The 61,199-nt window shown below is 40.7% G+C and overlaps 1 protein-coding gene across 7 annotated transcripts; it reads left to right on the forward strand.

Moving 5' to 3' along the window:
- Nucleotides 1-24,036: 24,036 nt before the first annotated feature.
- CTCFL (CCCTC-binding factor like) lies at nt 24,037-56,314 on the forward strand. 7 transcript variants are annotated; one of them, XM_042461492.1, is made up of 12 exons: nt 25,498-25,601; nt 26,010-26,254; nt 29,726-30,281; nt 33,079-33,340; nt 34,836-35,003; nt 35,788-35,921; nt 38,305-38,425; nt 41,486-41,635; nt 49,254-49,414; nt 52,288-52,470; nt 54,215-54,332; nt 55,167-56,314. In XM_042461492.1, the coding sequence occupies exons 3-12, from the start codon at nt 29,739-29,741 to the stop codon at nt 55,286-55,288; spliced, it is 1,962 nt and encodes a 653-aa protein (XP_042317426.1). In that variant the 5' UTR covers nt 25,498-25,601; nt 26,010-26,254; nt 29,726-29,738; the 3' UTR covers nt 55,289-56,314. The 7 variants fall into 7 exon arrangements, with proteins under 7 accessions (XP_042317427.1, XP_042317420.1, XP_042317421.1 ...); XM_042461493.1 differs by lacking the exons at nt 25,498-25,601; nt 26,010-26,254 and adding an exon at nt 24,037-24,055; XM_042461486.1 differs by lacking the exons at nt 25,498-25,601; nt 26,010-26,254 and adding an exon at nt 25,277-25,389.
- The last annotated feature ends 4,885 nt before the right edge of the window (nt 56,315-61,199 follow it).

A 61,199-nucleotide genomic window follows, 5' to 3' on the forward strand; every position in this document is an offset into this window, starting at 1 on the left:
GGGGTATGCCCCATCAGCTACTAGCAATGGTGGCACCTGAACTCCAAGAACCGTAATGCATGGATTTCCAGGTACAAACATCTCCGCTTCCATAGCTTGGAAGATACCCGTTTGCCGAAATATGTAGGTGTCATGATGCTTGCCAGAATATCCCGCCTCAATGTTTATGAATTTCCTTGTGTGGTCAGTGATTCCCTGCATCACTATGGAGAACCCATATCTTCTATTGTAGTATTCTTCTGCCTTTCCTTGCGGTGGGCGTATAAAGATATGTGTCCCATCCACTGCCCCCACACAGTTTGGAAATCCTAACTGCTCGAATCCTTCCATGATCTGTAAGGGAAAAATAACAATGCCATTACCTAATGTTAATCATGCCGTCATGATTCATACATATATAAATGCGTGCGTGGATATGCTGCATTGGTGTGCCAGGTAGTCCGAAAGCCAAAAATTGCATGTCCTGAGAAAGGATAATCCCTGATGGAAAGGAGAGGCCAAGCGCTCAAGCTGTACTCTCAAGAGTGCCATAGTTTGGGGCAGCCAAACACAATTGCGGGTGAAGGGAACTCTCCACCCATGATATCCACTAGTGGTTTCCTCCTTTCTGTTGTTGTAATGTTTGTGGAGGGAACACAGGGGGATTTGTATCCATGTGCTCTCTCATAGCAGCCTTGGGTTGGAAGAGACCCCAAGGGCCATCCAGTCCAACCAAATTCTGCCATGCAAGAAAAGCATACCCAATAGATGGCCCTCCGGCCTCTGGGTGTGGGTGGCCGGGGACCGTGCTCTTTCGGGGAGGGCATGAAGCCATTTTGTGCTTTTTTGTGGGATGCTCTGTGGCAGCCAAAAAAGACCGTTTTAGAGTTGGAATCTTCAGCTCCTGCTGGGCCAAGTCCAGCTTCCTTTACAGCCAGTTGGCTGTACCACATAGAGGAGGAGTCCTCTGCCTCCTTAGACACCATCTCATTATAAGAATACAAAAGGAAAGGGCACCACCATGTGTTTCCCAGTCTTCAAAAGGATCCCCCACACCTGTCGGGGTCCTGGGTGCCATAGCGGCAAGAGATGGGAAGGAAGGCAAGGAGCAAGGGTGTATGCCACCATCTGCCCACCTGGCAGAGTCCGAAACCTTATGCTAGTGGCTGCAATGGCCATGGCGCCATTAGATATACGGACTGGATGTAATTTCTACAGGTAACAAACACTTTCGAGTGGCATGGTGCCATCTCACAAGGGTACATACACAGAGGAATGCACATATGATGAAGGGACTACGCAGGGTGCGTCGCCAGCAGAGGAAGTGTATGCCAGAATTTATGTATATATGTATACATACACACACACATACACAGAGTATATGTGAATACACACACACACACACACCCCTGGAGCAAATGCAATGTAATCTATAGTCTCCCCCTACAAATATATGTATGTATGTATGTGTGTGTATGTAAATATATATATATATATATATATATATATATATATATATAATAACCATGTGTACATAGGCAGGCACACACACACCCCCACCCCCACACCCCCACACCAACGACACACACAGACTCATAAATGCACATAGACCTCCACAGAACCGGGGGATATGTAGTGGCGTGTGCATATATATATATGTGTGTGTGTGTGTGTGTGTGTGTGTGTGATTATATATGTGTGTGTATGTCTATATATATACATATATATATATACATATTTACACACACACACACACACACACACAGAGCAAGAGTTACAAATTATGAATGTGTATCTGTAGGAATACATGTATATGCTAACCTACACACTGAGCACATGCAACTATATATGTGTGCATATATATATATATATATATATATACATACACACACACACACATATATATACACACACACACTCCCCTGCACATATACACATACAGAAACGTGCTCAAACATCAAGATCAAGAGCAAATGAAATTATAAATATGTCCATATATATATATATATATATATATGTTATGCTTAGCAACCCTTACTTATAAAGCACTGATAAAATACACAGCGCTATATATATATATTTGTGAACATGCACAGCCATATATAAACACATTCAGAACATATGGTATTCTATAGGTGTATCCATCCATCCATCTATTTATCTATTCATCCATCCATCTACCCATCTATCTATATACATGCACATTGCAAATACAGTTATTGGTGTGTGTATAGATCCGCCCACCCACCCACACATAGATCATATCATAAGTAATTACATATATTTAAATATCTACATACACAGACACACACACACACACACAAACACATACATACAAACACACACTCATACACACACCCGCACACCCGCAGAAAGAGCCACACATATCCAGGGGATATCTTGCTGTTGGTGTGTGTGTGTCTATATATATAAACAAACACACACGTAGAAACTGAAGCTACGTAATTCTATACATGTGTGTGTGTGTGTGTGTGTGTATACACACACACACACACACACACACACACAGACACAGAGGCACACATAGAGAATATGAAACTATACGTGTGGATATATATAGAGACACATATACACACAGAGCGTATGCTATTGTGTAGGTAAACCTATCTATCAATCTATCTTTCTATCCATCCATCCATCCATTGCTAATGCAATTATTTTTGAGCATACATACCCGAACCCCAACACACAGGGCAGAGACATACACACATGCACACACATCTATATATGTATGTATATATATGTATACACATACATATATATGTATATGTATACACACATACCCACATGCACACACATCTAGAGCAAATATAACAACATATATGTCGCCATTTACATAGACACACATATATATTCATACCTATGTGCATAATCATACCTACACACACTCACACTCATGCAGAGACCCACACTGATCCAGGGAATATGTAGCTCTGTGTGTGTGTGTGTATACACATAGAAGCACACTCAGAGAAAGGCTAATATCAAATCTCTAAACATACATAATAATAATAAAAAATAAAAATTTTATTTTTATACCGCCCTTTCCATGATCAGGGCGGTGTACAACATAAAACCAGTACAATACAATAAAAACAGTAAAAATAACCACAATAAACTATAAAAATTACATTAAAACCAATATCTGGCCAGCCGACCACTGCTGCCAGAGGAGGAAGCTAATCAGGACCAGCGTCCGGGAATGCTAATAAAAATAAGAAGGTTTTGAGCTCCTTCTTGAACTGGGCCAGGGAGGTGGCCGAGCGGAGCTCTATGGGCAGCGTGTTCCAGAGGGCTGGGGCGGAGATGGAAAAGGTCCTCCTTGAGGTGGAGGCTAAGCTTGCCCCCGGAACCCTCAGTAGCTGCTGCCCAGATGTTCTGAGTATGCGGGGCGGATTGTATGGAGAGAGGCGGTCCTTAAGGTATCCTGGGCCCAAGCCATTTAGGGCTTTATAGGTAATGACCAACACCTTGTATTGATACATATACATGCATTGATACATATTGATACATATACATGCAGAGGTACACACAGAGCATCTGAAAGTATACGTGTGGATACATAGAGATATATACACACAGACAGTGCATACGCTGTTCTATGGGTCTATCTATCTATCTATCTATCTATCTAAGCACACACACAAACAGTGCAAATGCAATTGTTTGTGTGCATATATAAACCCACACAACCACACACAGAGCATAGACTCCTATATGTGTGCATATATATATATATATATATATATATACACACACACACACACACACACACACACACACACACACATCTATACACAAACACACATGCACATACATCTAGAGCAAATGTAACCATATGTGTCTCCATAGTTAAATATACACGCACACACACACACTTGCATGCCTATGTGCATAAACAGAAAAACACCCACCCACACCCACGCACAAAGGCCCACACTGAGGCAGGGAATATGTAGCCGTATGCGTGTCAGTGTATATACACACACAGAAAAAATGCAAGTACAGAACTCTAAAAGTGCCTATACTTTCATCTACATGCAAAGCAACACAAAGAGCATGCGAAAGCATGTGTGGATATGTATGCTATCCTATTGGTGTATATATATGTGTATATATAAGAAACACACACACACACACACACACACACAGTGTAGGCATTGATACATATCCGATGATGATTTCCCAGCCGTACGACTTTCCGGAGAAGCACTTCCACAATGGCCTCGCACACCTGGATACATATCACAGCCGCTGTGGAGACCCCAATCTGGAACCGGCGGGCCACCTTCTGATACATCAGCTGGCCGGTAAGCCACCAAATTGAGAGGTGACCCTCTCCCCCACAGTGATGGCCCTCCTCATCACGGTGTCCGTCGCAGTGATATGGGGCCATAGGATATCAGCCAGGTGGAAGAGGGTGCTTCTGGGCATCCTGAAGTGCCGCATCCACATCTCGTCATCCCACATGTGGAGCAACTCCTCGTTCCACCAGCTACCCTTCATCTGCGGACGGATCCAGTAGAACCGAGGTGCCAGTGTTGTTGCAACAAAAGCCAGGACCCGATCCGCATCCCCTGCATTAACAGTCTAAAAACCTGTCTTGTAGTGAGATCACCGACCCCCCTGGCTCGCATCCACATTTGCAGGAATCTAAACATTTTCCTGCGCCTTGCCCTCCTTCTATCCCGCAACTGATGGTACCTAGAAAGCAACATGGAGATTACCGAAAGCATGAGCTGGAGAGCCTCCATGGCGGGAGTCCCGGGCATTGCTCTTTTGTTACAAGAAGGAAAAGTAATTGATAGAGGAAAATCGAGCAGGAAGGTAGAGGAAGCAGTAACTGGCACGTTGTATCACGGTGTTTCCCACTGTGTAACGGAAATTCACGTGAGGCAGGGGAAACAGGAAAAGGAAGTGACTTCTTTTCTCACCCCGGAAGAGTATAAGCTCGCGACCTGTGCAGAGCACCACTGGGCATGCGCGAGGCTGCCAATACGAATCGGCCAATCTGCATATTAAGGTCCGATCTGGTAGTACATTCTGCACTCATTTTGTTGGTTTTGGCTCATATTTCTAATTTATTAAGGTATTTTGAATGTTTATCCTCTCCTCTGGGGTATTAGCTACTCCTTCTAATTTGGTATCATCTGCAAATTTGAGAAGCATGCTCTCTATGCCTTCATCCAAATCATTGATAAATATGTTGAATAGCACTGGGTCCAGGACAGAACCCTGTGGCACCCCACTGGTCACTCCTCTCCAGGCTGAAGAGGAGCCATTGCTGAGCACCCTTTGGGTTCAGCCGGTCAACCCACCTAACAGTTGCATTGTCTAGCCCACATTTTATGAGCTTGTTTGTAAGAATAGTGCTAAACATTGTTGTACTTCCAACAAAGTATGCCTCGGGCCCTGAAATTTCTAGACCTAAAAATCAATCAAATGAGGACAACACACACACACATCAAGATAGAGCTCTTGTACTGAAATTCCTACCCCTCACCCTGAGGACTAGTCTGGGATCTAAACCCTGGAGTGTCTGGGCAAAACCCAGCGATATAGGAACCATATTTGTTACTATGTATATTTCACTATAAGTCGACCTCATGTATTCGTCGAGAGCAGGTTTTGGGTCCAGAATTAGGGATTTTAATGTGACCCATGGATAGGCTGAGGGTAAAACTTAGGGGTATGTGACAAAGGATCTAAAGCAAACTATGGGCCTCTAAATGTTTTGGACTTGAGCTCCCAGAATTCCTGACTCTTGGCCAAGCTGGCTGGGGGTTCTGGGAGTTGAGGACCAAAGTTTGGGTATCACTGATGAAAAAGATGAAGCAAAGGAAAACAATGCCAGAGAAACTGAGATGATTCCAGCAGGCATAACTTTTTCTGCTCACACTAATGGCTGGATAGATGGGAGAATAGATGTGGGGGGTGGGGTATCAGTGCTTCCAGGACAGATTACACTCTTGCCTTTCACCAGGGAATGGTTCATTTTACCTTTTTCATATATATATACTTACTTTGACTCATGGATAAATCTACTCAGGGTTTTGGGGTCAAGTTTTTGACTAAAATTTCTAGACTTATACATGAGTATATACAGTAGTTATCATATGAAAGGTCAACTCTGACTTATAATTGCTGGGAAACTCACTTGGGGGCAAAGGCCTGTTGAGAATATTAAACAGAATAAGTTAAGGGTTCATCACCCCTGAGATAATATAGTTGCTTCTGTCATGTTTTAAAATTTGGCCCTTTGGTCTGTAGTAAAATTCCATTTCCCATTTCCATTCCTTTCCTATGAACATAGGCTAATGAGTAGACTGAATTCCTAAGATTTAAATCTGGCAGGTGCCATCAGACATATCTTCAGTAGAAGAGGAAAAAGAAAAGAAAAATCCAAGAGAGTTCTCAAATTCAAAAGTATTTTCACTGCAAATTTATTCCCAGTGTTCTAAACTTTCAGAGTAGTAATGGGATTATATTGCATTACATTTAACAGCTGAATACAAATCCTGATTATTTAAATTTTATTTTATTTTTTGGTGCTCATCTTCTCTGCCTTTTTTTTTTGACACATGAATGTGATGTTCATCAGTTTTTTCTTCTTAGGAGCTGTCAAATTATTTAAATGAGTATAAATCTGACATTTTCCCCCCAGATAAGAGTGTTCGGTAAGTGCCTTTAAAGGAAGATTTTCAGGGTTCCTGCTTTGATGGACATCATTCAAGCTTTTCAAAATAAAGATTTTGAGTGCTTCAATTTAGGAGTTGATTTGCTGCAGCTCCATACAGGAGGGAGAGAAATGCAGATGTGCTTCATTACAGGAAGAGGGGGAAGCAAAAGAACTGTCAAAAAAAAAAAAAAACTTTTCGACTTCATTACCACAGGAATGAGCACAACAAAGCATCATATGACATTTTCAAGTCTCTGATGGTGGATAGAGACTTACTAACAGACTTTTCTCTATTGTTCTTTGAAGTTAGGATATTGTCGATAAATTATAGTGTGAAAAAATAAAAACAGAAAGCTGTGTGACATCACTTGTTTTTTTCATTAAAATGTCTTTTAAAAACACTTACATCCCCACCCACCCACCCACCCACTACCACCACCACCACCATCACACCAAGAGCAATTAAGTGTACTATGTTTTTCTCTACATCCTTTAGTTGCTATTTGTTATGGCAGTGCATGGCCCATTAAATTAACCAGCTCCTGAGAAATCTGGTTTCTTTGTGAAAGTCTAATGGAAATATCCAGTAATGACTGGTGCTGAGGCCTCCTCTCCCAAGGTCAAGTGCTACCAACAACATCAACAGATGTCTGGGTATCTGTGATTTTAAAGTGCCAATGAAGTCTAGGTATTCTGTTAGTGCTCTGTACTTAGATCAAATGGCAGATGTTTTGGCTCTGGTGCTAGTAAGCACACAAACCCCTCCACCACTGCAGCCTTTCCTCCACCTGTGGCTTATCAGGCTCTTGAGCTAGTTCCTCCTTGACCTGCAGAGTCCTGTCACGTAGACATATGAAGTTGGCTTATACCAAATAAAACCACTGTTTCCTCTTGCTCAGAGTTTCTCAACTAGGGTTCCCTGGAACCTAGTTGTTCCTTGAGAGGTCATTAGGGGTTACCCTAGAGATTGTGATTTAAAAAATAAACACATATTTTTTCCGGCTGTAGACATAGTAATTTTTGCACAGGGAAAATGATCTCAGCAGATTACTGTTTTTTGCAAGTTTAAGGAAAACCCTGCACACAGGATTTTAACACATGAAGCTAAAAAGTGTAATTTTAACAGATTAAAAGTGTTTTTGGCCAGTATTTATCACACAATGTCATGTCTGTCTTGTGGCTGACCTGCATTCAGTTTGTTGCTCTTGTGCACTTTTTCATTGATAGACAAAATCTGTCAGTGGCCCCTCAATCTCGCTGGTACTCTATTACTATCTCAGTGTGGTAGGTACCTCCTATGCCACTAAAACTTCTTAGGCAGTCATGTGATGCAAGCTATTACCCAAAGAAAGGGGAGTTACTGGGAAGGTCCCCACCAACTGTGTCAGCTTCTCTTTAAAAGGTTGGGAGATTTTAGTTATGAGAGGTTGGGTAACCTGAGGATTGTTTCCACTTGGGTATACCAGTACTAACTGAGGAAAACAATTTGGGTGAATTAAGGTTTATATTCAGAAGTATGCAAGAGACTAATCAAACACATGATAATAATTCAGACAGACATAGCATTCAGAGCTAACTGAAATGGAGGTATCGAAATTGGATAACGAAGTTTGAGGGGTGTAGAAAGGGCAATATTCACCTGTCCAAAGATAGACCACAGAAAGTGGGAAGTGGCTCAGACTAGGGTCTTAGGTTAACACATTTAATACATGGGTTGTGTGCAATTGTGTGCACGCTAGATTTTAGACCCAATATTTATATTGGAGATCATAGCCTCAAGGGGTGTTCTATCTTGTAAGGTAACAAAGATCCCAGGAATTGACAATGGATTCTGGACTGGCTGATGGCATTAACTTTAGAGTTACAAAACCAGCAATTGGATTAGGACAATCCCAGAGTGGAGTGATAGGGAAGTTGGTTGGGACCAGTCCAGGCTTAGGTAGGAAGCACTGGCTTACTACTTCAGTGCAATGAGACCTCCTCTGTCTCTTGCTGGAAAAGGAAATGCAGCGTACTTATGGGAAGGAAGGAGTGCTTAATACAGTCTCCCCATCATATCTGTGGGGATCTGTTCCAGACCCAACTCACCCTGAATAAGAAAAAAATGCAGGACCTCCAGTCCTGTTGTCCCTATGGTGGCACGTCGGGCGCGCTGCCATTGAGAACAATGGGGCTTGCTGTCTGCAGATGCTGAGATCTATGGATGGCAAGCCCGTGGATGGTGAGAGACCACTACACACCCATTTAGCCTTGATTGCAATATTGCCTGTGTTGTGCACATGCTCTCAGGTCTTCACTCCTTTTCTCCTGGGAACTTCACCTAGAATTCCAAAAGGTGATTGGGACCTCTTAAGAACATGCTGGCTCCAGATATGAAATATGGAAACCCCAAATGCAGCACGTGGTTTGCAGGCTGTACTAACAAAACAGGCAGTGATTCTGCTCCTCTCCAACCTCCCCCTTCCAGCAATTGTGGCCACCAGCACCTTCCCAAAGCTGCCTGCTGTGTGAATGTGCTGCAAGAGATGGGGAGGAGTAGTGGCCCCAGATGGCTTTGGGAGATGATTCGCTTCTGTGATTGCTTGTTCTCCTCCCAAAGCACATTCACAGAGGTGCTGGCTTCAGGGACGTTTTGGCAGCTGGGATCATCTGTCCCCTCACTTCCTTCTGAAGCATTGGGCTGCTGTGGCAGAGCCAAATGCATGATCCCAAGGTAGCAAGTGGTTGGGCTGCTGGCCCCGAGTCAACCTTGCCAGCTGCTTGTGCTTCCACCATCGCTCCTCCAGCTGCCCCAAAGGAACAATGGGCCCAAGCTTGCTCACCTCCAGCCAGGCCCATTCACAACCATTGAGCTATTGCTCCTACCACTTCTGACCACCTGGAGCCCCTACTGCATCTCATGCTCCTCTTTCTCCTATCCCACTGTGCCGCAAGCCTGGCCAGACCGTGAGTATGGGGCAATCCTATACCCAAGTTTGGTAATGAGGAAAACAGATCACACAACCATAGATTGCCAAAGTTGGGGAGAGTGTGATAAGAAATTATGCCAAGCTGGTATGCTTCCATACTTAAACTAGCAAGACTGTAGGAGGACTGCAGTGATAAATTCCAGAGTCTTCAATTTACTGCTTGTCCCAAATACAAACCTTGGCATCGCCAAATATGGCTGGGACAAATTTCATTCTGAAACCCTGGAAAGTTACTGTCAGCAAAAACAATATTGACCAAGATGGACCAATGGCTTGACCAATGACTAGTCTTTCTATAATTGAAGGCTTGACTCTTTATCACACAAACCAACCGAAGGGTTCTGGCAAAAAATAACAGCACCCTGGAGCAAAAAAACAATATAGTATTTTAAAGGGTATAAATACCCCACTGAAAAATCTATAAATGCTAAGGGTGAATATATATAGATAATAAAATATCCAAAATTCAAAACCAGAGAAATTAAACTCTGGAGAAAAGCCAATAAAACAACTGAAAGAGTAGAGAAAAAAAAACCCTTTTTCTTTGGTAATTATAAAAATTATATCAACTCTAATAACAAAAATCAAAGGCCAGATGCGTTTCAACTAACATCTTCTTCAGTGGCCTGCCAATGTTAAAAATATAAAATATATAGCAACTCCTTAGTACACAATGTGACTGTACTAAATTCAAAAGCTGCGATGAGCTTAGCCTGCTCTCAGAGTGTCTTATCTAACCAGCTGTGCTGGTAATGAGCATAATCCTGCTAAGACTCAAGGATAGATCCTAGGGAAAAACTCTTTATCACTGCAGTTTCATTTTTCCCTCATCTATACATGCCAACCTTCAACAGATTGGACAACTGTTAGAAATCATTACAAGCCTTGGAAGAATTCTTTTCTAGAAGGCAGCTCTCAGAATCCACAAATCTCTCTAGCCACTAGCCATACTGGTGCAGGGATTCTGGGAGTCATAGTATTAAAAAGGAACATTTCCCCGTTCTTGATTATATTGTTATTATTGCCTTTGTTTTGTTATCACCATATTTTTATTTATTATTTTACTCCTTTATATCCCATTTTTTCCTAGCAATGGGATTTGAAGCAGTTTACAAAACTCAAAACAGATTGCTGATATGCTACAACCTATTTGGGTCTAATCTGCATTGCAGAAATACTGCAGTTTAGCTGCCCTGGCTCAATCCTATAAAATTCTGGGATTTGTAGCACCAGAGCTCTCTCTGACAGAGAAGCCTAAATATCTCACAAAACTGCAAATCCCAGATTTACATAGCACTGAGCCATAGCAATTAAAGTGATGCCGAACTGCATTATTTCTGCAGTGTATATTAGACATTAGTTACATCTCCATAACTAAGGTGGGTTACAGACCGCCCAAAAGAGACGCCTCCTCAGCGCCTCACTTTGCTGCACAGCTGCGCCGCAACATACAAATAGCACGGTGCAGCTGCGCAGCGAAAAAGGAGCCCAAAAAGCGGCTCCTTTTTGCGACGCTGCAAAGCGCCAAAGGCAGGGCTGCTACGTCGCAGCTGCACAGCTCCGTCTAGAAGCTGCGCAGCTGTGACGAGGCGGGTGCACGTGCCGTATGGACGGTGCTGCGCAATTGCTGTGCATGCGTGACGTGCTCGGGTTGTGGGGCGTGTGCATGCTCCGCCCCGAGGCAACCCTAGCACGTCGCGGACGCGCTGCAAACGCCCCGTCTGTAACCCGCCAAAGTAACATCTGCTGACCTGATTCCCCCCAGCCCACTTTAAGAGCCAGTCACCAGATTAGGCAAAGGAGATCCATTCAGCTTCTCATCAGAAAGCTGATGAGTCCACCATCTCCTTCCATCATGTGTGGCTGTGGCAAGGACTTGTAACTCTGTGATAGAATCCCGTAACTGCAATAGTGAATGCTAGTCAATACAAATAAAAATTCACATCATTAAAAACATGCAAAAGTTAAAATATAATTGAACTATCTTGTTTATTTGGATAAACGCCTCCTTGCAGGGGGAATGTGAACATGTGTTTATGAGTTAAATGGGAAGGTAATGGTTATAAAAAATTAAGCAGATAAATGTTTGAGACGGGAAAAGAAAAGAGAAAAATTAAATATAGGGAGAAGTGAAAGTGAAGGAAAGAAAAACAATGACATTCTAAAAGGAGAATCGCCTCCTTCATTTTTCTGTCAGCATCAAGACTCTAGAGACAGAGCTGAACAGGTTTTTACAAACCTTTCCAAAAGTTACGTTTACGCTTTAGATTTTACTTAGTTGGTTCTGAACTCCAAGGTCCACACAAATGCATGACATCAGCTTCAGCCAGCCCAGCAACATGCTGTCAGTGATGCAGAACAAACAGTACTGGTAGTTTACTGATTTGGGGGCACTGGATGTACTTGTTTCTAACACAGAATTTTGGCTGTTTTCCATTTTGTTCCATTATGTGCTAATATAAGGAAAATAATTGTTTAATATTTTTATTTATTTATTTCATTTATATTCTGCCTTTCTCCCAGAGTGAGACCCAAGGCAGCTTCTTAAAAAAAATTTTTAAATTAATAACCTCCACATTATACAATATAAAATCATTTCAAAACTGTACAAAAGTTAATAGATCAAATACGCATTTTATTAAGAGCCCTCACTGCTTACCCATTAAAAGCATGCTTGAACACAAATGTCTTTGCCTGATGGTGGAAGGAAAGTAGGAACAGTTATTAAGAGTTCTTGCAGTTTCTTATGGGGAGATATGGTCTTTCACAAAGTCTGGAACTAAGCTATATAGGGTTTGATAGGCAGTGGCATCATTAAGGGGGTGAGGAACTCACTAAGTGACACCCTAAGGGGGGGGGTGACACCACTGCTCCTTAGACATCTGCATTTTGGCAGAAATGGGCTCTTGCATTTTCCTGTAACTCTTTAAAATGCTGCAAAGATCATGTGAGTGGGTGAGGCTCAGTGGAAGGAGAAAGGAGAGGCCCCATGTTTTTTTTTTAAACACAATTTCAAATTTATTTTTTAAAAATAATTTTTAATGTTTTTGTTTGAAAGCATCACATTTTACCAAATTTCTACTTTAAATCACTACTAAGGATTCTGTATGGCGTGGTATGGGAGGAGGTCAATGGTGGGGTGTGTGACACCATGAGTTACCGCACCAGGTGACACCATTCCTAGTGGCTCCACTGTTTATGGGTCATAACCAGCACTTTGAATTGTGCCCAGAAATGAACCAGTAGCCACTGAAGCTGTTTCAACTAGGGAATTATATGTGCCTTATTATATTTCCTGATCAGCATTTTAGCTGCAGCATTTTGGACCCTTCGAAGTTTCAGAATAGTTTCCAAAGCAGCCCCACATACAGTGCATTGCAGTAATCCAAACAGGATGTAATTAAAGCATGTGTCACCATAGCTAGATCTCAAAGATATAGCCCGGTTAGTCTGTAGAATCAGTACGTAGAGAGATCTTGTAGCCCCTTTAAGTCTAACAGAAAGAAAGAAGTTAAATCTGGCTCTCTGGAGAACATGTGAACTCATTGTACACACAGACTTAGAATAGCTCTCTTCTAACCTAAAGTTTATAAAAGTAAGGGAACATAGTAGCCTTGACATCACTTTCTTGATTTAAACTTTAAACCATCATATATTCTTTCCTTGTTGTTCCACGTCTGGGAGTGATGTGGTTCTTACCCTTCAACTATCCAAAATTGACAGGGACAGTCCTGGTTAATCCTCTGTCATTCAATTTTTTAAAAATGTTGCAATGGAGAAAGAGAATGGAGCAGAATCTTGCCCTCCTCAATAAGCCCAGTCAAAAGCAAACTGCTTCATTTTGCCATCTATACATAGTTGGCCACATGTCCTAATTTTCATCTGTGAAATGTTGGAGGGTAAGCATGGTTCTTATCTCAGACGTTCCATTGACCCATGTTGAATGGATGAATATAAGCATGCTTGTAGGTTGTTGTTGTTGTTATTGTGTGCCTTCAAGTTGTTTCCAACTTATAGTGTTCCTAAGGCAAACCTAACATGGGGTTTTCTTCCCAAGATTTGTTCACAGGAGGTTTGCTATTGCTTTCCTCTGAGGCTAAGAGCATGTGACTTGACCAAGGTCATCCGGTGGGTTCCATGGCCGAGATGGGAATTGAACTCTGGCCTCCAAATTTGTAGTCCAGTACTCAAACCACTACACCACGCTGGCTCATGCTTGGAAGTACTGGAGATTAATTCTCACCTGTAGGCCAAACTGGAAGAGATAACATAATATAGTGGTTTGAGTGTTGGACTAGGACCTGGGTACAAATCCCCACTTGACCATGGAAACCTACTGGATGACCGTAGACAACTCACACTCTCTCAGCCTCAGAGGAAGTCAAGGGCAATCCCTCTCTGAATAAATCCTGCCAAGAAAACACCATCACAGGTCTTAGGGTTGCCATTAGTCAGAAATTATTTGGAGGCACACAACAACAAACAGGCCAAACTAAATGAGTGGGGCATGCAATTATTGTGAGGCATACAATTATTGGTTTTGTGCTTTGTATTTTCTTAATACCAGCTTTGCCATGGAGGCCACTCTTCGGGCATTCCATAATGTGGGCAAAAATTGGATTGAACCCTTTCTCTCTTCAGTGGCACCTTAATTCCCAAAACAAATTGCAGACATGGTATGTAGGGCTGCCCAGATGAAAATTGCAGCAAGGCAACTGGTTAAGACTTCCCTCTTCCCAAATTTTGGTTCCAGTGTGAATCAGGTTATGTATGTGTGTGAGGCACAGACTAACTGTATTAGTCTGTTTCAGCAAAAACAACATAGAGTTCGTCTACACATATGAAAAAAAATTCATACTCACTTCATTTCCTGTTATGTAGGAATGCACGCCGTATGCCTAGTTTCACAATGAAAGCACTTCTTTTAGGCATTAATGCAAATTTTAAAAACTGATAGTGACATCCTTTCTCTTTTCCCCTGTGGGAGGACAAAGCTGTGTATATCACACAACCTGCCCTGAGCTCCACAAACTAGTCACTTACCTAGGAGGCAGCAGAAATGATCTTATCACCAGTGTTGAAATAATATTCAAGCAAAGCATGGAAAGATTAGCTTTTTGGACTTCAGCTCCCAGGTTTCTTCAGCCAGGATTCCATGATAGCCATGGGCCTGTCCCAACTGGTCACGGGTCCTACACATTGTGTAGGTAACACACTCGATGTAGTATTCAGTACAGACCGAGAACATCCATGGGTGGATATAAAAGACATCTTCCCCCTGTCATGGACGGATCATTTTCTGGTCAAGGTAGGACTAAAAGTCATGACCCAAAAGCCCCTCGGGGGTGGTGGGCCTATTAGAATGGTCCGCCCTTGAAAGCTGGTGGAACCCAAAAGGTTCCAAGAAGCTCTAGAGGGTATCATATTTGGGAATGATGGTGATTCTGCCGAAACCCTGATTGACAACTGGAATAGGAATCTCACCGGGGCAATAGACAGTATCGCTCCCAAGCGTCCTTGCCAGCTTGCTCCAAATAAAAGACCCTGGTACACAAAAGATCTTCGCCAGATGAAGCGGGCTGTGCAACGACTAGAGCGCTACTGGCGGAAACATGGGAACTTATCTGACAAAACTCTCCATGAAAAGATGTTGCGTTCCTACGAAGAGGCAATCGATGCAGCAAAGAATTTGTTCTGTGCTGCATGGATTGCATCAGCAGAGTCTCGTCCAGCAGAGCTGTTCAGGGTGGTTAGGGAACTAACACAACCCCCGGCCACCCTGAACCCTTTATTAAAGCCAACTATAGCCTGCTGTGACGCTTTTAATGACTTCTTCACTGATAAAATCTCTCAGATAAGGACTGATCTTGACGCCAGTCTTTTGACAGATCCTAAAGTAGAGGTGTCCAGTGACTCTGGAAACAAGGTTATTCTGGATCGTTTTGAGTTTGTTAGTACCGAGGACGTGAACAAGCTCCTTGGTCAGGTGAAAAGGACAACATGCCCTCTCGACTCTTGCCTTTCTTGGTTGACTGCCCAGGGGGGAGATGCTATAAAAACTGCTCTACATCTTATAGTAAATGCATCTCTTCGGGAGGGTGTATTTCCACTGCCCTTAAAGCAGGCAGTGGTGAAACCTCTTTTGAAGAAACCCTCCCTTGATCCCCTGTTAATGACCAACTGCAGACCGGTCTCCCTATTACCATTCTCAGGCAAGGTGATTGAGAGGGCAGTCGCCTTTCAGCTTCAAGCAGTCTTGAATGAAACTGATTATCTAGACCCATTTCAAACTGGCTTCAGGGCGGGACACGGAGTCGAGACTGCCATGGTCGCCTTAGTCAATGATCTCCGTCTGAGCATTGACAGGGGAAATGTGACCCTGTTGGTGCTCTTAGACATCTCAGCGGCCTTTGATACCATCAACCATGGTATCCTTCTGGAACGCCTGGGAGAGTTGGGTCTCGGGGGCACTGTGCTCCAGTGGTTCCGGTCCTACCTCTCAGGAAGGTTCCAGTCGGTGAGGCTGGGGGATAGTTGCTCTCGTAAAAGGGAGCTGACATCTGGCGTTCCACAGGGCACCATTCTATCCCCCATGCTATTTAATATTTACATGAAGCCGCTGGGAGAGATCATCCGGAAGCATGGAGCTCAGTGTTATCAGTACGCTGATGACACCCAGATATATCTCTCCATGTCTCCGACTGATACAGTGACTGAGGACGGCACCTCCCCTCTGGACCCCTGTTTGGAGTCAGTAATGGGCTGGATGAGGAAAAACAAACTCAAGCTGAATCCAGAGAAAACAGAGGTACTCATGATAGGCACCCCGAATCCAGATAAGGAAATTTGTCATCCTATCTTCGACGGGGTTAAGCTCCCCCTAAAGGATAAAGTTCGCAGTTTGGGAGTACTCCTGGACTCATCTCTACAATTATCATCTCAAGTAGATGCGATGGCCAGGAGTGCTTGGTACCAGCTTCGAATGATACGCCAACTGCGTCCCTGTCTGGACAGAAAGGACCTTGAAACCGTAGTACATGCACTGGTAACCTCTTGTTTGGATTTCTGTAATGCGCTCTACATGGGGCTACCTTTGTACCAGGTTCGGAAGCTTCAGCTAGTTCAGAATGCTGCAGCCAGATTGGTCACGGGTACTCGAAGATCGGACCATATAACACCTATATTAAAATCTCTCCACTGGCTTCCTATTAGCTTCCGAGCGCAATACAAAGTGTTAGTTGTTACCTTTAAAGCCCTACATGGCTTGGGCCCAAGTTATTTGAGGGAGCGCCTCTCCCTACATAATCCCCCCGCACCCTCAGAACATCTGGGACATATTTACTTGAATACCCCAGGGTAAAATTAGTAAAAACTTATCAGAGAGCCTACACGGCGACAGCTCCTGCTCATTGGAATGCTCTCCCTGAAAAGATCCGACTGTGTTCCACGTTGGAAGCCTTCAAGAAGGCTTTGAAAACGCATCTTTTCCAGATAGCATACCCCCCTGATTCTCTTTAGAGATAGACTACCCTAATCAAGATCCGGATATCCAACCACAACCAAAAGTTTTAAAATTGATTCGTATATGCTACGAGACTTTTATTGAATTGTGTAATATTGCTGATGTAACTGATATACTGTATTGCTTGATTATTGTACTGCTTTGTATTGTACTGTATTGTATTGTGACATATGTCACATAATTGGTATAATGTGAACCGCTTTGATCAGATGGAAAAGCAGTATACAAATAAAAATTTTATTATTATTATTTATGCCCAATGGCTTTTAAAAACTCTGGGTTCAATTTTAGGTTCAGTAGGCTTTTGTACATGAAATGGAGACAGAGCATCTATGCCACAGGCACTGCATTATCTTGGGCTTGCTTTGGCATTGTATTTCTGATTATATGAATAGTCCCTTTAGCGTTCTATCCATTGCATTCATCATGAAATGGAAAATGAATTGTTTTTGGATAGGATTGCAGCTGTAAGGTTAAAGGTAATACCTTATAGTACCTATCTCAGTGAATACTTGCTTCTTGTGATTGCTCCCCAGAAAAGTGACTATTTGTCTGTCTGTCTGTCTGTCTGTCTATCTACTTATATTTATTTGTATCCCACTCTTTTCCCAGGACTAGGACTCAGAGCAGCTTCACAGCATTAAAACAGTACAATTAAAAACATTTTAAAAAGAAAAGTACATTAAAAAGGAATTAAATTATTACGGTATTAAAACAGATAGTTATTAAAAGAATAAAACATGTATTTTATTATAAAAATAAATAATAAATATAAAACAATTCATCAACCATTTTCAGGGGTATGTCTTTATCCCAGTCTCTACCTGGCTGGAGTTGACTCCAGTCTGTATTACTGTCACGCAGTACAAAAGTCCTTGGATTTGATGGGGGGGGACCCATGAATCACAGTTCCACTACCTTTTATTTTAAAACAAAATGTCTTTCTCTGGATTTTTTAGGAAATTGCTCCATCCATGTCAAAGACCAGAGGGGGAAAGGACTTCATATTGAAAACAGAGAAATTCCAGTGGGCTGTTTGTGCTAGCAAGGATAGCAACAACTTGGAAAACAGAGGCAAAGGTTAAAAAAAGAGAGAGAACATACAGGTATTAGTAACGGCTTCCTCCAGTGACTAATGCATAATAACAATAAAGTTTCACAACTAACAGGAAAGAGTGTAGAAAACTCATTGGTTGAGAAAGCAAGTGAAAACAGAATAAAATACTGTATATTTCTAAACAGGAGTAAAAAACACACACTGACTAGAATGATGTACATTCAGCAGAACATGGTCAGAGTACAGTAGCATAACTGCAATACTGGTCTGGCAGCTTTCCTGTCCCTTTCCTGCAAACAGTGTTGCAGTCTCTAATGTCCCTGACCAATTTTCCTAGAATCATAGATTTTGAAAGGACTGCAAGGGTCATCTAATATAACTCTTGCCATGCAAGAATACACAATTAAAACATTCCTGAAAGATGCCCATTTGACCTGTGTTTAAAGACCTATGAAGTAGGAGAGTCTGCCACTCTTCACTGTCAAACAGTTCTTACCGTCAGGAAGTTCTAATATTTAGATGGAATCTCTTTTTAAAATTTGGATCCATTGGTTCATGTTCTAGGAGCTTATTGCATAAGGGGGGGGAAAAGGGAAGTTCAGCCAGATAGTAATGGCTTTTTATGTGCCTTACTGCATCACATTGTAGTGCTCCAGTATTTCCCATGAGAGATGGTTGTAAAAACAAGTCTTTTTTTTTTCTAGCTGGAAAAATCAATTGGACAAAAGACATGTTTTTCCATCCATCTCCCAATGGAAGAGAACTGAAGCACTATGATGTCATACAGTAAGGCACATAGAAAGGCATTACTATCTGGATGCAGATAGTAGGATCCATGGGGGTCCTGGAACCAAACCCCTGCAAATGCCTATGGCCCACTGTGCTGTTATGGAACCATTGAGGAAATATGCCTACATTCAACACTATTCCATTGACCTACTTGACCTAAGCTCGACTCAGGCTTGCATCCTTCCGAGGTCACTAAAATGAGTACCCAGACTGTTGGGGGCAAATTAGCTTACTTGCTAATTAGCTTACTTGCTGTTCACTGCTATGATCTTTGGAATAGCAGTATATAAATAAAACAAATTATTATTATTATTATTATTATTACTTAGAGCCTATGGCCACTCACCTTGTCTGCATGGCATTTGCAACAAGGAGACTTGACTACACTCTGAGGCAGCATGTTCCACTCTTACCATCTTATTGTTTCTTACTGTCAGGAGGTTCTTCCTAATGTTGAGATGGAAACTATAGTGTGAATCCATTGCTATGGCTCCTAGTCTTTGAAGCAGCAGCAAACAAGCTTGCTCCATCCTCAATATGGCACCCCTTTAAATATTTAAACATGGCTATCATGCCATCCCTTAACCTGTCATATTGAGGAGGGAGCAAGCTTATTTTCTGCTGCTCCAGAGAACAGGACCTGGAACAATGGATGCAAGCTACAGGAAAAGAGATTCTACCTAAACATTAGGAGGAACTTCCTGACAGTAAGGGCTATTCAATAGTGGAGCACACTCTCTCAGAGAGTGGTGGAGTCTCCTTCCTTGGAGGTCTTTAAGCAGAGGCTGGATGGGCATCTGTCAGGTATGCTTTGTTTGAGAGTTCCTGCATGGCAGGGGTTGGACTGGATTGCCCTTGTGGTCTGATTCTATAATTCTCTGGCTCAGTACAGATGGAGCGAAAGTGCCGTGCTGGGACCAAAAGTAGGGCTGGGGAGCGTGATTGCTGTGGGAACAAAGCCAGAGAGAAAGGGGCTGAGTGGCCCCTTTCTCCAATGGCTGCGCCTTTTGGGGTGTCCATGGGGTATGAAGCCCCATGGGCACCCCTTTCCAGGCCATGGTGAAACAGCATTTTGCCGCTTCCCTGTGGCCTGGAAAAGTGCTGGGTTGGAGCTGCAGAGGCTGCCGGTGAGGCTGCCCTGCCTCCAACCCAGCAAGAAAAGGGGCGGCTGCGGACCGCTCCTTTTCTGCCATCTGTACCCCGCGTATGAATGATTCTCTTCTCCAGTCTTTTCTCATAGAGCATAGTTTCCAGACTTTTCACCATTTTGGCTGCCCTCCTCTGGATGCACTTCAGCACGTGCCTATCCTTCTTGAATTGTGGTGACTGGACACGGTATTCCAGGTGATGTCTGACCAAAGCAAAATAAAGATGTACTATTACTTCCCTCAGTCTATATACTATACTCCTATTGATGAAGCCTAATATCATATTTACTTTTTTAGCTGCTGCATCATCCTGTTGACCCATATTTTAGCTTCTGGTCTACTCCTAAATCCCTTTCACATGTACTGTTTTCAGTCTGGGTGTCACCCATCCTATATCTATGCATTTCAATTTTTAGTACCTTGCCTTTCTCCCTGTTGAAACTGGATGCAAAAATGATTTTTTGCATGCCAAGCATGTGAGGTAGGTTCTTGCAGGGAAAATAAATTGTGGGGTCAAGATGTACGCAGATCTGCTTTATCTCTCAGTTCTAAGCATGTATACACCCCCAATTCCTAAGCCACTAGTTTTCACTTGGGTACAGCTGGTGGATCTCAGGGTACCAGAGCAAAAACAAAGCAATCTCACAAACTTAAAGCCTGCCTATTCTTGCCCAGTACCATTTAATACATGTCCAGAGTATTTGACTTGGCAGTTCATTGTCTGCTTCTGTTTGGGCTTTTTGTGCCTTTTTTCTTATCACCATGTGTACCCTCGCCCCAACCGTACTCATCCCAAACCTCTTGCAACACCTTGCTTGAAGTGATCTGGACATCTCAGCCGTGTGCACGTAATTTTGTGTTTTTGGGCTGGGCTAAGAAATCTATTACCCCCAATACAGGATCTGGATTTCATTTTATGGCCAGAGAGGATTTTGTTTTATAGCAGACCAAATTTTAACTCCCAGAACCAAAGTCGGAATCGACTTGAAGATACACAAGACCAACAAAAAGCAGACATACAGTCCAGGGTGGAATCCTATACAACTGGGCTCTAGCAAACTGTACTTTTTTCTCTTTAAGTATTTCCCTATGAAAAACAACAACCAGAATCAACTGTTAAGTCCTGCTTTGTTCACTGGAGTTTAGTCAGTAGAAAATTCATTAATATAGGTTGTCTCCATTATCCAGAATTTCAAAATCCCAAATATTCCAAAACCCCAAACTTTTTTCATGGCTGGCTGAGATAGTGACACCTTTGCTTTCTGATGGTTCGATGTGCACAAACTTTGTTTCATGCACAAAATGTTAAAAAATATTGTATACAATTACCTTCAGACTATGTGTATATGGTACATATGAAACTTAAATGGATTTTGTGTTTAGACTTGGGTCCATCTCATTATGTATTTACATGCAAATGCAGGTACAGTATTCCAAAATCCAAAACAATCTGAAATACAAGGCTGCACCTTCACTGCAGAAATAATCCATTTTGGCACTGCTTTAACTGCCATGGTTCAATGCTATGGAATCCTGGGAATTGTAGTTTTGTGAGACCTTTAGCCATCTCTGTCAGAGAGTTCTGGTTCCACAACAAACCAGAAATCCCAGAATTCCATAGCACTAAGCCATGACAGTTAAAGTGGTGTCAAACTGGATTATTTCTGCAGTGTGAATGTAGCCCAAAACACTTCTGGTCTCAAGCATCTCCAATAAGGGAGACGCAACCTATAACTGCAGTCTTACTAAGCCTCCTTCACACTATACAATTATAGCACTTTAACGGCTAGGCTGCATCCTAAAGAATCCTGGGAGCTATAGTTTGGTGAAGCAGTAGATCTGCCTGGCAGACATTCTAAGTAGCCCTAAAAACTACAGATCCCAGAAATCCATGGGATGGAACCATAGCAGTTAAACTATCCAGTGTGAAAGTGACCTTACTCTATCTTACAGCGCTGGGGGATGTCCCAAAAATATATAGTGGTATCTTGCGCCATATATATAAAGCCACACTACTGGTCAACACAAATCAGTCCATTGTAACAAACTCTCCTACACTGCTTCCAAACAGCTCTTTTAGCACACTCACACACAGCCCCTAGGCAGGAATAGTGCCATTTCTTTTTCTTTTAACACATGAAGGGTGTATGTGGGTGGTTTTCTTGTGCAACGCACTACTTTTTTTTATAGTGCAGAAATGAGAAGAGACGATGAGCCAATTAGCACTGCAGAATTAATGCAGTTTGACACCACTCAACGTTATAGAATTCTGGGATTTGTGAGATATATAGCCTCTGCCACCAGAACGCTCTGGTGCTCTAGAACTCTCCAAATTAGATCGCATTGAGCCATGGCGGTTAAAGCAGTGTCAAACTGCATTATTTCTGGAGGGCAGATTAGCCCTTGTGACCTTCATTTTGCAACCCTCCTGTGTTTTCCTTCTTCCATATATATATTTTTATCAACAAGCATGCATACTCAGAACTTATTCCAAACTAAATTCCAAAGCCTGTCCATGGCTTCCTGGAAGCATAATCCTATTACGATGTACTGTTCTTAACTGCACAGCAGCCACACAACATGCACCAATGCGTTTTTACTCACTAGCACTTCGTCTCATGTAAACATATCCAGCATGGTGCAGTGATTTCAGCATTGGCTGCAATCTGAAATGCAGAAATAATCCAGTTTGACACTGCTTTAACTGCCATGGCTCCATGCTGTGTAATTCCAGGACTGGTGATTTTGTGAGCTATTTCGCCTTCTGGTGCCAACAACAAACTACAAATCCCAGGATTGCATGGCATGGAGCCAGGGCAGTTAAAGTGGTGTCAAACTGCATTAATTCTGCAGTGGGCACTATGAGGCTGAAATTCAGAACAGATTCACCATCTCACTGTCCACAAAGGAGGACAAGGCACCAGAAATGTAGGACATTCAAGAAAAATGCAGGGCATTAGGGAATAAAAGGTAAAAACAACAACAGAAATAAACATTCCTTCTTCGCAGTCGTGCTCAAAATGAACAACATTTTGGAATTCTTCCTGGACCAGGGTGACCAGACGTCTTCCTGTCTCAGGACATGTCCTACATTTCAAGCTTCTGTCCAGGAAGAATTTATTTTATTTCATTTTTATGTCACCTTTCTGCCCAAAAAAGGGGCCCAAAGCAGCTCATGAAATAAAAACATTTTTTAAAACTTTCCAGTAAAAATTTAAAAAGTTAAAATCATCTAAATAAAACAATATAAAAGAAACATTGAAAACATATTAAAAATTAAAACATAACTAAAACACCCCCACCTGTTGTGATTATTACATTGTGAAAACAAAAAGTCTAGGGGGGGATAAAAATGAAAAGCCAAGTAAACCAATAGGAAGCAAGTGGAATGAGAGAAGATAAAATGTATGCAATCCTGTGGACAGACAGGTTTGTGTTGGCCTGTATGCCACGTCCTAATGTAAACAAGGTTGGTGTTGCCAATAAATACTAGGCTTGAGAACTGCAAATCCCAAATAGTATAACAAACAAAAGGAGGTGTCAAACATACAAAGTGCTAGTGCAATAGCAGATAAATTCCTTTACACCTCGCAGAAGGTAAATAAAAGGGATATCACAGTAAGCCCAATTACAATTGAAAAAATGAACTAACAAAGACCAAACGCGTTTCGACTTAGAAGTCTTCATCAGTGGCCATGGTAAACTGATATTACAGCCTTGTAAAATATATCATATATTATGTTCGGACATCCAGTTGCAGTAAGCAAGTTGTTGGTCCTCTTGGACCTAGTATGGTACATCAGACTTGGATGTCCCACATGTAGAAACAAGCCTGCCTAAATAAAAAGAATTCCAAATTATCCTCCATTTTGAGCACCGATAAAAAGTTCTGTAAGTATATTGCAAGCCAAGAAGGCTTTTTAATGAAGATATGTTCATTAGAAAAATATGGTTGAGTAAATAATAATAATAATAATAATAATAATAGAACAGCAGCATGGTGTAATGGTTTGAGTGTTGGATTATGACTCTGGACATCAGCATTCAATTCCCAGCTCAGCCGTGTAAACCCACAGGGTGACCTTGGGCAAGTCACATTTTCCCAGCCTCAGAGGATGGCAATAGTAAACCCCCTCTGAAGAAACTTGCCAAGAAAACCCTATAATACCTTAAGTTCGCCATAACTTGAAGGCACACAACTATAACAACAACGACAACAACAACAACAAACAGAATAAAATACAGCATATGTAATATCAGTTTAAGTAAATCATATGGAATGAAGTTATATATCTTTGGAGTTTATCACACGGGGGGAAATCCTGTGCAAAAACAGGATTTAAAAGGTAGAAAAAACCCGCAAAAGCGGGTTGATTTTCACACATGTCGTTCTTAAACATGTGTTAACCCAAATGGAAAGTGAACAAAAGCCTCTCCTTTTTACTTTCAGGATTTTCCGAAAGTAAAAAAACATCGGCCTTTTTTCTACTTTTGCTCCACTATCCATTTGGGTTAACATTAGTTTAGCAATGACGTTGTGTGAAAATCATCATTTTTCCAATTTAAACCTCTAGCTTTGCACAGGATTTGCCCTGTGTTTGTAGCCTTTGATATCGCAAAAAATGGAAATTATTTCTTAATATTAAATTGTTAATACTCAAGGAAACTTTAACTGAGACCAGAAGATTCTCTTTGCCTAACAAAGAGGAAGCAAGTACTGTATTAGGTTGGGATATTTCTGACTATGCGTGAGGTATCGCTTTCTACCTTTTTGCCATACGTTGTTTGGTATGTGATATATATATATTGTATATTGGACTCAAAATATAATAAAAACTTATTCTTGTTTTTAATCCTCTTGTTTGGACATTGGGTATTTACTGAAGAAGGGGGAATATTTGCCTTTTTCTAGGTGGTAACACTTTTCTTTTGCACTGGGCCACATTTTGTCCTCCTTTGTGGTTATATAGAGTTTCTATATTATTTTTGCAGACTTTGTTGTTATTGTTGTTGTTATTATTTATTTGCGGTCACCCTGTCCGGGACGCAAGGTTGAAATTTAAGGCAGTTCCTGGAAAAGGAAAAACTCTGGTTACCCTGGGAGCCCCTGACATTTCTACCATCCTAAACCGGGCCAAAGTGCAGGATTTCTGCAGTGGAGATCCAGTGCTTGGCTTCTGGTGTGCCACAATGAATCACCATCCCCGGAATGTCATAGCCTTCAGGTATGGCGGTTAAAGTGCATTATTTCTGCAGTGTGAATGCAACAACTGGTGCTTCCTCCAAAGAGGAAGTGCATCCAGAATCCCATCCCATTCCCAGGCCTCCTCTCCTTTGCAACATTTGGAAGCCCTGCTAGCTCTCCTGCTTTGCCTCTTGGGCAAAGGTGGCAAATCCAGCCCTTTCTGGGGTTCGAGGACAGAGAAGCTCCCTACAGGTCCAGTGTGGGGATCCAGGGAAGGTCTTCTTTGGAGGATGGGGGTCTGGACTAGATCCTCACAAGAAATCTTTGTGGGATGGTGGGGCCAGGCAAGGGCAGACAAAGGAGATGGTTTCTGCAGAACTCATTCTGCAGATGAGAGATTTCTGCAGAGTTGAGGAGGATGAGATTTTTTTTTCTTAGGGTGAAAAATTGCAGATAAGGATCCAGATATTGGGGCTAAAGAAATGGAGAAAAGGGTTCTTTAAAAAAAAAAAGATGCAAAGTGAATCCTGATCCCACAGTGCTTGCTTGCAAGGAAGCTCCATAGCCTTGCAACCCAAAAAGCCCATGTCTGGAGAGCATGGTTCTTCTTCTTGTTGCCTGCCTTCAAGTTGATTTGTTTTCTTTTTTCCACTTATGCAGGGTGACCAGACATCCTCCTTTTCCAAGACATGTGCTCCATTTCATCCTGCTGCCCAGGAGGAATGTCAAAATGTCCTCCATGTTGATCATGACTTTTATTTTTATGACTGCTTTTAGCTCATCTACATTTTTCTTGAAGGGCCTCTATTTTGTGATGCCTTGTTCTTCTTTGTGGTTAGGACCTCTGGTCACCCTGGACTTACGGCGACCCTAAGGCCACCCGATCATGGAGTTTTGTTGGCAAGGTTTGTTCTGAGCAGTTTTGCTATTGCCTTCCCCTGAGGCTGAGAGAGTGTGACTTGCCCAAGGTCACGCAATGGGTTTCCATGGCCCTGCAGGAAACTGAGCCCTGGTCTCCAAAGTCACACTCCAACACTCCAAGCATGCAATTTGGTGGAATTTATTTCTGAGTAAATCTGCACAGGGCCCACTTGGAAAATGTGGCTCCAATGCTAGGGGATATTATTATTATTAATTATTGTTATTATTATTTACTTATATCCTGCCTTTCTCCCAATATAGGGACGCCAGCCGGCAAACAGCAAATTTAAAGCACTAGAATTTAAAAACAATACATAAACATTAAAATGTAAGGAGGCAGAATTGATTTTGGGGGAGCCAAGTGCATAGGGCAGGAATCCTAAAGGCCGAGATTGCTTAAATCTTATGCACCAGAAGGAGCTCACACTGAGTAAACACACATAAGATTGTAAAGCAGGATGCCAAAGGCTCAAATGGTAGACTTTTATTTTATTTACTTATATCCCACCTTTCTCACAATATGTGGACTCAAGGCTCCAAACAAATCAGTTCTAATCATTTCTTTGAAATGCTTTTTTTTAAGCAATTGCACTTTTTACAAGGTTGGTGAAATCAACTTCTTTAAACTTGCTTTTATCCATCAGCAAATTTTCTAGACAGAAAAGGTATCAACTAAGGCAATAATCAGTGAGAACTGTTTGTGTATACAGCTGTTACAACAACACCATTTGTGTGGCAATATTATATATTACAGCTTTCCCCCCCTTGATAATACCTCCTGTACCCGAAATCCTTCACTCCAAAGAAAGCTGTTTAGTAGTTGGGAGGGAATACTTTAAAATGGGTTTAGGATTAAGCCGGTCAGAATTCAAAATATTCTGGGAATTTGGAATGAAGTATGGGAAGTGAAGCGCAGAAGATATCTGGGGTCAGGAAGATTTAAGAAAAAAATTGAGAAGCTAGGACAAGATGTATTACTGATCACTAAGAGGACCAGGGGGGAAATCCTGTAGTGCAAGAGGGAGATTATCAATGCAAGGGATTTAGGTTAGGATTAAAGCCTTGAGACCGCCATGTAAATAGGTACACAAAAATTAAGTCAGTGGAGACGTATGTCAGCCATTTGTGACATGGTGCCATGTCATAAATATATAACTTTAAAATAAAAGTAGGCATGGCATGCACAGTATTGCTACTTAGACATTTGGGGGAGGAACTTTTACAGAGCCAAAAATGAATCCAACGGTTTACTTGAATTAGAACGAACACAGAGGTGAAGAATTAAATGGTTAAAATTATTCAGGACAGACCTTGGAAAAATTATGTTTTAGATTACATTTCTTCAAATCTTCCAGCCAGTGGATTGGCAGGCTGGGAGCATCTAGGATTAGTAATTCCAAAATAACTTATTTTCAAACTGATTTTGGAGGAACCTAGAATAGAATAAGGTAAATACAGTGCCAGGTGTGTGATCTGGACTATTAACAGGCTCAAATACTCAAATGGACTAAACTGTGTTAGGAATCTGTTGGGGAAATTATTAGTTTATAGTCTGGCATTTTGTTTGCACCTAATGTTGAAATATTCTGGGAATATGGAATGAAGGAAACGGAATGAAATGTGAGTGACATTAATGAAGGACAGAAGGCAGGAATTTATTAATTTAGAATTAGATGTATGTTCTAGCCAGTTTTAAGTTTTCACTCATGAAAGGACAGATACAAGAGATGGTTGGAAGAATCCAAACAGGGCCAAAAATCCAGGCAGAGTTGGATGTGTTGATTTATTATCTAAATAACTGCCAGGCAACTTCTTTTCTGCAAGGGAGTTTTAGGATGGATTGAAAAATGGTGCACTGGAAAGACCAGAGTTTGCAAGAATTAATTTTGTGGACTCCCAGAATCCCTCAACCGGAATGAACACTTTTACAAGCTTTGGACCCCTACCTGGTTTGCATGTTCTTTTTTTCTAAACAATACTTGCATGGCAATGTAATGACAATGTAGGGCAAGGTACATAGTCAGCAACCTGAGGTAGAAGAGTGCAGAGCTATCTTTACTCACAGAACTATATTTACTCACACTTAGTGGTGGTACTACAAGTTAATTCTCCCTTATCTGGAATTCCAAAATCCAAAATATTCCAAAATCCCAAACTATCCAAGTGGGTGGCTGAAATAATGGCATGCTTTTCTATAGTTCAATGGACATAAACTGTTTCATGCACAATTTTTTAAAAGATATGTATAAAATTACCTTTGGGTTGTCTCTGTGTGTGTGTGTGTGTGTGTGTGTGTGTGTGTATAAAACCTATGTATGAAACATTAATGAATTTTGTGTTTAGATTTGGGTCTCATCTTCAAGATATCTCAGTATGTATGTATGTATGTATGCACAATTACAGGTAATCCAAAATTCAAAACACAAGCATATAAGGGTAACCTGTATTAATAGTTATACCAAAAAAATGAACAACATATTACTATAATTGATTATTTGTTTTATTATGAATTCTGTGTTTGTGTGTGCAGCTTCTTCTTCTTTTTTGCATTGTAGTTTGCTATTGCATTTTTAGGATTGTATTTTGGTATTGCATTCTAATATTGTATTTTAGTATTTTATATTGAAGTAGTTATAAATGTTTTATGCTGTTGTAAAGTACATGTACATCAATGATGCTATATAAATTAGTAATTTTTCACTCTGCCTCAGCCCTGGCCCTTTTCTGTTTCCTTTCTAACCTGCAGAGATATAGGGAATACTTTTGAATATTTTTATCCTCAGTGAGACACATTGGGAAACTTCCCTGATATCCATCAGAAGATTTTTCACATCTCTGTATATATTAGTGTGTGTGTGCATGAAAAGTTAGTTTGTGTGCATTGTTTCTGCACAGAAAGATCCTCTTTCTAGCACAGATTCTTTGCAAAAATGACCCAAAGCATGGAAAAAATAACTTTAAAACGAACATAAATTCTTATCATCTTTCCCAGAAAGGAAAAAACTAGAAGTTGCAGGTTGAGTCTCTCTTATCCAGAATGCTTGGGGCCTGAAATGGATTTTGGATTTTTTTTAATTTTGATTTTGATTTTGATTTTGGAATGTTTGCATATACATAATGAGATATCTTGGAGATGGTCTATACACTGCCTTCTTTATTGTTTTGCATACACTTTATACACATAGTTTGATGGTAATTTTATACATGATATTTTTAAAGACTATTTGTGTATGAAACAAAGTTTGTACACACTAAACCATCAGAAAGCAAAAGTGTCACTATCCCAGCCACCCATGTGGACAATTTTAGATTTTGGAATATTTTACATTTTGGAATTGTAGATAATGGGGACTCAACCTGTATTTGTTCTTGTTTAGCTTACAAGATTTTAATAAGCCAAGATTTGCATTTCTTGTAACCTGAAGCATGGCAACTCTTTCCCTTCCTTTCTGTAGGTCCAGCCCAAAGATGGAGAGCCCAGAAACCCCAAAACTGGGTGAGCAATTCCCCCAAATCAAAGTTGATGAAAGATTGTGGCAGAAAACACAAGAAGTCAACTGTACCTCCCATGAGAAAATGGGGGGCTGTATTTATGGTGAAGCAGAGGTGGCAGACCTAAATCCCATCTTGCTTGGTAGTTTCCTGGAAACGGCCATAGATAACGAGCCTAGCCAACCTTTGGGAGAGAGGGAGAAACATCTCATTTTGCTGAAGACAGTGAATTTGAAAATAGAAGAAGATGATTTCCACAGAGTTTCTCTGGACAATCAGCAGAATGGGCTCCAAGCCATGATACAACAAGAGGGAAGCCTCTTGCAACCCTTGGCAGTGATGCCACAGAGTATAGATATTCAGGATAACCCCGAGGAAGTCTTGGCAATAAGTTTGCCTGAAGACGTTTATACAATCCATGAGTTGGAACTGATGCACATCAATGGTCTGAAGGAAGGGCACACATTTAATGAGGATAAAAGGTCAACTGAGGAGTCCTCAAATGTTCTGGAGATCAAGGTATTGTTGTTATTATTATTGTTATTAATCATCATCATCTGAACACTAATATTTTCCCAGTTAGTGGAATTCAAAGACATAGCCATGTTAATTTAGTCTCAAAAATCAGTATGCAAAGGGATCTTGTAGTACCTTTGAGACTAACTGGACGATAGAATTTGGTAACATGATTTTTTGTAGATCTGAGCCTACTTTCTCAAATGCATCCAAATGCATTTGAAGAAATAGGCTCAAGTCTATGAAAACTCATGCTACCAACTTCTATCTTCCAGTTAGTCTCAATGATGTTGCAAGATTCCTTCTTCCCAGATAGGGACTCAAAGTAGCTTCCAAAAGTCTAGGGGCTTCATTAGCTCCCCAGGAGATATTGGAAGACTGTACTCCCTGCTCACACAATTTAGAAAAAAAAGAAAAAAAGAAAAATGCCCCCGAACACCCTCAGGGTTGTGGACAGCATTTTTGCCATGTTTTCGCCCCTTTTCCGGACCATTTTATTCCCAAGATGCATGTTTTTGACAGAAGCAAGTGCACAGCAGACACTTCCTATTCTACAAAAGGCTTCTCCTGGGACTAAATAAGATTGAGGAGCAAACATATGGCAAAAAATGGCCTGCACGCCCCCAGAGGTAATTTTGAGGTAAATTAGTTTAGTAAAACCTGAAAGTTCTTTGGACATCCATCTTGGTTTCTTTAGACACCTCTCATTTTTCATCTTTGTTGGAACAGTTTGAAATTGTGTCTTCAGTATCTCCCTTTTGAAAAACTCCCATCCCTTCTCTTTTAGTATTCCTGACTATGGGATCATACCCAGTATTTCCCTATGTTTATTGAAATCAGCTTTATTGAAGTCTAGAATGCATGTCTGACTACCATTGGCTTCTCCTTTCTGCTGTATAACAAACGCCAGGAGAACACAGATACTCCAACCTGAGAATCCTGCCACTCCTACCCCATTAACCAGGTCATCAATGTTGGTTAGAATCAGATCCAAAATAGCTGATCCCCTTGTTGCCTCTTCCATCTTCTTGACAATGAAAATGATTGAAGAATTTGTTGGGCCTTGTATTCTTAGCAGAGTTTGACTTCCAACAAATATCAGCATAGTTAAACTCTCCCACTACTATATTTCTACTTTCTGAATGTTCTGAACCCTGGATTCTAGGATTTAAGTCATGGATCCCTTCACAGGTGTAAGCATCTTTGACTTAAAATGATATTCCTCATCCTTTCCTCTTTGGTCTATTTCTCTGAAGTAAGTTATACCCCTTAGTTACTACATTCCAATCATGAGACTCAATCCATCAGATTTCCATGATGCCTATTATATCATATTTGCTTTGCTGCATTAAGAGTTCAAGTTTATCTTGTTTGTTTCCCATGCTTTGTGCATTAGTCTAGAGACATCAAAGACCTTGGATCATATCCCCAATCTGCTTCCCCCCTTCATGTTAGGTTCTTGTATTTTTTTGCTCAGATTCCTCTATTATCTCAGCACCTGATTAATTCCTGTCCTAAAAAAGATTGTCTCCTTCCTCCATATAGTTCAGTTTAAATCCCTCTTAATCAAATTCGTGAGTCTCAGCAAAAATGTTCCTGCCAATTGCTGTGAGGTGCAACCCATCACTTTCCAGGAGTCCATCTTCATGAAACTGCAGTCCCTGGTCCAAGTAGCCAAATCATTCCTTGTGGCACCAACTTCAAAACCAGTTGTTCACCTGCACTTTTCTTCTCTCCTTTCCTGGGTTGTGTCCTTCAACTGGGAGGAGAGATGAAGTGACAACCTGTACATCAATGTCCTTCAGCTTCCTACCTAGAGCCTTGTAATCCCTTGTTATATCCTGAAGCCTATGCTTTGCAGTGTTATTGGTTCCGATGTGGACCTAAGGGAAGGGGTAATGGTCCGTGGACTTGACGTGTCTTGTCAGCCTCTCTGTTACATCATGGATTTATACCGCATGGAGACAGCACACATATCATGCAGATTTTTAGTCAAAAATAAAAGTAGCCAGAAAACTTTCTGGGCAGCACACCTATCTAGATAATCAGAAGTAAAGTTCAGGTTTAAATCCTTGATGACTTATTCCTGAGTGTTACATTTGAAAACACTTTACTGGTCAGACTAAATGTTTATGGAGTATTTTTGTGGATTGATATGTGATGAAGTGGCCCCAAGTTCATAAAATCTTATACCACAATGACACATTTGTTAATCTTTATGATGCCACAAGACACTTTTATTGTTTGTGCCGCAACTGCCTAATATTGCTTTCTTGTTGTTGTTATGTGTCTTCAAGTCTATTCTGACTTACAGCAACCTTATCACAGGAGTTTGTTAGCAAAATTTGTTCTGACATTTGTTTTTTTCTAAAACGGAGAGCATGTGACCAGTCAGTTTCCATGACTGAATGTGGATTCGAATCCTAGTCTCCCTGAGTCCTAGTCCAACACTCAGACTAGTACACCAACAGGTACACCTCTGGAAATTGTATGCTCTTTAAATATCATAGTTGCTTGAATATTAACAGCAATATTTGTATATTGAGAAGGTTCGTGTGGACTGGTGTTTCACCCAAAATCTAGACGAGTTATGAAATAAGCCAAAGCATAAATGATTGTGAAATTAGTAACTTAACATTTAATTATATCTATATGGTTTTGTCTGGACGTGTAAGTATAGAGTACCACTGCAGTTTTAACTGTGTTGAGATCTGGGATCTCTCAGTTCACGTTACTCTGGGTTCATCTCATTTCACGTTACATTTCTGCTCCCCCCCTTTTATTTATTTTGTCTAAAAAGCAGGCTGATAGAAGAAAATATATAATTACATACGTTGAACGTGAGGGTCAGCAATTTCTTGCAGCTGAAGAGGCCAGAATAAGCTGTTCATTTCCAGAAGAGGCAACAAAAATTTTGAATGGTAGGATTGAAGTTGATCCTGTACTGCTTCACAGTTCTGAGAAGAGAGATCAAAGCAATGAATTTGCATCCCAACATCCTGTCTTGACAAGTGCAGCAGTTACTTCAAAGGCCCATGGGAACACAGTCCAGTGGGGAGATGGTATGTACATAAGCACGATTATGCAATTGGTCTTGTTAAGAAACAGTGCTGGAATAGGGACACCTTTAGGCTAACTAGTAAGAATGACAGTTCTTTCTTTTAGCACTCTGTGGGGCAGTTTTCCTCCCCAATCTCCAGATGAGTTGGACTACACTATCCATCAGCATGCCCAATGGCTAAGGAGAGGGGGGGATGGTGGGTTAAAACACCTGGAGAACCCTGGGCCAAAGAAGGCTGCTTTGGGAGAGGAGAGGGATATTGTTCACTTGTCCTTTTATTTCCTTATAGAATTTATTTTACAATGGGTCCTTGATATTCACTGGGGTTTTGTTTTAGGACCGCCTGTGGACACCAAAATCTGTGGATACTCAAGTCCTATTAAATACAAGGGCATAGTAAAATAGTGTCCCTTATATAAAATGGCAAAATCAAGGTTTGCTTTTGGAATTTATATTTCTTTTAATATTTTCAACCCATGAATGGTTGACTCCATGGATAAGGAATCTGTGCATACAGAGGGCTAACTGTAAGATTAATTCCTGTAGCAAGGGGGCTAGTGTACCTTTAACCCTTGGCATTTGCTTACCCCTACTATAAATGACATTTGGGATTATACATCCAGTTAGTTTTGATAGTGAATTCATGAAGCTTCCATTATAAACAGGCCCCTTTATATGAGCAGCTGGTTTCTCCCAAACTGAACTGAAGGCATTTTATGTGGTGGGGAGGAAGGATTCAGGAAGATCAGGCAAAACTGAACACATTGTTGAGTTCCCCCAACACACACCTGAACTCGTGAACAGGGGTTACGTGAGACAAAGCCCATTTCCATTATATATCTAGGATTGTCAAAGTGAAAACTGGGGATGTTTTTGGTGCTTTTAATAGTTAAATAAAAGGATGAATTTCAGCAGGAGTTCCTTGTTACCTGGTTGCACAGAGAGCAACATCTACCGAAATTGCTTCTTCTACATCATTAAAGGTACAGAAGATATCTCCAGTTTTCACTCTGACAACCCTATATACATCTCTCTTGTTCAAGTGTTTCCAATGAGGTTTATCTTGTTTTTCTTAGTATTAACATTACATTTTTATTACCTTGTAAATTTCAGTCTCTTCTTTTACCTTTGTGGCTTTGGTTCCTCAAAAAATGTTATTAACAGTTGAAATAGAGATTCCTAAAGTGCAAACCACATGAACATGTTTGCCAGTTTGTGACCTACCTGTTGAATGAACATTGATCAAACATTATATCCATGCTGCTGAAATGCAATGATGGGATTTCAGTGGAAACAATTCACACTTATGACTGAAAGTTGCTGTGTGGTGAGACATCAGATACTAAATATACACGTATCAGTTTCTCACATGGGAAGAATTCACGTATTGATTTGTTTTTGTTTTCTTTACAAAAAGAAACACTTTTTATGACTTGTTTGACATAAAAACAGCAGAAACTGGGGAGCATTTGATATGAAAACAACTGTTCTTCTAGGGAACATGCCACAGTGCTGCAGGTTTTGCACATTCACCTCTTCCAGTTTGTCAGGCCTGACTCGTCACATGAGAAAACACTCTGATGAAAAGCCCCATATGTGCCACCTCTGCCTTAAAGCCTTCCGTACTGCTTCCATCTTGCGCAACCATGTGAACACACATACAGGTATGATTGGTGTGCATTTGTTTTCTTTGGCATCTTTCAGATGGAACCAGCAAATCATAACATAACAGCTTGCTGTGCAACCATTGAGCCTGGTGGTGCAGTGGTTAACATGCCTGTTACTGCAAAGCATCATTCACTACAAGAACCACAAGGTGTGCGAGTTTCAAGACAGCAAAGGGCCAAGCTCGACTCAGGCTTGCATCTTCCGAGGTCACTAAAATGAGTACCCAGACTGTTGGGGGCAAATTAGCTTACTTGCTAATTAGCTTATGATCTTTGGAATATCGATATATAAATAAAACATATTATTATTATTATTATTATTATTATTATTATTATTATTATTATTATTATTTAAAAAAAACAAATCTTATAAATGTGGATATTGTAAAACCTTAATCTCTTAATTTTTGATTGCAGGAGATTTGTGTGGGATTTTTGATTGCAAGGGATTTCTGTGACATACAGTTGTCCAGAATTTATGGTGGGTTGTGTTTGCCAAGCCAAACACTGTGGCCTATGTGACCTCATTTGGCTACATCCTTTAGTTCCCCATCATCCTTAGCAGAAGCATCAATGTGACACTTGTTGGCTTACTGTATTTACACTATTAGCATGATGTAGACTTGGCTGTTAGGTGACTGACAGGCTATTTTTCCACTTGAGCTCCAAAAGCAGGTGGATATAAAACAAATACAGTTAAATACATATGTGTATAATTAAAGAGGATTGTCCTTCTAAAACAGATTTCATTTAAGGAAGAACATCTGTTTTCTTATTGCAGGGACCAAGCCATACAAATGCAGTGAATGTGATATGGCCTTTGTGACCAGTGGTGAACTTTCGCGACATAGGCGGTATAAGCATACCCTCGAGAAGCCTTTCAAGTGCACATTCTGTAACTATTGTAGTGTGGAGGTAAAGTTAGCATTCACAGCAAAATCACTTTTCATAGTATACTTGTATATACTCTCTGGATAGAAAGAAATGATGGGTTTTTGAAAGAGACATTCATTTGTACTTCATTATTACAATACATGAAACATTTAGTAGTTCTTCAGCTGAAGTTTTCAAAGCAGCTTATAGGAAATAAAAAAGAAAAAAATCCAAATTCCAAATGAAAACACCTAAGATTAAAATATATTTTAAGACACACCAGTAATAACATCAGAATATAATATAAAACTAAGAGGCTTACTGTATTACAAACAAACCCAGCAAGCAAACAGATACAGTAAATGTGTTTCTCTTTCTGTCTCTACATGATGATGTGAGGGTTGTAAAAGCATCCCTTTTGCCAAACGGATTTTTCCAGCTTGGCAAAACGGACACTTTTACGGCCATCTCCCATGCTTTTATGACTAGAAGAGAATGAAAGTGCTTCTATGTTATGTGGAGACCGAAAGAGAAACACACTTCTCTCTATTTGCCTGCTGGAATTGTTTGTAATGCAATAAGGCTCTAAGTGCAGGTAGAGGCACAGGAGTGCTTTCTACATAACAAAGATGGATTTTGACCTAACATAGATCATGGAAACCTCTCTTAGGAGGAAATTCCAAAAACATAGGTACCACTACTGAAAAGGCCCTGACCTGTCACCATCTACCTTACTTCCAGTGGGAGGTGGACTTGGAGCAGGGAAAGTCTTCATTCTGCTTCTAGTTTCTCGCAGACAGTTCTTGTATAGTTTTAGAAGACTGTTCCAATTTTGTAATTGGCAGCAATGTAAAAATCTGGGGAAATTATGCAAAATGAATGAGGCTAATATTTTGTTATCACCAATGTGTAATAATACCACTTGGTTCCCAACTCATTCTGCTGTATGTACAAAACTGCTTTGGGAGCATAAGTATCCCTGTATTTATGTCAGATCTAACTTAATGGCAACCTATATTAGGGTTTTCTTGGCAAGATTTATTCCAAGAAAGTTTATCATTGTTTTCATCTTAGAATGAGAGAGTGTGACTTGCCCAAGGTCACCCAGTGGGTTTCTATGGCTGAGTAGAGATTTGAATTCTCATCTCCGAGAATCCTAGTCCAATATTCAAATCACTACACCACACTGGCTTGCATACATATGTACATACTAACATATATGCTTTTTGTTTTTCATCATATCTTAGTGCTTTAAAGCTGTTTTTGTTCATTCAGTGCTGTTTTAATCTGAATGTTAAATAATAGAATATTAAAGGTGAAAGGGGTCACAAGGGTCATCTAGTTCTACCTGCTGTCATGCAGGCATACACAATTATAGCTCTCCTGAAAAATGCCCATCCAATTTCTATTTAACAACCTCTGTTTAAAGGAGAATCCACCTTCCCCCAAAGGCTTCGCAAAGAGCATTTTCAACAACGGCTCCGAGACTCTGGAACAGTCTTCCTGAGGAGATCCGCTCGGCGACCTCGCTAGAGACATTTTAAAAAGCGGTTAAAACTGAGCTTTTTAACTGAGTATACCCCACCTGATATGAATACCCCCCTGATATGAATGACATGCCCTGTCTGTGTATGATCCCTGCCTTGTTATTGTATGATGCTATTGTTATTGTATGATGTTGGATATTTTTTTTTTAGCTGCTTTTAATTGAATTTTTATGTAAACACTCTGTGTTTTTATTTAGTCTGTAACCCCACTTCGATCCACCGGGAGAGGCGGGGAAACATAAATAAATTTTATTATTATTATTATTATTATTATTAGTCTATTGTACTGTCAAACAGTTCTAAAGAAAGTCTTTCTAGTGTTTAATTAGAATTTTTTATTTTCCTGATTGTTTGTTTACTTGTTTTTAAATCAGTTGTTGTTGTTGTTACTGTGATTGATTTTAACTGTTCTCTTTTAAATTGTAATCTGCCTTGGGAGAAAGGTTGGATATAAATTGAATAAATATGCCCCACCACTGTCCCTGGTAGTTAGAATCCTTGCTAAAGTGTACAGCATTATTAATGCAGAGGAGCAGAAGATTTTAAAGGGGAAAGGATTTTTTAAAAGTTACTACACTTTTTGAGGATGGCAATTGCTGATGGTAATGGTAGACTATTGCTTTTACCAGAATTATGCCAATGTTTTTCCAATTCGGTCACGGCCAAGCAAATGGCCTCCACTCCCCTCCCCTGCAGCCCTTTGCACTAGTTGAAAACTAGCACTAGAGGGTTTCCCATTCCTCTGGAGCAGGTTTTTGGGGTGCATGATAAGGGGAGATCACTCCCTTCCTGAACTGGCTGGCATAGGCAGTTCTGTCAGTGGATGTAGTTTATTGGCTGCTGGAAATAATTATTTTTCCCCCTGTTTATGATGGTAGGCCAGCAAACTGAAGCGACATATTCGCTCACATACGGGAGAGCGCCCTTACAGCTGTACTCTCTGCAGCTATGCTAGCAGAGACACTTACAAGCTGAAAAGACATATGATAACTCATTCGGGTAAGTATTTGAACTGTGTTGACTGCCATTAAAATATTTTGTTTACTGGGTGATCCAGACTATAGTTTGTTGCATTACTGATTTCTAGATTGTTGGAAGATAGGAAGGAGAACCCACTTGGTAGCAGTAGGTACTGAACTTTGGTCACTTCATGAAACAGCAAGTGTAAATGGATGAATCCCAACAGGAATGAAAATAGGGCTCCCGAGAAACAAGGGGGAAGAATCCATATTCTAAGGCATATCTAAGGTTTGCAAAAATGTATTCTTGTTTTTAACCATCAAAGCAACCTTGACTTATGTCAGATCTCCAAGAGCCCCAGTCATCAACTACCCTGCTCAGGTCTTGCAAACCTGGGGCCATGGCTTTCTTGATTGAAACAATCCACCTGTAATGGTGTAGAACAGCAGAAAGCAAGCTCACTCTATCTGCCATATGGCAAGCCTTCAAATATTTAAAAATAGCTATCATATCACTTATCAGTTTTCTTTTCTCCAAGCTAAACGTTCTCACTCAGCTCCCTCAACTGTACTTCATAGGGTTTGGCTTCCAGACCTTTTGCACACTTGATCACCCTCCTCTGGACAAGTGCTTAGCAGTTTAAAAGTGAAGCAAGAATATCTTATATTAATGTTATTCCTAGATATGTAGAAGTGTATATACTGATAAATAAAAGGAATTTAAAAAAAACAGTAGCCAAAAGACTGAGCTTGCTATTTGGAAACAGAAAATGGAAATTTTGGCCTTGAGGGGTGGGATTGAAGGAGAATTCCTCTGCTGAAGATCCTAACAGCTATACAGTAACCAGAAGAAAAGGCAGATGGCCTAGTCAATCTCTAGCATACTCCATTGCCATGGATAGAAAGCATCTAAGGGATACTGTGTTTAAGCAAGTAGCTCTTGAATTCACATGTAGGTATATCTCACTAAACACAGTAGATGTATTCCTGGGCATTAGTTCCTGAACGGAAAATTTAATGCCAGAAATAATGTGGACAGAATAGGAATAGACTCCTAAACCCACCAAAACAATAGTCCTACCCCATGTTTCAGTAAACTTTTTATGTACGTGTAAAATGAAATAAGCAGATAAGGTAAACCTTGCATAGGCGGGATACAGACCGCCCAAAAAGGGTGGTCTCCTGCCGCCCTGGTTTGCTGCGTGAAGGAGCCACAGCGGACAAACTGTGCGGCTCCCTTGCACAGCAAAAAGAACCCACAAAAAGCGGGTTCTTTCTGCAGTGCGGTTGTGATGTCGCACTGCGCCAATGATGCCGGGACATGCGGACGCTGGGTGTCCGTCACATCAAAATGGCAGCGCCCGTATGTACAGGGCGTCACCATTTTGACGTCCTCGTCATGTGCGAGGGGCGAGTCGCATCTGGAAGCACCGCCCCTCGCACATAACAACGGCACCCCGTAGGCCCTGTCTGTACAGCTCCATAGTTAAACAAAAACATTGTGAAATTTCTAGAGACACTTGAGGGCTACTTTCAAAATCCAACTAGGTATGACTTTTTCTTTTATTAACTTCTACTTTCCTTATGATTCCCATTTTGGTGGCCATACTTACAGATGTAAAAATTGAGAATGGCTTATTTAGAAATCTGAAACACTCCAGATTCCAAAATCATCCACATGGGTGGCTATGATAGTGACACTTTTGCTTTTTGATGCTTTGTACAAAATTACAAACTTTGTTTCATAACAAAATTATTAAAAATATTCTATATAAAATTACTTTCAGACTATGTGTATAAGGTTTATACCAAATTGAATTGAATGTTGTGTTTAGACTTGAGTTCTATCTCCATGATACTTCATTATGTATATGCAAGTATTCAAACATCTAAAAAATTTTTTTTGAAATCCTAAATACTTTTGGTTCCAAGCATTTTGAATAAGGGATACTCAACCTGTACACTTTTTAAAGATGCTAGTAGTAACTGACGAGGCATTTTTAATTGCTCTTCCCTTTTCTTTCTGTTTTGCTGTTCATGCATGCCTACTAAGGAACTTAAAGGGAGCTGCTGTTTACCTTGCCTATTATATACACAAATTAGCTAGAGTAGTCTCCTACTCTTTCCCACTTCAAGCTTTGTTTATTGCATTGTTTACTACGTGTATGTGTGCATGTACACACGCAGAATCTCCAGTCTTCTTCACCATCCTCCCATTGCTGATGTTGCCTATAAATGTCCACCTAAAGAAAGGACAAGGCGGTCTGGGCAAGCGTTAAAAAGCCTTTGTAAAAAGGAGTTTTTTCATCAGAGGCTTTGTTAACTGAGGTGTGCCTGTATTTAACTGGTGCTAACTATGCTGACATGACTGTGCTGGTATAGGTGTTGATGGTAGGAGGATAAAGACTGTGGGTTTATAGCACATAAAGAAAGGAAGTCTTTGGAGAAATAAGCTGCTTGGCACTGGCAAATTTGGTCTGCCTTCATTTATTATTACTGTTCAGCCCCGGTAAAATTGCAACTGCTGGGACAGTGCAGTAGTGAGTTTCCAGCCTTTATTTATACCCCATTTTCTTCCCATCTCTTAAGAACCCGTCATTTGCCAAAGCAAATAAAAAGATCTTTGTTTGACTGTAGAAGAGGAAGAGAGCTCATGTGGCTTCCCTTGGAAGGGTGTTTAATACTCTGGGAGCAACTGCCAAAAAGGCCCTTCTAGTGCTTCTACCAAGTGTTTTTCTGAGGGTGGCAGGACTGAGAAAAAGGTCCATTGATTTCAAAATCTTGGCATGCTCATCTGGGAGCATGTTGTTCTTCAGATGGTGTGGAACCAAGCTATATGACAAAAGAGCATGGCAAGGTTTCAACATTTTCTTTCTGAGACTGAGCTAAATCTTGTAGACAAAACAGAAATAAAAAAATCTCAAATGAACTGTATGTCTTAAGACACCATAGAGGAGAAATATGTAAGTGATGTTTGTCAAAGAAAACAGACTGAAAAGAAAGTGTGTTTTGTGCATATTTAACTGTGCCACCATTTTCAGTTGTGACATTACACTTTTACTGTACATCTTACTCTTTTTTTCCTTTTACTTTTTTTTAGGAGAAAAACCCTTTGAGTGTCTGATCTGTAAGGCCAGGTTCACACAGGCTGGAACACTGAAGTTCCATGTATTGCACAAACATGGGACAAATGTGCCAAAATATCAGTGTCCACACTGTAACACAACTGTTGCTAGGAAGGGTGATTTAAGTAAGTTCCATTTTTGCCTTTTTAAAAAGTGTGATCTTTTAAATCAGTAAAAAAATTATTGTTGGCATCCTGAACAAGTTCTGACTTAAGGAAAAGCAGTCCCAAATGTGGCTTATTTGTTCCAAGTCCATAACTAACTTGCAGAAAATAATAATTTTTCCAGTGTGACCAGCATGGAAAAAAATGTGGCCAACAAGCATGATTCCTGTTTCCTATATTTGGGAAGGTTATGAAACCTTCCTACCTATCCCAAATTCTCTGTGGGTTTTGAGATTATCAGTTACCATGTTTAATCTCTGGGTCATCATCAACCAATGCTTTGGCAAGCTATAATTATCCAGTTCTTAATTTGTACAGACTTTGCTGAGATTGCGTTGGTGTTGTTTTGTACCTTCAAGCCATTTCTGACTTATGGTGACCCTAAGGTAAACCTATCATTTTTTTCTTGACAAGATTTGTTCAGATTTGTCATTGCCTTCCTCTGAGGCTGTGACCATGTGAAGGGCGGTTGCTCTTCAACTCCAAGCTGTCTTGGATGAAACCAATTATCTAGACCCATTTCAAACTGGCTTCAGGACAGGCTTTGGGGTTGAGACTGCCATGGTTGCCTTGACCGACGATCTGCGTCTGAGCATTGACAGGGGCAGTGTGACCCTGTTGGTGCTCCTAGACCTCTCAGCGGCTTTCGACACGATAGATCACAGCATCCTCTTGGACCGCTTGAGGGGGTTAGGTATCGGAGGCACTGCATTGCAGTGGTTCCGATCCTTCCTCTTGGGCAGGTCCCAGAGGGTGGTGCTCGGGGACAGCTGCTCCAGTAAAAGGGAGCTCTCCTGTGGGGTTCCACAGGGTGCTATACTGTCCTCGATGTTATTTAACATCTATATGAAGCTGCTGGGTGAGATTATTCGGAGTTATGGAGCTGGATGTTATCAGCACGCTGATGACACCTAGATCTATTTCTCCGTGTCTTGTTCGTCGTCCTCGAATTCTAATGGCATCTCCTCTCTCAATGAATGTCTCCAAGCAGTAATGGGCTGGATGAGGAAAAACAGATTGAAACCGAATCCGGACAAGACGGAGGTGCTCACGGTAGCAGCCCCGAAACCAAGAATTGGGTTGCAACCTCCAGTCCTGGATGGGGTCACACTCTCCTCTAGTGACTGTGTTCGCAGTCTGGGGGTGCTCCTTGACTTGTCGCTCCTGATGACAAATCAGGTAAATGCGACAGTCAAGAGTGCCTGTTATCAGCTTCGGCTGATACACCAACTGCGCCCTTTTCTGGAAGTAAGGGATCTCGAGACTGTTGTACACGCACTGGTAACCTCACGCCTTGACTTCTGTAATGCGCTCTACATGGGGCTACCCTTGTGCTTGATTCGGAAACTGCAATTAGTGCAGAACATGGTGGCCAGAGTAGTGTCAGGAACCTCGAGGAGGGACCTTATTACTCCGGTATTGAAGTCCCTCCACTGGCTGCCTATTAGTTTCCGGGCCCAGTACAAGGTGTTGGTTATCACCTTTAAAGCCCTAAATGGCTTGGGTCCAAACTATCTCAGGGACCGCCTCCTCCCATATAATTCCCCACACACTTCAGTCCTCTGGGAGGAATTTGCTGCAGCCTCAAAATCTAGGCTTTCGGCTACCTCCCAGAGGGCATTTTCTGTTGTCGCCCCCAGACTATGGAACGGCCTGCCGGACAAGATCTGTCAACTGACATCTTTAGACAGCTTTAAAAAGGCTGTCAAGATGGATCTCTTTCGGCAGGCCTTTCCAGGATAGATAACCCTGGCCTCACGAATCCCTCTTCTCATGAGAGTCCCCAAGGTCCTCCCTGGAAATGCTACCGTAGTTTACTGTTTTATTTGTTTTGTTTTGTTTTGTTCTGTTTTGTTTTTGTCTTGTAATAATGTGTATGTGTTAATGTTGTTTAATTTGTTGGTTTTAATTATAATTGATTTAATAATTTTTAAGGGGGGGGAATTTTGATGTACAATGTATTGTATTTTATTGCTGTTAGCTGCCCTGATTGACCTCAAAGGGGCAGGATATAAATTATTATTATTATTCCCAAGGTCACCCAGTGGATTTCATAGCTGAGCTGGGAATCGAACCCTGGTCTCCATATTAATAGTTTTTTTGTGGGTTTTTTGGGCTATGTGTCCATGTTCTAGCAGAGTTTCTTTCTGACGTTTCACCAGCATCTGTGGCTGGCATCTTCAGAGAATGCTTTACCTGGAAAAAGTTGGGTGTATATAAACTGTGTGAGCCTGGGAATGCAGGAGTAATTTGCATGTGCATTGTTCTGTGTTGATGACTGGCCTCAGGCTGGGAGGCTAATGCAAAAGAGGATTAATGTCTGCTAATTGGTGTTCATTATCTGCTGGGAAAGCCCCTGCAATCCTCTTTTGCATTAGCCTCCCAGCCTGAGGCCAGCTATCAACACAGAACAATACACATGCAAATCACTCCTGCATTCCCAGGCTCACACAGTATATATACACCCAACTTTTTCCAGGCAAAGCATTCTCTGAAGATGCCAGCCACAGATGCTGGCGAAACGTCAGAAAGAACCTCTGCTAGAACATGACCACATAGCCCCAAAAACCCCACAAAAAACTATGGATGCCGGCCATGAAAGCCTTCGACTTTCCATATTCATAGTTCAATGCCCAGACCACTATGCCATGCTGGTTGTTCATTGTGCTATATCCATTTAATTTATTATGTAGTTATTTAAAATACAGTCCTCCCTCTGTTCTCGCGGACTTGGGCTCCAAGCCCCTTGATTATACATGGGGGCGAACGGAGGGAGTTAAAATGGGGCATGCCCCATGGTGCGCATCTGCACACCCCTGCAGGAGTGCACCTCCATTCAAGCCATTTGGGCTTGAATATGCGCGGTTTTCCATTTTCGTGGGGGATTCTGGGACGGATCCCTCGCGAAAATGGAGGGAGGACTGTATTTCTTTATAAGACGAGACCTTGAGCAGCTAACAACAAAATCAGTTGAAATAACTTAAAATTAGAACAATTACAACTTAAAGCCATAATTATAAAGCCCTTGATTATAAATAATATAAACAATCTAAACACATCTTAAGCAATGAAATAAGTTTTAAAATTAAACTTAAAACAATCTAAAACCATATACGTATTTGGAATTGGATGAAGTCATTAGGCCCAAAAGGCAGTGTGGCTAACTTTGGCACCAATCAACTGAGGTGCCAAAGCAGAGAAAGCTTTCTCCCATGCCCTCCCATAATCCATTGCTGCCACTGGTGGGACACAGAAGAGGGCCACTTCAGCAGATTGCAGCTCTTGGGCAAACATATATAGGAGGAGGTGTTCCTTCAAATATTGATGTCCCAAAGCATTCAGGATTTTAAATATTTTTACCCTTACTTTGATTTTAAGCCAGAAACGTATTGGCAGTTGGTGCAGTTATTTTAAAACCAATGTTATGTGATTTTTATAAGCTGTTCCAAACAGGAATCTAGCTGCTGCATTTTGCACTAGCTCCAGCTTCTAAGTTATTTTCTGGAGCCGATCCACATTAATTGTATTGCAGTATTCTGACTTTGAGTGTTGCAGGAGTTCTTGCTCAACCATGGAAACCCACTGGGTGACATTGGGCATGTCACACTCACAACCTCCGAAGAATTTATTTCATTTCAATTTTTTTCCTGCCTTTCTCCCAGAAAGGGAGAACCCAAGGCAGCTGACAAAAGCAACCCCTCTCTGAACAATCCTGCCATGAAAAACTTATGACAGAAGACCCTTAGGGTGTTGGTTATCACCTATAAAGCCCTAAATGGCTTGGGCCCAGGATACCTGGAGGACCGCCTCTCTCCATACAATCCGCCCCGCACACTCAGATCAACTGGGCAGCAATTATTAAGAGTTCCAGAGGTTAGATTAGTTACCACCACCAGGAGGACCTTTACCACCTCGGCCCCCAACCTCTGGAACTCGCTGCCCGCTGAGCTCCGCTCGGCCACCTCCCTGGCCCAATTTAAGAAGGGGTTGAAGACATATCTTTTCGAGCGACCCTGACCCTACCCCCCGGTATATTCTCTCACCCCTCCTTTGTCAGCTGGTTGAGCTGGCATGAATTTGCTTGTTTTTATTGTAATGTTTTTAATGTATTTTAATATGTTGATTGTATGAATTGCTTTGTTGTACACCACCCTGATTTTTAGAAGGGCGGTATAGAAATAAAAGATTATTATTATTATTATTATTATTATTATTATTATTATTATTATTATCCAGAGGTCAGAAATGACTTGAAGGCACATTACAATGTGGATGGTTACAAGTATGGTCATGTCTTCTTTTCTTCCTTGATGTGTCCAGAACCTATGTGCATTGTATCCAGATCCAAGATTCTATATTATGATCTTATTTAATCATAGCACAGATGTACTGGTGTGCATTGGTAGTGTGCGTGAGGGAGGAGAGAACTGAAAACCAAAGCAACTTACATTTTTAAAAATGTATCTTTAAATATTGTGCCTTTCTCTAAATATGGGACCCAAGATGGCTCATAACAGAGATTAAAAATAAAATAAAATTTAAGAAATTCACTGTTCATTGCATGCAGCCTTTGAAGTGGTTTATAGCCTCAAAGGAACAAATGAAGGGCCAAATCTCAAAGGGAGTGCTGCCAATGGAGAAGGATATTTTATTGTACAGATTGAGCATCCCAAATCCAAACACTGAAACGTTTTGCCCCCAGACACCTGCTTTCCCCTTTGAGACAGTGGCTGTGGCGTTCTTGCTCGCTTGTCTCACAGATCTTCTGTCTCTCCAGTTTTGCGTCTCATACACAACACAAGTAGTGAACGAATGAGATGCATGGCTGGAGAGAGATATGAAGATCTGTGAAATAATGGGAGGTGTGGACTCAAGCTGAGGACTACGCTTGGATTCCTGCCATTTTACAAAACCTCAGTCTCTTTCTAGCCTTGCCTCTCTCGCGTCTCTCTCCCATCTTGCAAATACCTGTGTTATGTATTGAGTATTATGCTTGTGCAAATACAGTTATTCCAAAATGCAAAAAATTCTGTAATAGGAAACACTTGTGCTCTGAAGCATTTCTGATAAGGGGTACTCAACTTGTATATCTTTTACTGCCTTTGTTGCATGTCCCCTTAAGGCTAATAAAAAGTGTAACGTCCAGGCCATCTTAAAACAGATGTGCAACGGATCCTTCATTTCTTGCAGCAAGCATATGTAGGAAATTTTGCAAGCCAGTTAAGTCTGGACTTTTCTTCTGCAAAGCTCTTTGGCTGTACTTTTGGTACCTCTTGGTAAGAACATGCAGATTTCCAGATTTATTTATTTTTCTAATAAAGTGAGGTGGCGCCACCTTGTGGTTGTTCTGAATTAAATGAACATATGTGACAAAGCAGCCTGAGAGAAGTCTCCTTTTCCCCCCTCATTATGAGGATCCATCTTGAAAGATATCACCATGTCGCTAAGAACATATGCAGTCTTACCTGCTTATGGAATCTAAATAGTGTTGAGCCTGGTTAACACTTGCATGAAAGACCACCAGGGAATAATGAATCCAAATTCCACAAAAGAGTGATATCTTTATTGGGACAAGTAAAAAAGCAAACAGGCAAGATTTCAAAGCTTCACTGTCTTCTTCATGAGGCAAAGAAAAGTGATGATATTAGAGTCACAGGGCCACGTGTTATCTCAGATGTTATTTCTGTTGTCAGTAAAAATGGTCTGTAGACAGAGGCTATTCCCTCTATGCTACCATTCAGGGCTGACTGTACTGGGCCACCTGGATCAGTACTGCCTCAATGTAAGTCCTGGTTTGGTCTGACTCAGTATAAGCCAGTTTTGTACATTCTTGTATTTTGTTGGTCCTTTCCATTTTTCTACTTTTGGACGTATCCTGTGTGGTTTTATTAAACTGTGTTATGGGCTTTATTCGCCTCTTGCTTCAGCATGTTCTAAGTATGCTTATTCCTTATTGGGGGGCATTGTCTTTGATTTTTTCCTCTTAAAGGTTTCTTGTACTTTTGAAAAACTTGTAATTGGCCTTCCTCACTCCCCACCCTCAAAAAGGATCTCTTGTACTACTGGAAAACATACCTATTATGGATGGATGGATGGATGGATGATGATGTAGGCTGTCTATGAATTGATACGCTCTCCCTCCAACCAGTTCAGATAGATGCAATGGTGATTATTCTAGAAAACCATAGAATTCAGGTGTGGGTTGTTGTTGTTGTTGTTCCAGTATCCAAAAAAGGTTTGAATTGTTCAGCAGAAGTTCATATACACCTCTGTGTATGCACGCCCTTGAATATTGCTGTGGCATGTGCATGCCTGCCTGCCTCCTTGCACCTAAATAATAAAATGCTTATTTGTGTTAATGGCTTAGCTTAAGTCCAAAGGGAGTTGAAAGGAGAGGTGGAATTGCAGTGGAAATGAATTTACAGCACACCCAGAAGGCTTCATCTGAGGTTGCTGGGAGGACTCTATGGCCTTTACTGCAGTATGGGCCTGTTGCCCTGTTATTAACAGCCCTGCTCAGGTCTTGCAAGCTAAAGGCTGTAGCTTCCTTTATTGAGTCTATCCAAGTGTAATAAAATAAATAAATAAATAAAACTATATATATATATATATATATATATATATATATATCCCGCCTCTCTGTCAATGACAATCAAGGTGGCTTACAACTTAAAATTACATATTATCCCATGTCCCAACATCCCACCCTCCCCTAAAACATCAATTAAACAATTATAATTTAAAATCATACATTAAAATAACAAATCAGCGGATAGGCATAGCAAGTTCAGAGGGGTGGTTTTCCACTTTTCTTACTGCTTCTTACCTTGCCAAACATTCCTTTCTAACGAGTCATATCTTTTCATGATATGTGATAGCCTCAGTTTAATTATCTTGGCTTCTAGGGAGACTTTGGGCTTGATTTGCTCTGGGATCCATTAATGTGTCTTTTTTGCAGTCTATGGTATCCATAGAAGTCTCCTCTAGCACCACATTTCAGATGAGCTGATTCTCTTCCTATTAGCTTTCATCACTATCTAGCCTTTACATACACAGAAATTGAAAAAAAAACAATGGCATATAGATAATCTTCACTGTGGTATTCAATTATGGATTTTTGCACTGCAGGATTTTATCTAGTTCTTCCATAGCTGCCCTTTCAAGTCCTAATCCTTTTTTGATTTTTTGACTGCAGTCTCCATTCTCATTAATGACTGAGTCAAGGTATGGAAAATCTTTAATTATTTCAATGTCTTTATCATCTCCTTTAAAGCTGAACATACAGTTAGTTAAAAAATGCCATTTATCTCTGTGCAATGTGTGAAATGGTCCACTGTGAGCCATTATGAGCTTGGTGGCCATGTAAATTTGCCATAGTTCTGAATTCACTACTAAGATGGAGACGAAGAAAAGTGCTCATTTCTGAAACGTACTCCCCCCCAACCTCCACCATCTTGATATAGTACATCGACTTAAGATTCTGTGGGTGGGGATAGGGTGCTCCATAGAAACGTTTTTAAAAAATGTTCAATGACTTTTTCTGCAAAGGAAAAATAAAATTATGGCACACCTTTTTCAGGTATCCACTTGCGAAACCTGCATTCTTACATTGAAGTGCCGCTGAAGTGCAATTACTGTGAAGATGCCTTCCATGAGCGCTATGCTTTCAGGCAGCACAAGAAGACACACAGAAATGAAAAGAGATTCAAATGTGATGAATGCAATTATGCATGCAAACAGGTACAGTATTTAAGATAGTCAGGGTCTGATTGCTGGTTTGATGGGATTAGTAGAGGGGCATGTATTTGCTTTGATCAGCATGCAGATGTTTATTGCTGCAGCTAAACTTTTGTAGAACATCCAGGTTTGCTGGTGCAAATATTGGAAAGGAAATATATGTATATTTTAAGGCTTGTGATGTGTGATTTATTTGCTTGCTGTCAGTGTGAATAGAGGAGAAATATATTGCAAGCCAGTCATCTATGCAACAGAGTAGGGAAACCTCTGGGTTGCAGACCTAACTCATCTGAGGCACAGAGATATGTGGTTAGGGTTGCAAATCCTGGCTCAGTTTGTCTTTGTGCAATAAAAATGAAATAGTGTATATTCAAAAAACAATATCCTTTCCATGAGATTTTCTTTCTATTGGTACTGGAGACATTTTGCACATTTCTGATACATATTTTGGTGCATTTCTTTGTTGTTGTTGTCATTTCTGATTTATGGCAACCCTAAGGCAAACTTAGTTGCTTTTCTTGGCAACTTTCTTTAGAGGGGGCTTGCTATCTGCAGTCCTTGGAGGCTGAGAGAGTATGACTTACCCAAGGTCACCCAGTAGGTTTCCATGACTGAGCTGGGACTTGAATCCTGGTCTCCAGGGTCATATCCAGTGCTCAAACCACTACACCTATTCTGGTAAATTCAGAATGATGGTAAATGTTGTCTTGTTGCGTGGACTGTTAAAAAATAGTTGGAGGGGCTATGACTTTTTGATCAATCAGTCTGTCCTTTGCCCTTATTCTGTGTGTGTGTGTGCGCGCGCGCGTGCACACACACATGCATACTTAGCTACAGAAAGGGAGGAATTGCTAGTCCTGAACAGTGACTTTTTGCACAAATTGCAAAAAAAATATTTTTTAAAACAATCCAACCAAAAATATTGCCTTGCTCTCACCCTGGATGTGGGAAGCACCTTTGCTTTACTGCACATTGAAAACCATAGTTGAACTGTAGGAATGAAAACAGACGAAGTTAATTCCTGCTGTATTTTCTGAGAAGTGTTACTGAACAGGACAAATTGCTCTTCTAACTTCTCTTTTTTTTACTGAGAACAGGAACAATACTTTTAATGAGACAGAGTTTTCCCCTAATACAGCTCAGCTGCTCACTTTTATATAAGTTGTTTTTTTAAAAAAATATCATTATTATTTTCATTATTGTTAAAATAACCATACAGATTATTGTATTTCAAATGTACTGTTATACCAACAAAAAATTCCTGCCTTCAAGTAGTTTGTACTAATTAAATCACAGTGGCTTTCCAGTCTGCTTATATTCATGAATCTCTACCTATACACAACAGTTTTATCTGTCATATTCCTCCTCTTAATTTTACTTCTGTAACATCAAAGTAGTTTCAAAGAGATGTTAGCTTAAATATTTAAGTAATCAAAGATTCTTAATATTCCTATTACTTCATTAATGTGTTTTCTAAGAATTTTTAGAGGCTGGTTCTTTTTTAAGAGTAGTACCAAGGACTTTATCTAAGGACAGTGCCTCTGAGCATAGGCAGTTTTCCATCCTGACATCATAATTTCAGTGTCAGATCTGGGATGAGAGAAAATACCTTCAATATAGGGGTGGCATCCTAGCAACGTGAATCCCCGTTTCAACCATGTTGCAATGGAGGTTTGTGGGTCCCAGGTGGTCAGTGAGGTAGTGAATGTGTTCTTGTTGTTGGATATCTTTTATAGAACTGTCCAAGGTGCTGATCCTTCTCCATAAAATAGGTTATAGCATCTTGGATAGGTCCTTGCTTAAAGCTGTTGGCCACCAGTGTTGCAGAAACCTTCACTATGGCTTCTCTTGTTGTTTACCTAGAAGGTAGAGAGGGATCAAACAGCCCTTGTAGGATGGTCTTTCATTGAGTAGTTGCTGATCAGTGCCTAAATGTGTGCTTCCCATTGTTTCTCAACAAATGTCCTATATCTGTCACATCAAGGGGAACACTTTTTTTTTGCTAAACAAAGAAATGAACACCAAGATTTTAATAATACAGTGATCCCTCTTCATATGTATCACTCTGTTGTTGTTGTGAAATGAACATCAAAATATATAATAATACAGTGATTTCTCCTCACGTGTCATTCAGTTGTTATTGCTTTTGTTATTGTTGTTGTTATCCCAGCTTTAGCTTTTTGAAAGTCAAGAATGCCCCCAAAATGGCTCCCCACACCAGGTATGGGACATGGGAGGCAATTTTGCCATGCTTTGGAGGAGGACCCTGGATCATTTCAGATTCAAGAGAGGCATTTTTTTTAAAAAAAAAACAAGAAGATACCAGAAAGTGAAGTTCTGTTTCTTTTTACTCTTTGGCTTCTCCTAAGCCTAAAATGTCCAGTTGGTAGCCAAAAACATGATTAAACTGCCCCCCCCCCAAAGGTATGTGGGACTATTTGGAGTTAAAATGTTAAGGGAAACAGGCCTTGTATGTCCTGGACTTTATTTGTTTTTTTAACAGTTTCAGTTTTTAAGTGGTTTTAATTTTAGGAATATTTTAATGATATGCTTAACTTTCATAGTCAGTATATTTTTAGCCATGTTTCTTTTCAGTGTTGTAAACCACCTGGAGTTCCAAATTGGGAAAAGGAGGATATATATAGTCGTTGTAGTTGTAGTTGTAGTAGTAGTAGTAGTAATAACAACAACAACAATGGGAGGCTTGGGTGCTGAGGACCATAGAAGCCTCAAAGACAGACTTTGCGGCCACATGTGTCTTGCTGGTCATATTCCCCCTAACACTGTCTTAAGTGATGCTTCTTCAAATTTCAGGGCCTTTGTTGAGTTGCTTGACCTCATTTTGGCTATACTGTTTTCCTTCTCCCAACTCCCAGGAACGCCACATGGTTATGCACAAGCGGACCCACACGGGTGAGAAACCCTTTGTTTGCATGTCTTGCAGTAAGTGCTTTCGACAAAAACAACTTCTGACAGTCCACTTCAAGAAATACCATGATTCCAGCTTTCAATCCAAAGTCTTTGAATGTCCACAATGTGGCAAAGAATATTCACGCTGGGTAAGCTAATTTGTTTCTTAGAGTGCCTTTCTGGAGGTTTCTGCAATCAAACCAGAACTGTGTGGCATTTAGTAGGTTCCATGCAAGGACACCTTAAAGAAAATCTGAAATTGGTAGCAAAATTCAGCATTGTGACAGCCAGAGGTTTTGTTGTTGCTGTTGTTGCTTGGCATAAAGACAGGAAAATAGAACTCTTTTCTTGAGATGGTAAAGATGTGCAGCCAGGCAGAGTAAGCAAAGGAGGGCAAAACATCCATTTGTGCATTATTTGCAGATGGTGATCAAATTGTAGTTGGTGATCAAAATGATCAATAGGTTGATCAAATTAATCTATTGCAAATGGTTTTGCAATAGGAATTTTAGATGTACAGTAAATGATTAGAAGTGAAGAAGAGTGTAGCCATTTCTTGCAGAAACACCTATGTGCTCACAGAAATTATAAACACATAGAAGTCCCTGAGATGGTCCATCTTTGTATTACAGGGGTGGACAACTTCAGCAGATGTAGGGGCACCAAGACCCCTAGGGGACATAAGGGCTGCCAAAAATGCCAGAAAATTGGGGGGAACACCACAAAGTAGATGGAAATCTACTTCTGGTTTGAGAGACAGATATCTGATCTTAAAAAGTTCAATATGTGTTTGTGTGTGAGAGAGACCTAGTCAAAGAAGGTTTGTCATTGTCTTCCCCTAAGACTGAGAGCATGTGACTTGCCCAAAGTCACCCAGTGGGTTTCATGGCCAAGCCAGGAATCAAATCCTGATCTTGAGCGTCGTAGTCCAACACTCAAACCACTACTCCATGCTGGCTCTAGGAAGACCAAGATTGAAATCCCTGCTCAGCCATGGAGCCCACTTTCTCAGCCTCAGAGGAAAGAAATGGCATTCCTTCTCTGAAGAAACTGTATCAAGAAAACCTTGTGCTAGGTTTGCCTTGGGTCACCTTTGGGAGCTGAGAATATGGTTGGAGTTCAGGGAGAAGTATGACTTCTTTTGTTTGTAACTGAGTTGCTACTGTCTGTCTAATCAGCATAAGGCTAGATTTTTATTGTACACAATATAGCTTTACTATTTTAATTTCTACAATTCTGTGTGACTGTTTTAATTTAGTAATTACCAAGAAAGCCTGGTTAAACATTACTACACTGAATCCAGCAAGCACCACATCCACTTGCCCAAAATAGTGGCCACCTTGAGACCTGAGACCCTGAAAGGGTTTTAAAGGTAAAATGGGAAGGTGAGTGATAGGAGTCCTGGAGTTGGAACTAAGCGTCACCCTGGATAGGCAATATTCTCTCTCTCTACAACAGCCAAGCCCCATGGGTCCACTGCTGCTTCTACTAAATGGCTGAAGAGGGGGGAGAAGAGTTACTGGGTAGCAGAAGTTGACTTTCTATCCCCCTGCAGTTTGCTGTAGAGAGAGGCAGAAGAATTATGATGGTCTTGTTCATCTATTTCTCTCATACACAAACTGCCGGGGGATGGAGAGGCAGCCTTGATTGACCAGTCATCACTTCTTTCTCTTTCCCCATAGTAGTGGCTCCACTGGGTTTGGCAATTGCAGGAAGGGAATGCTTGAATGGGGTGCAAATGTTATTAATAGGATTCTACCCTTGACATTTGGTATACTTTCTCCCTCTTTATAAAAGTATATAGAAGCTTTTTAATGCAGCTAAGTATAACTGCTATTAACCATATTAGTAAGTCGTTAAAACAACAATAACAACAACCTTTGTTCTGAACAGAATAATATGCGTAAGCATGCCGTGAACTGTACAGATGAAAGATCTGTTTGGCTCAGCCAAGAAAGCAAGCAAAAAAAGGAAGAAGACAAGAAATCAAGCCATGGCAATGAACAAGAAGGTAGTAATTGTGGTGATTTCAGGTAGAACTGTTGAAGCTTATACATAGCCACCATTCTATATGTTACTTTTCCTAGGATAATTAGAACAAATGTTGTTATAAAAACCTAGTACATAGTCAGTCCTGAATAATGCCTAATGTCTCCTGGTTTAGTAGCTGGTTATTTTTGTTTAACTTTTCAACAAACAGAACATGATGAGTCAGTTTAAGCATAGCATCAGGAGTTTCAGATCCAGTGATACCTGTGATAAGCAGACATTCCATGATTTCATAGGAGCCCTGGTGGTGCAGTGGTTAAATGCCTGTACTGCAACCACTCACTCAAAACCATAAGGTTACGAGTTCAAGACCAGCAAAAGGGCTCAAGCTTGACTCAGGCTTGCATCCTTCCGAGGTTGCTAAAATGAGTACCTAGATCGTTGGGGGCAAATTAGCTTACAGTTGTAAACCGCTTAGGCACTGCTTAGGCGGTATGAAGCAGTATATAAATGAAGCTTGCTTGCTTGTTTGTTTGTTTGTTTGTGTAGGCCAGCCCTCCACCATATGCAGCTTGTGGTTTGAGCCATGGGGGGCACATCACTCCATTATTCCAAAGTGAGCCCCACCATTTGAACTATGAGCTGCCTCCCTATGCTCCACCATTGTATTCATAGTTGCTGTGGCCAGTTCTTCACTTGGTGGCCAACATTTTGAGAATGGTTGCCTTCTCCTGGCGCAAAGCACAACTGCATATTATTTAAGAGAGCTTTTATGGATACATCCCCACTGTTGTGTGTGTTCACAGATGAATTAGTGATAACCCATTTATACCCCACAATTCTCTCTCTCCTCAAGTGGCTGCTTGTGTGAACTCTCAGTTCAGTGCTCTACATGCTGTTCCTGTTGGAGCATGGGGAAACGAAGATAATAAAGAAGGAATTACCTGTGAGATGATCTTGAACCTGATGGACAAATAGTATGAATGACACTTCATATTTCTGTGTCCAAATCAGCAACCTCAGCTGTATCAAAGCATGAAATGCTGGGTTTTATTATGTGTTCCTGTGTAATGTTATTTATAGGTTAAAGATTGCTAAAAAGGGATTTATTTTGGCATTTGGCCTGTTGGAGCCATGTAGGGCAGATCCATTGTATCTTGCAATTAGCTGTCATGGAGGTTAGACAGTTGGAATTGTTTCAAATAACTTTGCTTCTTTTGCCAAGGGCACATCAGTCCTGAATAAACTGTTGGATTCCAGATCGATTCCATTGTATTCAGTTGAACTAAACTTGAGCTAAAGAGAGTTAGAGTGAAAGTGTGATTTGAATTTATTCTTCAGTAGCATTGATTCAGATGTATTTAGTAAGCATGTCTAGAGATAGATTCCCCCCCCCCCCCCCGCAAAAGAGTATGGAAGGGCTCTGAGAGAGATTGTAGGCTGAGCAATGTGTATTTCATTCTGTTTCTAAATCAAACAAATTTTGAAGTTTTTGAGGGCCTAAACTACATGTGAGCATAACTGTTTTTAAACTACATGTCAGCTTAGCTGCTTAATTGTCATACATGGTTTTTTTTCACCTGATGTTATCTGTGAGGGGCCCTTTGATGTGACAACTACAAGTTCAGTAACACAACAGAAATTCTTGGGCTTAGATACTGCATAGATTAAATTCTATACTTGTGACCATAATAACCTCTCCACCTTCTAAAATAGCTAATTATTTCAAAATAATAAAAAAATCACTAGAATTAAATAGAATAATGTATAGTACTTTGTCACCTTGATATTAATTTAAGAAAGTATGCTGTAGTATTTATTTTAACATTTAAAAATGAATCAAGACAAGACATTGATATCTTTTATACTGAGAGCTCAGTCTGCCCAAATTTTGTAAAAATGTTACAGTTGTTCTGAGGCAAAGGTTACTGGAATGTTAGTATTTGTTTACAAGTGGGAAAGAGAAGAATGATTGCTTTTTCCTTAATAAAGTTTTTTTGTGAATTATGTTGTTTTTCAACTGGTATCTTAAGCAGTTGCATCCCTGTGGCTTTCAGAAACCATATTATCTGAACATTATCTGAAGTAAAAGCAGAATAAAGGTTTCTAATACAATATGTGACTTTTCAGAGTCATCAATATTTGGAAAATTGTGTGTAAAACCTGTAAAAGCAATACTGGGAATACCAAGAAAGATAGGGTTTTTTTGTTTTTTAGGGTTTAGGTCTACTGATTACTGACAGCTGTCTAGGGTTCATTCCAGAAAAATCAGAAATAAGAACATTATACAAACATGACCATCATTTGCAGCTGCCAGAAAACATAATTATTGGGCTAAATCCAACTTTTGTCTTATTTAGAATAGACCTATTGAATGGGGTTTGCCAATGATAACTTAAATCCTGTTGTCCAAGAAAAAAAAATACAGTGGTGGCTGTGTTGGCCGTACCAAAAAAGAAAGGAAAAAGAGAGAGAGAGAGAGAGAGAGAGAAATACATATCATGTTGATATATTTATTCAGTCAACAAAAGACACAAAATACCTCATGAAGAAGCCAGTGGGTTTCAAAGCTAGTTTGATATATTTCCCCCCTTTTAGTTAGTCTCACAAAGGTATCACCACAATGTATATTTTGGATTAAATCCTGTTGCTCTTTGTGGGTCTACTCAAGGTAGGACTAGTGTTAGATTTAGCCCACTGTTCTAAATATGGCGAGGCAGGGCTAGCCTGAGACATTTTGACAGCTTGAAGCAAAGGACAAGGTGGCCTCACCTGTCCATTCCATCTATAGGCTATCAGTTTACCGAAATATTTTCTCCTTACTTATAAAGGAAGAATATCCTCCACTGTATTTGAGCCATGAGGCTAATTTAAAGAGAGAAAGATAAGTAAAGCAGAGAAAGACAACTCTGAAGTCAAGCAGTAACTGTCATGAAGTTCCACCATATCCCCATAGTTTCTGCCGCTTCAGGTGATCAAATGGTATAGTCAGTCCTGTTGCTAGGAATACTTTCTTCAAGAGAAACCTATAATGGAAAACTCATTCAATAAAAATAATGGCTGAAATTCAGTATGGAAGTTGTGTCTTTGTAAGCTGATTTATGTGTGCAGGAATAAAAATTGAGCAGTTTTGCAACTTCCATATTCACCTAGGGTCTATTTTGATGTTACTGCATACAAGCACACATTCCACAATGGAGGAATGATTGATGTGTCATGGCCCAATGTACAATGGGTACCAATTTACATTGGAGGATTTCCCAGTGTCCTTCCAGATACCAGTTAAGAAGTGCTGGAGCACAACAGGAACACCCAGTGCAGATTGCAAATGCTCCAGAAAAGCCCAGTACAGTCCCCACCATACATCAGAAGTGCCCTGTGTTCTACAGAAGAGCCCAGTGATCATAGGAAGACTCCTTATCAGAAGTGTCCAACGTGCTTCAGAAATTCCCAGTGTACATTGGTTCTTCTTTGTGATCTCTGTGACTGAGATCACACTGGGGTGCTGTGTACCTGCGCAGTGTTTTCTTGGAACCTTCTGGAATAGATATTTGAAATTTTGAGGTGGTAGTTCCCTTCATTTTATCCCTCTGTTCCCACTCAATTCCCCCAGTTCCATTTTGTCTGCTGCATGAAGAGCATTGAAAGAAACTCTCTGGTCTACTTTCACTTTCATAACAGTTTTTTCCGGCTTTCTTGGACTCTGGATTTGTTGAGTGGACTTGTTTCATCTCCAGTGGACTGTTAAATGGACATCCAGTTTTCCTCTGATTGTCTTTTTGGCATACACTCACTCTTTGCTTTTATCAGATGTAGAAATCCTTGCATTGTCGATGACAGCATCCTCATCCTTTAAGTGAACTCATCCTTTTAGTGAACTTCGCAATTCACTAATAGGGTTTCTGTGAGCAAAGGATTTGTAAAGTTACACAGTGTAGACAGTGATACAGAATCTCAGCCAACATTTATTAATAAGTATGAGTCAAACAAATAAGAACCAAAACATGTATATACTCATGTAGAAGTTGGCGTCATGTATAAATCAAGGGAAGGTTTTGGGGCCAAAACTTTGGATTTTGATGTGGTCCATGAATAAGGCGAGGGTAAAACTTAGGGCCAGGTAACAAAGAACAAAACAAAGGCATCAGTGAACCACCAGTCCCCACACTGCCATCTGTGTGCCACTCTCCTTGCTAAAGCAATTGTACTTTTGCATTTCCCTGGCAAACCAAGGAAACACTCATACTCTCTTCTTGGTAGAGCAGCAGCTCTTGAAGTAAGGAGAGTAGCACTTCCTTTAGGACCTTGCTGAGTCGTATTACTGTATTGACCCATATACAAGTCAACAAGGATTCTGAGGCAAGTTTTTTGGCATAAAATTTTCGACTTACAGGTGAGAACATACGGTAAGCAGTCATGGAAGCAAGAAGCATGTTCTTAAAAACCCCAGTACCTGTACAAGGACATACTGACATTAGTGAGTGCCATGACAAGAGCTTGCCTCAAGGTGGTGATATAATTTCATTTCTCTAATAGATGCAAAATGTCTTGCTGTTTTCAGAGAGCTAGCTGTCGTAACAAAAGCAATAGTCTTGCTGCAACCTAAAGTTTAGCAAATGTATTGTAGTACAAGCTTTCATGGACTTGAGTCCTGCAATGCACAGGTTTATGAACTGTAGCTTACAGCTTTATGAACTGCCGTTCTGTTCTCACATTGCAACCTGTTTTTGTGTGGTCACATTCCATTCTACTTTGCTCCAGAATGGCCACTTGCAGATCAGTGACAGAGTCCTGAGAGGCTGAAACATTCCCTCCCTAGTTTGCCAATATGTTTCCCATCCCATATGTATTTATGTGGAGACCCAGTGTGGTTTAGTGGTTAGGGCATTGGACTGGAACTTGGGAGACACAGGTTTTGGACCCCATAGAACTGTAAAACATCATGGTTGACCTTGGGTCAGCCACTCAACCAGACCTACCTCACAAGATTGTCCTGAGGGTAATGTGAAGAGGAAGAAAATAATGCTACTTTGAGCTCATTGGGGGGAAAGGCACAATATATACATAACTTGTAAATAATGGCTGGCACCTTGTTAGAGTTAAACAGATATACATCAAACTGTATATATCTGTCTTGTTATTTTTTTTGAGGGGGGTCATTGTGAAAGTCCTCTACTTTTCTTACATAATAGAATAATAGAGTTGGAAGAGACCACAAGGGCCATCCAGTCCAACCCCCTGCCATGCAGGAACTCTCAATCGAAGCACTGCCGACAGATGGCTATCCAGCCTGTTTAAACACCTCCAAGGAAGGAGACTCCACCACACTCTGAGGGAGTGATCCAAACTCGTTGTAAGTCCACCTTTTGCATCCTGATATGGCCATATAGAGGCTGGAGGTGAGTGGGAAGATGTCTGGGAAGCATCTGGCTATGACCCTATAGACAGGCGCACAACAATGACATAATTTTATAGGGCCTCCAGAGGACCCCTGAGAGATCCCAGAGGATGTCTTCACTGTTACCCATCTGGCTATAGGAACATAGCCAAATGTTTCCCAGATGCTGTTCCCTGTTCTTTACTAGCTAGTATATGGCCATGTTTGGGTAGGCAACTGACGGAATTCCCACTCTTCAAGCTAGCAACCAATAATGTAAGGAAGGGATTGGAACAGGGACTGTGCTTCTGCCTCTCACAACAGATCTCTCACAAAGAAAGTTGGGAACATCAGTCGGCTGTTTTCCAGATCAACAAAGAAACATATCTCTGTTGATGGCAGCTGCTGCTGCCCAGGGACGGAGGGATCAGGGCTGAAGATGCTACATGCTTAACATAACTACAGTGGTTATGGGCTGATAGAGAACTCTGGCCCATATTTGTTAATCTATACACTGTCTTCTGTTCTAGTCTTGGGGAAAAGGCAGGAAATAAATGGAAGTTCATCATCATCATCATCATGGGCCCTCTATTCCATGGTCTCCTCCCAGCTAAACATACTCAGTTCCTTTGCCCTTTCTTCCTGTGTCTCCCTTTCCACATTGCTGGCAATCTTGGTGTATTCCTCTAAACCCATTCCAATTGCTTGCTTGTTTCCTGATTTCTTTCTTCAAGTAAAGCTTCCAGGACAGATCACTTCCGAGCACTTCATGATATTTGACACATGGAGAAAAAAAGCTGAACTATTATTTCTCATGGTCTAACTCAAAAGTGGGAATCATGTGGCCCTCCAGATGTTGCCAAACTTCAACTCCCACCAGCCTTAGCCTGGTCAGGAATACTGGGAATTATAGTCCGAACAACATCTGGAGGATGACATGAATCCCACCTCCTGCCTAAATCCTATTGCTGGTCCTAAGTAAAGTAGACCTTTTGAATCAATGGGGTTTATGCAAGGGCTAACATACCATTTAGCAATTGATTCAGTGGGTCACCTCTACTGTAATTGGGACCAAGTATTGGGTTTAGGCCCATAAATACTTTTAATGTGGCCTAAATTTATTGTGTGCCTTCAAGTTATTTCTGATTTATAGCAGCCCTAAGGCAAACCTATCATGGGGCTTTCTTGGCAAGAACTGTTCAGAGGTTTGCCATTGTCCTCCCCTAATGTTGAGAGCATGTGACTTGCCCAAAATTACATTAATTTTTTTTATTTTTTTGGTGTTTCTTGTACCAGCTGGTATCCTTTTTTGGACTGCCGCTGTCAGTGGCCATGATAGCTGGTGGATTCTAGGTGGTGTAGTCTTTTAAAAAATAACTTTTCTAAGCTTTGGTTTGCATTATGATTGTATTATTATTATTATTATTATTATTATTATTATTATTATTATTATTATTATTATTAACCTTTATTTATGAAGCGCTGTAAATTTCAGAAGGCGATACCCACCCT

The sequence above is a fragment of the Sceloporus undulatus genome, chromosome 4 (genome assembly GCF_019175285.1).
Source record: "Sceloporus undulatus isolate JIND9_A2432 ecotype Alabama chromosome 4, SceUnd_v1.1, whole genome shotgun sequence".
Classification (NCBI taxonomy): Eukaryota; Metazoa; Chordata; class Lepidosauria; order Squamata; family Phrynosomatidae; genus Sceloporus; species Sceloporus undulatus.

Coding starts and splice junctions, on each gene's coding strand:
- CTCFL (XM_042461486.1), top strand. CDS start 25,355: ATGAATCACCATCCCCGGAATGTCATAGCCTTCAG. Junction 25,390..29,725: donor CGGAATGTCATAGCCTTCAG/GTATGGCGGTTA, acceptor TCCTTTCTGTAG/GTCCAGCCCAAAGATGGAGA. Junction 33,341..34,835: donor CACAGTCCAGTGGGGAGATG/GTATGTACATAA, acceptor CTGTTCTTCTAG/GGAACATGCCACAGTGCTGC.